Source organism: Globicephala melas, chromosome 2 (assembly GCF_963455315.2).
Source record: "Globicephala melas chromosome 2, mGloMel1.2, whole genome shotgun sequence".
NCBI lineage: Eukaryota > Metazoa > Chordata > Mammalia > Artiodactyla > Delphinidae > Globicephala > Globicephala melas.
In genome coordinates, this window is record NC_083315.2 from 128,426,363 (window position 1) to 128,498,451 (window position 72,089).

Consider the following 72,089-nt stretch of genomic DNA (forward strand, 5'->3'; position numbering starts at 1 on the left):
TCCACTGCATGTGGCCGTTGTGATTACCTTGTAATTTGTTAATCTGAATATTCTGACATGCATTCAAGGAGTTCTGTATAGTGTCTGTTACAACAAAGAAAATTAATATGTCTCATATACTGGCACACAACAATGATACTTCTATACTTTTCCATTTTTATCTTTACATCTTCATCACTTATTGGGCCTAAGTTTAGAAACATAATAGTTGAGGGTATTGAAATTCTCCAATTCTGCCCTGCTAACAGTCCTTTCCTCTTGCCCTGTCCCCTTCATGGGTGAGTCTAGAGAGAGATTTACACAAAGAAAAAAGATAATGAAAAAAAACAAGGTAATTCTACCTCATTATCTGAACCAATGTCTCTACTGTCAAGCTCTGGTAAAGATGGTTTGGACCATGTGGTTCAGACTCGGGGACTGTGTGAGGCCCCTACCTCCCTCCGAGAGGTGTCAAAGTCGGAATAGAGTGAAGGACATGCAGAAGGACAGGACTGGCATGAGGTATTAGAGCCTCAGCAGAATGAGGAAGGCATCCATTTGGAAGGAAGAACTGGTGTCAGGTATTGGAGCCCAAGCGGGGTGAGGAGGGTGTCCATAAAGGGTAGGGGGCAACAACGGCAATATGAGATAGATTACATATAGGGAAATTATAAATTTCCTATAAAAAACCGTATTAAGGAAAATGGGAACTGGACTTCTCAATGTTGGAGAAGGGAGTTACAAATATAGAAAGGGAGAAAACTAGAATTATCACCCGGATATTGGACTGAATTAGAGATACTGGTGTAAACTAATAGATTTATATATATAACTATAACTATAATGCACACTCTCTCTCTCTCCAAATATATATAAAAATATGTGTATATATATACGCTAGCTCAGCCCACCAAGAGGGTATGGGAACAAAAGTGTTCTGTGAAAGAGGCAGGTGAATGAACTTTAGAGTGGGAACAAAGTGTAAGATCTTCATATTGCACAATAATGCCCACCAGAGAGCATCCACTGTAGAAGAAACACTAAGTAAACAAGTAGACAAGATGACTTGGTCAGTAGATGTCAGCCAGCCTCTGTCATTGGCCACCCCGGGGCTTACTTATTGGGCTCAAGAACAGAATAGCCACTGAGGCATATGTGGAGACTCTGTCTGGGCACAACAGAACATGGAGCCATTCCTGCTGCTGAATGTATCACTTTCTAGCAACAGAAACCCAAACTTCCCCCTGATATTGTACCAATCCTTGAGGAGACACACCAGCAACGTGACGGCAGGGTGATTCCATCAGGTGCCTTCTACCCTGCAAAGGTCAATGATTCATCACTGATCAAGACTGACACATAATTCAGGTATAGGTTTGCCTTTTCCTACCCACAGTACAGCAGCACTATCCAAATGTTCACAGATTGCCTGATAACCTGACACAGTATCCTGAAAAACACCACCCTGGACTAAGTGAACCTTCATGGCAAAGACCACCAGTGTGGGAAAAGATACATGAACATGCGATCCACTGGCTCTATCACATACTTCATCATCCAGAAGTTGCCAGCTTGATAGAGCTGTGGAAAGGACACTTGAAGGCACCGCTGACATGCCGAGTTGGAGGTAGACACCCTGTGAGGAGGGGGTGTTATCCTTCAAGATGTAGACCAAAAGCCATATTATGGTACTATGGCCCAAACAGGTGGAAGAACAACATGGACTGGGGAACCAAGGGACAGAAATAGGAGTAGCACTGCTCTCCGGTATTCCCAGTGACCCACTCGGGGACTTTGTGCTTCCCATTTCTCACAACGCTTGGCCCTGTGGGTCTAGAAGTCCTGGTTCACAAAAGGGGGGTATTTCCAACAGGTGGTGCATCAAGATACCTATTACACTTATTTCTGTGGCTGCCATGTGGTCACTTAAGGCTCCTTGTGCCAGTAGATTGGCAGGCACACAAAGGAGTTCCCACAATGCCAGATGGAGTTGACCCTGATCATTATAAGGAGGTAAGCCTGATACAAAATGGGGGTGGGAGGAATATATTTGGCACTCAGGTGATCTACTGAGGCATCCTGTGGTTCTCCCATACCTGATTTTAACTGTAAATGGGCAAGTATAGCAACCATAGACTGATAGGGCACGGTGAAGTGTAGCCCAGACCCTTCAGTGATGTGGGTCTAGGTCATTCCACCAAGCAAACCACTTAGACTAGTAGAAGTACTAGCCAAGGATGAGGGGAATCTAGAACAGGTGGTAAAAAAAGGCAGTAATAACATTAGTTATAGCCTTGGGACCAACTGCCACAGCAGAAATCTACCTTCTTCCTCTAACCTTCCTCTTGGAAGCTTCCCCAGGAATTGTGACCAACTAGAATCCTGGAGAAGTTGTATCTAGATGGAGTGAACTGAATGTGGGGAGCCAGTGAACCTGAGCACTGCACATATAGTAGATGCTGCTGGTGCTCCCCCCACATAACCTAGAACCAGACCTATATCTTCCATCTTCTTCAAGTCCCATGGCTAGGATGCTTGGGAGGTTATATACTTCCCTCCTGGGGACAGACAATGATAGTCTGTTACAGGCAGGATGATTCTGCATTGTGATTTTTACCCTAGAGCACCCTCCGCATACAGGCACACACAACCCAGTGGCTCAGGCCAAGGTTAGACCACTGAGATCACATCCTCACTCAGCTCCCAATCCCTTTTTCTGAAGACCAGTCCCTCAATAAAACACCCTAAATCCCTACTGCAGGCTCTGCTTCTAGGGAAACTAACTTAAGACTGTGCCCTTCCTGATTCTAGGAGGCGGGAACAATTTTTAAGTTGACTTAAACCAACTGGAGGACTAATCCAACAATGGGCAGATTTCAGAAGGAAAAGGATCCCATGGTATAATTAGGGGAAATTAAAAAAAAAATCTCCTCAAATAGAAAATTTAAGATACAGAAGTGTAGCTTAAGACTAAACACTAGAGGAAAGAAGAACTGGGTATAGTTGATCTCAAAAGCCAAATATCAACTAGCAATGGCAGTGCTATTGCTTAAATATTGTTAAAAACAGAGATATATTGAAGAAATTTAATGTCTGAACAGCTAAGAATAGGTCTTCCATTATTTTCTGAGTTGGTCAGACTCTTAATAGTGTGTCCTATTTGATAACAGAGATTGTGGAGAAACTAGAGACCATGTAGGGTACAGCAACAAAATTGATTAAAGTGCACATAGTGGTTTCTGTGTGTGTGGAAAAGATTTTTTTGAGGGGAGAAGAGTGTTTTTATCAAGGAGAAGATCTTATTACTGACATTGTTTAGAATTGTCAATGACTGAATGATGATAACAAAAAGCAGACTGATTTTTTGTGTGTGTGTTTACACATTGGAAAAATTTAATCAAACAAACAAAAAAAAGAACTTATTGATTTCTTACTATGTATCCAGCCTGTAATAAGTACAAATAAAAAGATTACTGGCGAATTTGAGAAGACAGGATTTGCTAATCCTCAAAGGAATGCCATTTAAAGATCTCTGATACTTGTCACCTGTCACTACATAATTCGGCTGGCCACACCATCTGGAAATTGTGGATATTTAGTTCAAGACCAGCACAGTCACAGTGACTTCAAAAGCAGACTAATTTTTATTCAGTTTTTTTTTAATTTATTTTTTTATACAGCAGGTTATTAGTCATCAATTTTATACGCATCAGTGTATATATGTCAATCCCAATCTCCCAATTCATCACACCACGACCCCTACCACCCGCCACTTTCCTCCCTTGGTGTCCATACGTTTGTTACCTACATCTGATTCTCTACTTCTGCCCTGCAAACAGGTTCAGCTGTACCACTTTTCTAGGTTCCACATATATGCGTTAACATACGATATTTGTTTTTCTCTTTCTGACTTACTTCACTCTGTGTGACAGTCTCTAGATCCATCCATGTCTCTACAAATGACCCAATTTCGTTCCTTTTTATGGCTGAGTAATATTCCATGGTATATATGTACCACATCTTCTTTATCCATTCATCTGTCGATGGGTATTTACGTTGCTTCAGTGACCTGGCCATTGTAAATAGTGCTGCAATGAACACTGGGGTGCACGTGTCTTTTTGAATTATGGTTTTCTCTGGGTATATACCCAGTAGTGGGACTGCTGGGTCATATGGTAGTTCTATTTTTAGTTTTTTAAGGAACCTCCATACTGTTCTCCATAGTGGCCGTATCAATTTACATTCCCACCAACAGTGCAAGAGGGTCCCCTTTTCTCCACACCCTCTCCAGCATTTGTTATTCGTAGATTTTCTGATGATGCCCATTCCAACTGGTCTGAGGTGATACATCATTGAAGTTTTGATTTGCATATCTCTAATAATTAGTGATGTTGAGCAGCTTTTCATGTGCTTCTTGGTCATCTGTATGTATTCTTTGGAGAAATGTCTATTTAGGTCTTCTGTCCATTTTTGGATTGGGTTATTTGTTTTTTTAATATTGAGCTGCATGAGCTGTTTATATATTTTGGAGATTCATCCTTGTCCATTGATTCGTTTGCAAATATTTTCTCCCATTCTGAGGGCTGTCTTTTCGTCTTGTTTGTAGTTTTCTTTGCTTTGGAAAAGCTTTTAAGTCTCATTAGGTCCCATTTGTTTATTTTTGTTTTTACTTCCATTACTCTAGGAGGTGGATCAGAAAAGATCTTGCTGGGATTTATGTCAAAGAGTGTTCTTCCTATGTTTTCCTCTAAGAGTTTTACAGTGTCCAGTCTTACATTTAGGTGTCTAATCCATTTTGAGTTTATTTTTGTGTATGGTGTTAGGGAGTGTTCTAATTTCATTCTTTTACATGTAGCTGTCCAATTTTCCCAGCACCACTTATTGAAGAGACTGTCTTTTCTCCATTGTACATCCCTGTCTCCCTTGTCATAGATTAGTTGACCATAGGTCAACTTGGGTTTATCTCTGAGCTTTCTATCCTGTTCCATTGACCTATATTTCTATTTTTGTGCCGGTACCATACTGTCTTGATTACTGTAGCTTTGTAGTATAGTCTGAAGTCAGGGAGTCTGATTCCTCCAGCTCCATTTTTTACCCTCAAGACTGCTTTGGCTATTCGGGGTCTTTTGTGTCTCCACACAAATATTAAGATTTTTTGTTCTAGTTCTGTAAAAATGCCACTGGTAATTTGACAGGGATTGCATTGAATCTGTAGATGGCTTTGGGTAGTATAGTCATTTTCACAATATTGATTCTTCCAATTCAAGAACATGGTATAGCTCTCCATCTGTTTGTGTCATCTTTGATTTCTTTCATCAGTGTCTAACAGCTTTCTGTATACATGTCTTTTACCTCCTTAGGTAGGTTTATTCCTAGGTATTTTATTCTTTTTGTTGCAATGGTGAATGGTATTGTTTCCTTAATTTCTCTTTCTGATCTTTCATTGTCAGTGTATAGGAATGCAAGAGATTTCTGTGCAGTAATTTTGTATCCTGCAACTTTACCAAATTCAGTGATTAGCTCTAGTAGTTTTCTGGTGGCATCTTTAGGATTCTCTATGTATAGTATAATGTCATCTGCAAACAGTGACAGTTTTACTTCTTCTTTTCCAATTTGTATTCCTTTTATTTCTTTTTCTTCTCTGAATGCCGTGGCTAGGACTTCCAAAACTATGTTGAATAACAGTGGCAAGAATGGACATCCTTGTCTTCTTCTGGATCCTAGAGGAAATGCTTTCAGTTTTTCACCATTGAGAATGATGTTTGCTGTGGGTTTGTCATATATGGCCTTTATTATGTTGAAGTAGGTTCCCTCTATGCCCACTTTCTGGAGAGTTTTTATCATAAATGGGTGTTGAATTTTGTCAAAAGCTTTTTCTGCATCTATTGAGATGATCATATGGTTTTTATCCTTCAATTTGTTAATATGGTGTACAACACTGATTGATTTGCGCATATTGAAGAATTCTTGCATCCCTGGGATAAATCCCACTTGATCATGGTGTATGATCCTTTTAATGTGTTGTTGGATTCTGTTTGCTAGTAGTTCGTTGAGGATTTTTGAATCTATATTCATCAGTGTTATTGGTGTGTAATTTTCTTTTTTTTGTAGTATCTTTGTCTGGTTTTGGTATCAGGCTAATGGTGGCCTCACAGAATGAGTTTGGGAGTGTTCCTTCCTCTGGAATTTTTTGGAAGAGTTTGAGAAGGATGAGTGTTAGCTCTTCTCTAAATGTTTGATAGAATTCACCTGTGAAGCCATCTGGTCCTGGACTTTTGTTTTCTGGAATATTTTTAATCACAGTTTCAACTTCATTACTTGTGATTGGTCTGTTCATATTTTCTGTTTCTTCCTGGTTCAGTCTTGGAAGGTTATACCTTTCTAAGAATTGGTCCATTTCTTCCAGGTTGTCCATTTTATTGGCATAGAGTTGCTTGTAGTAGTCTCTTAGGATGCTTTGTGTGGTGTCCGTTGTAACTTCTCCTTTTTCATTTCTAATTTTATTGATTTGAGTCCTCTCCCTCTTTTTCTTGATGAGTTTGGCTAAAGGTTTATCAATTTTATCTTTCAAAGAAACAGCTTTTAGTTTTATTGATCTCTGCTATCATTTCCTTCATTTCTTTTTCATTTATTTCTGATCTGATCTTTATGATTTCTTTCCTTCTGCTAACTTTGGGGATTTTTGTTCTTCTTTCTCTAATTGCTTTAGGAGTAAGGTTAGATTGTTTATTTGAGATTTTTCTTGTTTATTGAGGTAGGCTTGTACAGCTATAAACTTCCCTCTTAGAACTGCTTTTGCTGCATCCCATAGGATTTGATTGTTGTGTTATCTTTGTAATTTGTCTCTAGGTATTTTTTGATTTCCTCTTTGATTTCTTCAATGATCTCTTGGTTATTTAGTAACGTATTGTTTAGCTTCCATGTGTTTGTGTTTTTTACGTTTTTTTCCCTGGAATTGATTTCTAATCTCAGTGTTGTGGTCAGAAAAGATGCTTGACATGATTTCAATTTTCTTAAATTTACTTGATTTGCGACCCAAGATGTGATCTATCCTGGGGAATGTTCCATGCACACTTGAGAAGAAAGTGTAATATGCTGTTTTTGGATGGAATGTCCTATAAATATCAATTAAATCTATCTGTTCTACTGTGTCATTTAAAGCTTGTGTTTCCTTATTAATTTTCTGTCTGGATGGTCTGTCCACTGGTGTAAGTGAGGTGTTAAAGTCCCCCACTATTATCGTGTTACCGTCGATTTCCTCTTTAATAGCTGTTAGCAGTTGCCTTATGTATTGAGGTGCTCCTATGTTGGGTGCATATATGTTTATAATTGTTATATCTTCTTCTTGGATCGATCCCTTGATCATTACATAGTGTCCTTCCTTGTCTCTTGTAACATTCTTTATTTTAAAGTCTATTTTGTCTGATATGAGTATTTCTACTCCAGCTTTCTTTTGATTTCCGTTTGCATGGAATATCTTTTTCCATCCCCTCACTTTCAGTCTGTATGTGTCCCTAGGTCTGAAGTGGGTCTCTTTTTTTTGTTGTTGTTGTTGCGGTACGCGACCCTCTCACCGCTGTGGCCCCTCCCGTTGTGGAGCACAGGCTCTGGACGCGCAGGCTCAGCGGCCATGGCCCACGGGTCCAGCCGCGCCGCAGCATGTGTGATCCTCCCGGACCGGGGCATGAACCCGTGTCCCCTGCATCGGCAGGCGGGCTCCCAACCACTGCGCCACCAGGGAAGCCCTGAAGTGGGTCTCTTGTAGACAGCATATACATGGGTCTTGCTTTTGTATCCATTCAGCAAACCTGTGTCTTTTGGTTGGAGCATTTAATCCATTCACATTTAAGGTAATTATTGATATGTATGTTCCTATGACCATTTTCTTAATTGTTTTGGGTTTGTTTTTGTAGGTCCTTTTCTTCTCTAGTGTTTCCCACTTAGAGAAGTTCCTTTAGTATTTGTTGTAGAGCTGGTTTTGTGGTGCTGAATTCTCTTAGCTTTTGCTTGTCTGTAAAGTTTTTGATTTCTCCATCGAATCTGAATGAGATCCTTGCCGGGTAGAGTAATCTCGGTTGTACGTTCTTTGCTTTCATCACTTTAACTGTATCATGCCACTCCCTTCTGGCTTGTAGAGTTTCTGCTGAGAAATCAGCTGTTGACCTTATGGGAGTTCCCTTGCATGTTATTTGTCGTTTTTCCCTTGTTGCTTTCAATAATTTTTCTTTGTCTTTAATTTTTGTCAATTTGAATACTATGTGTCTCAGCATGTTTCTCCTTGGGTTTATCCTGCCTGGGACTCTGCGCTTCCTGGACTTGGGTGGCTATTTCCTTTCCCATGTTAGGGAAGTTTTTGACTATAATCTCTTCAAATATTTTCTCAGGTCCTTTCTGTCTGTCTTCTCCTTCTGGGACCCCTATAATGCAAATGTTGTTGCATTTAATGTTGTCCCAGAGGTCTCTTAGGCTGTCTTCATTTCTTTTCATTCTTTTTTCTTTATTCTGTTCTGTGGCAGTGAATTCCACCATTCTGTCTTCCTGGTCGCTTATCCTTTCTTCTGCCTCAGTTATTCTGCTATTGATTCCTTCTCGTGTGTTTTTCATTTCAGTTATTGTATTGTTCATCTCTTCTTTAATTCTTCTAGGTCTTTGTTAAACATTTCTTGCATCTTCTCGATCTTTGCCTCCATTCTTTTTCCGAGGTCCTGGATCATCTTCAGTATCATTATTCTGAATTCTTTTTCTGGAATGTTGACTATCTCCACTTTATGTAGTTGTTTTTCTGGGGTTTTATATTGTTCATTCATCTGGTACAAAGTTCTCTGCTTTTTCATTTTGTGTATCTTTCTGTGAATGTGGTTTTCCTTCCACAGGCTGCAGAATTGTAGTTCTTTTTGCTTCTGCTGTCTGTCCTCTGGTCTTTATTCAGTTTTATGATTGTTTAAAAATTGTCTACAGGGACTTCCCTGGTGGTCCAGTTGTTAGGACTCCGCACTTCCACTGCAGGGGGCACGGGTTTGAGCTCTTGTCGGGGAACTAAGATCTCACATGCCACTCAGCATGGCCAAAAAATAAATAAATAAAAAGAAAGATAAAAAAATTGTCTACAGACAATACAACTTCCTATTGCATGTGCCCAGGTGGTCTGCTCCCACCTCCCTGTTCTTGGCATGATAATGATTCACACATGGGAACAAAACCCTGAGATAAAGTAACAAGAATGTTTGGGAATAGTGTTATGCAAGGAAGGCATGGGCTATGCCCTGAGGCTGATTTGTGACAAGTACAGAAATTGAGAGTCAAGTCTTAGATGGTTTTTAATAGCAATTTGATTTTGCTGATATCCAGTATCATTTTCTAGTAATTCATTTTCATTGTCTTTTACCAAACAATTTGTCTGCAACAGTGGGGAAATTTTAAAAAAAATCCTCCTTTACCACAGATACTTGAGAAACACTAGTTTATAAGTCTCCTGTTGAATTACAGCAGGCACACTGAAGTGTCTTGATTAAACAAGATGGTGAATGAATTGATGATTCTAAAAATGTACCAAATGGCTGGGCTTGAGGAAGGAACGAACTAGAAGTTACCAAAGCTGATTATACTGGAACATAGCATGCTATGTTAGGACAATTTTAAACATCAGATTCTATCCTGGAACAAATTTAATATTGTTCTCCAGGTGTAAAGCTTGTTAGTGTGGAGAAGATCACGATGTATTTAGATGGTTGCTTTCATTATTTACTTACCTGAAGGTAACAGACTGGAACCAGATAACTCCTTGGGAACAGTACTCACCTTGAATTCCTTCATGGGGAAGAATATGGGTAATTGAAAGGCCATCAGGAATAAAATTAGTAATATATGGATGGCTGTGTGCAGAAAAAGAGTAGGAGGGACTTAGGGTTCAATCCCAGAGCAGTGATAACTGGGATGACTAAGGCAGTGTATAATGGAAGACATTTCTGAGTGAAATAATTAGAAGATGAATGAAAGCGTCAATCTCTAAGTGACAGGGATTTCTTTCTACCCCAGTTTTAATTCTGATCCCTTGATTCTTCTGTTGTTTGAAATCTTAAAACAGTTTGGCATTTCCTTTTCAAAAATGTCACCAGTCATGATTCAAGTAGCAACCTAACTCCAAAATGCTAACTTTCTCTATGTTAGAACGCAGAGTAGAAAGAAAGAATATTTATCTTGCAGGGGATTTTTAAATCTGTGACTTTTATAATTTCTACTGTAGATATTATGAGGTATAATTATTAGTTATCTTCATTCCATTATTCATCCATTCATTTCATACTTTATGGTGTATTAGGAAATAATTCTTTGGCAAATGAATGGACTAGATGAATAGAAAATAGATTGGAATAAATTTAAGTCTGAAGAATGCAAGATGTTCTTGCCTATGGGAAAAAGGAGATTTATTTTCCTTTTTGAATCTAGTATGCTTGGAAAACAGTCTGAGAAATCCATTGTTCCATATATTCCAGCAGTCAATGGGTACATCGGGGTCCAAATGCTTTATGCTTACAATGTCTCTTAGGAACACAGGAATAATGTTTTACTGGCTTTTTGAAAAAGCGAAATCAGAGATATTTCTTACAAAATCATAGGTACTGTAGAAAACATTTTTGAACTGATAACCCATTATCCAGTGTTCTGCCTTAGTCAAATTGCTACTATGTCATAAAAGATTGTCATATTGTCATAATACAAGTTATATTAAGAAAAGACCTTTTTATTAGGTAGCTATCTCATGACCTTGTTCAATATCCACTTCCAGTATATCATCAATCTCCATGAAATTCTTTCCATGTTTAGCTTGAATTTTTTCAGTAATCATTGAATCCTTCTTTCTCTAGCTTCTTTCAAGAATTACTTTGGTAAAGCATGGCTGTAGGCAGCGTATGAGACCCACATTCAAAACTGCTTGATAGTTTTCTGACTGAACTTGAAACTTGGACTTTCTTACCCATCTATATGACACAGGAGGCCAAGCAGGACTCTCTTGATGGAAGCAAAGCAGAACCTGTGGGAAGAGACAGAAGGAAATAAAGATGCTGGAGGTGGCTGTGTCTCCTGGGAGTTTAGTCCCCATGGAAGGCTTTACATCTCCAAGGTTTCCTATCCATAATCCAATACTCCCCTGTGGCTAATAATTTCTGACTATTTATCATATGTTATTTCCAGAGGGAACATTGCTCTAAACAATATATACCATACTTTATTAAAAGAAAACCCCAGCAAAAATGGCAAGTGGGTGAACGTAGAACTTATTAATTACCCCTGGTGAGGTGAAGTGTGGGTGAGCTTAATAAAGCCTTTCAAAACTAAGTTTCAAATGGCTGATAGACCTCCACAGACTCTGTCAACATGCATGCACTGTATTATTTTCATTGATCATAACTTACAGAAGTTTAAGAAAAAACTTTAAAAAGTATGCAGCATAATCTACTGAACATAAAACACAGGATCCTTTCTTCCTATTAACTAAGTTAGAGCTCTTTTATGTACATAACCTTACTAAAGTATTCTAATTTTGTGGCATTAAATGGTACAATAAGCTGTTAAACAATTTTCCTTCTCCCCCACAAAGACACTGAATTCTAAGGTATATCAATATTATTGATAATTGTCATCAGTTAACTGTTGTTTGAGGCTCTACAAAAACAATTTATGTGGGATTTCTCCCCATATACTTCCAAAAAAAAAATATATATATATATAGGTTCGAACATTAGTGTAGTAGAAAGGTTGATTTTTGGCTTTTGTGACCAGGGAGTCTGGAATTCCTAAATAATCTCACTTGGTTTTGATATGTAAAATCTTATTTAGTCTTTATTTTGTTTTACTCCTCTTTTGTTACCTTTATTTTTGTTCTTGAAAATTCAACCTTTAATTGAGTCCCCCTATACACTTGGATTGAAAGCAATTTGTAAATACTGTATCTCACTAAAGATACAATATCTTATATTGTATCTCACTAAAGGATGATTACCATACTTATATTTCTTTTGATTAATTTAATTGGTGTCTGTCACTGTTGTTATTTTGTAGTATTTATGTATAGAGATATTATTTTATTATACTTTTTATATTTATAGAAAATGGTACCATTTATATTAGGAACTTTTGAAAATTTTAATGAAATGCATTTATAAATATAAAGTACAAAATAAATTTCACTTCTTTATGAAAATTCCAAACAGAAAGAAGTACCAATGAAAACTAAGTTTAATCTGGATAAATTTCCTATGTCATTTAAGAAAAAATAATGGTTGGGCCAGTTCATGTATTTATCACATTTGAAGTCTAGCACTTTTTATCATAATGGGAAAGAAATAGTACTCATTTTTCTTGGCTAAACAATTTTGCATACAGCATTCCTTTTTTTAAACCAGAAATGCTGGCTTCTCGGGCATGGCAAGTCTGTGGTGGTCAGCTGATAGCTAGCTGTGTGTGTTCCCTGGTTTCAGTGGTACCTGAGCTCAGCAGTCCCCTCTCAGTGGAAATGTGGAAAAGTGAACACCTCTTAAAGCCATGGAGGGAACAATGTGCTCCTCTCCTGGGATGACCACCTCCCCACATCCAGTACACATGACAGAGGGGTGGGAGGTCCAGAGTCACCTGCTGCCCTGGTCCAGCCACGCTCCTTCAGAAGGAGACTTGCCAAAGGCAGGTCAAGAGTAGAGGCAGATCCTATGGCAAAAAGCAGCTTTGTTCCCATTCTCTGCTGGAGCTAGTTCCTTCTGCTGTGGCCACATGGGCTGGTGGTAGCAGAGAAGGCTGAGACAAGAGAAGATGAGGGAAGTGATGAAGGATCACATGTCCACTCTGTCCAGGAAATGTGCCACCAAGGTCTTACTCAAAAAACAGGGATGGGCTCTGCATTTCCTATGTTAAACTGCTGATGCAACATCAGAGACATAACTCTTGTGCTGCCCCAGAAGTGAGTGCCAGTAGATGGTACCTCCTTTACCTTAGAATCCAGCTTCCAGATTAATGAAAATTACCATGTCCTTGAACATCAATTTAGATGACTCAGTGTTTCCAAACTTGAAAGTTCTAGGTGGCTAAGAGACCTCCTTTTAGTGGGTGATTTTTTTTTATTGTTTCTCTTCAATATATTGAAAACATATGAAGACAACATAACTTTAAGTTTAGGTTATTGGTGGAATTTATATATGTTGGGAAAATAAAAGGGCAGAGACGTAATTAGTTATGGTCATTTGAATACAAAGAGCCTGAGGTGAGTATTGACCTTAAGGTATCTTTCTTACCTATTCATCTTACACTAATGTTTCAATTTATATTGGTCTGGTTCCTGAATTTTAGTAGTCACTGTTTACAGCTGTTTCATTGGTTGTCTCTCATTTGCTTTCCAGAAGGCATGTTTTCTTCAAAAGCACCTCATAAATCACTTTCTCCCATTCTCTGTTTGGGTAGGATATGTTCTTTTCTAATGATAGATGTTATGGTACCATTTGTTCTCAACCCAAATGATATAAAATTGGCTGTGAGCCACTGCTCAAATTTCTATTTTTATATCTGCCCCTACTTTTGTAAAAGATACCTCCTTTGAACACAGCTCAGATTTCTGTTCTCCTTAGTTAGATGCATACAACATCTTAAACTTAATTTCTTGTTGTTGTTGGAAGTATTTTCAGTTTGTCTAATTTTCATAATCCTTGCATTTCATCAGGGTGAACCAGAATTTCTGTAGAATCACTTTACCTAACAAAGGAGCAGCTAACAAATCCTTAAAATGTTATTTTACTTCTTATGAATAATTGTCTTGAATGTTGATTGTCATCATAGGTTGCTGCTGCAAAAGGAAGCCCACCGATGCACTGGCAGATTGCTGCACTTTATAAAGATGAGCATGTCTTTAGTTTGGGGAGTTTGGGTTTTAATTCATGCAGGGAGTCACTAATGTTCCAACACCCGTTCTGTAGACTTGGCCTGACTGCAAGAACTGCCCTTCCCTCCTGTCCAGGATCAGGATGGACTCTTCCCGTGGATGGTGGCTGCTGGGCCCATGTTACCTGTCTCCCTCTCCTTTCCCTCCTCTCTCTCCATCCCAGTTGCTGCTTCCTGAAGGCCCAGACCAATTGTGTCTTAAGGTCCAGGCTGACCAGACTGGAGCCCACAGAGCATTTAAATAGATGGGCAAAACACTCTTCTCAACTTGCCGGAACCCCAGGGGTCTGATCCCAGATCCTGTGCCCTCTGCTACAGGGAGAAGGAAAGCCTGAGACTATGACTTGAGTTTCGAGATGGAACTTGCGATAGATGTTCGCAAACCAACAACAAAACCAATGATGCTTCTGATGTCTAGGATTATTAGCACATTATTACTATTTACCTGCATAATTCCTATGAGAACTGGAGAGATCCGACAAAGGAAAACACAGAAAACTGTGCTCTGTTTTCATGTAAGACTTCCATCACGAAGAAGAGATTTTCTAATTTCACTGAGGATTACCACAAGCTGTCTATGTATTACAGAGCTAGTTGCTCCTAAGCTCAGTTTATATTTCCCAGCCTATTTCTTATGTCTAAACGGTATTTTCCCTTCAGAGAGGAAAATTATAACCCAATTATAAGATTTTCCCCAGTAGTTGTAAGGTGTTTCCTTCAGTTTCTGTCAACTGTATTTCAAGATGGAGAGAGCTACTAGTAATTCGCCAGCCTGTCTGAAAGATGTGTGAGTAGTAGACAGATCATCCAGATAACACATAACATATTTCAAAAGCTATATAATGGCTGCAAATGGTTATACACCTACTTCCTTTGAAAATATGAACAAGAACTTCTATGAGACAGAAATGTTATTCAAAGGAAGTCAAGACAAAGTAATACCCTTTGGATATATACTACATTCACGAAAGAGAATATTAACTTCTGGTAATACTCTAAAAAATTCTGGATTAGGATGGAAGAACCTTTTATTAAAGAGATAATCTGATCTTTGGGAGATGTGCTTTTGAGTAGAATATTGCTTGATTGCATTATATTTTGTAGAGAAGGATATTTTACATTTTGAAAGATTCATGCCATTAGACCTTACTGTTATAAAAGAAGAAGTAACAGGTTTTATAGCTTTACTAAGTAAGTGAATGAAAATCTTATTATACTCCCAAGTATGATATACTTTAAATCACACATTAGGCCACCCCAAGCAGAACAAACAGGTTACAGATCTATTATTTTAAGTTCAGTTTCATACCACACTGGGCATCATTCCCTACAAGCATGGTGTTAATACATGTGATGTATTAATCAGTGACACCCTGATGTGTCAGGCAGCCAGCTACACCCAGCAGGTTGCCACAGCCTAGCAGATGGCCCACTATTCAAACACATCCTAACACCTGTTCCTTAGGGAACTTCTCACCCAGGCCTCCTCCCTAAACTCAAAGAAATTTTTTGCAACACTTGTGGAAGTCATTCCATTATCTTTTATTACACAAAAAGACAGTTTCTATTTCAGAACTCTGCTGGGGTTGAGGAGGCAGAGATGGAAGAGAATGTTTTTGAGCCCCCAGTAGAGAGACAGAGGGTGTGTTGTGGCCTGCAAGCAGGTGAAACCATGGGGTGGGCCCCGCAGCTGCCCTCTGCTCACTGCACCATCTGCTCTGCAGCTGGGACAATACCAGGTGCTGGTTAGACAATTAACTTGCCCCTGAAGAAGGCCACCTTTAACCTAAAAAGCAACTACTAAATTGCCCCAGATGGTGGGTTAATGCCAATCCACGGCCTATTTAAGATGATCTGGGCGGCAAAATCTTGAGAGAAAGTGTTTAATCGATTAAAAAACAAAAAACAAAAAACTTTTAAGGGACTAGGTCATTAAAGGAAAGGTCTTACCTTAGAATTTCATCTTTTTATCTACAATTATTTGAAGATACAAGTGTACGTATTTAGATAAAGTAGCCCCAGTGGCATAGATAAAAGAGCCAGTTACAGAACCCTGAACTATTTTGATCATGAAAAGCACTAGGAAGATCACTGAGGATTGCAGCAAAAGTCAGTCATAAAAATCCTTCCGAGGAAAAAAAATCCCTTGGATAGTTCTCTAAATTTTGGAATCTGTAACTGACTCTGTTTACTAAAAGTATAATTAAAGGTAGTTATACCATAGCAAATCTATTTTTACACGCTCAACTGCAACTCAAAATTCAGGTGCTACCGGTAGTTTGAATCAGGGCAAAATGGTAACCTATAATTTAAAATAGAACGCAGCCAAGACATGGTAAAACTAAATCTCAAAGTTCTTCATTAAAAGGCAAATTAATGAAAACTGAATTAGGCCATGGGGCAGAAGGATACTTAACTGTAAAATGAACCAAAGCAGGTCATTAAATTGACAAACAGGATGAATAGCTGATTCTCAAAACCAAAGCCAATTTGACAACAATTGCTACATAGGAAAGCTCTTGACTAGGCATATAAAATAGAGGAGGAAGGGCAAAGATGAAGTTTCCAGAACTGGGGACAAATGAAAACCTTAGTAAGTCATTATCTCTGCATACTTCTTCACAGCCTAGTCTACTGCTGTTTACAGCTGCTTGAGGTCATTTAATCAAATATACTCTCTAGAACATTTTCTAGAGCCCTTCTAGTTAATCTTGGCAGTGGTCTGGGGAGGGCAGCAGTGTTGAAAAGCAGCAATTCCCAGCTATAGCTTTGACTTTCTAGAACCAAAAGGGTCATAAGAGAGAGCGAGCAGAAAGAAGACTGCAAATGTGTGTCCTGCAGGGCTTCTACAACACTCCCCCTCCTTGTCCTCAGGTGGATCTACAGAGCACGGATTATTTGAGGGCTGCTGCAGGGTAGGCTCATTGCTTGGTTCTGGAGATCCACTGTTAAGTCAGATATACACTGTGATCTGGTGCAGGCGGAGCTTAAAGTCAAGTCAGTAGAGGTGAAAGGAAAAGGAAAGGGACCTAGAATGGTTTCCAGTTACTGTCATACCTCCCCATACCCCCTCCTTTGGGCTTGGGGGTGGAGGAAGGGAAAGAGGGAAGAGGAAAAGAAGAGACCTTTCAAGGAGAAAGGTTGGAAAGAACAGAGGTGCGAAAAATGAAATAAACACACCTCAGAAATACTAATGGCTAACGCATTTTGAGAACTTACATTGCCACCATGGCCAATTTCAAGCTACCAATCTGATGTCACTGAACGTAGGGCTTGGGCAGAAATTCACAGTAGTTCACCATTATATGCTATTTGCACCATATAGATTCAACAGATGTAAATAATCTCAGAACCATAGATAATAGTAAAATGTAGTCAAATAATTAGGAAGTGATGAGTTTTGATTATTTATTACCTGATTTAATATAACCTATTATTAAATTATATAATTTAATTTTTAATAGGGGCTATATTTAACAATGATGTGCAAAATTCCTGAAAATTTAACAGTTGGCTTTTGCAGATACAAACCCTCACACCACTGCTTATGAAGCAAGTACTCTTATTATCCCCATTTTACGTTAATAGGAAAATGAGGAAAAGAGAAGTTTAGTAATTTGACCAAGTTTCCATAATTTGTGAATGCCTGAGCTGAGGTAACAAACTGAGGCTCCAAAGTTTTTCTGCTTCTCTTCTGGGGAAGTGTAGACAAAACAGCCCCCAGTGACCCCAAATTCATCTCTATCTACATGCTAATTACTGGCTGTGGGAAAAACTATTTTGTAGGTCTCTAGTGGGGAGAGTAGCTTTAGGAAGGGATAGATGACTCTAGCCTGGATGGCTGAAGGCTGGTGAGAGGGAATCCCCACCAAGCTAAAAAGACTGCTGCTTCCTCCCTCTGCCCCCAGAAGGAGGCTGCATCTGAACTCAAGCTAATATGCAGAATCTTGTTGAATGTTCTTTGAGGACAATATCAGAACTTTTCTTCTTAAATTAACGTAAACATGAGATGTCATTTCTGGCTAAGATGAATGAATTTATAGAATTATAACAGCCATTTGGGCTAAATCCATATTCTCTCCAGAATCCTCGCAGAGATTTCTGAGAGGGTCGTAACTCTCAGTGAGAAAGACACAATTATTTAGGGGTGAGGGAGGAAATGTTACCATTCAAGCAAAGAGTTTGTTATGAGAGTTAGGTATATACTGCTGGTCATAACCATTACTAACACTAAACTGACAGCAGCAAATTACTTTCGCTCATGACTTTTGGTAATTCCAATTTTATGCATATATTTTGAAATAATAATTATTATTCCAAAATTTAGAACAGAAAATATATATCCTATAGAATACTAGATACTTTAGAATAGAGTATTAATGTTAAGCTTGATATTGTGTATAAGATTTTCTTTTCATTATAATTGTGCATTTTAATGATCTGTAGTTGATAAAAGCAATTTATATCATTAAACTGCTTTTTTGCTATGGCATTTTGTGATGAACTAATTAATAACTTAGACTCATAAAGTGGGTATCTCAGTGAATTAATTTTATATTCATAACCTATGATCCTAGACTGCATATTTATGAAACTCAAGAAAGTAAAAAAAAATCCATATTCATTTTTGACATAAATGTAAATCACTTCAAACATTATTTGAAGTGAATAAATGTATACAAACATTCATTACTTGGAGGCTAATTCATCTGCATTATGAATTTATGAAGATTGTGCCTCTTGTGGTCTCCATGGTAACAAAAATAAAACAAGTTAATGGGAAGAGGTTTCTCTTAATCTCTATAAAAGGGGTTAAGGCCCTTTCATGACTTATTCAAATTTAAACCATCAAATCAAATTTACATTCAGTCAGCTTCAAAGATTAAAAAGGTGATCAATACACTTGAATGTCATTTTCAATAACCAACAACCCAATTACCAAATTCAGTGCTGGGCACAAGTGTCCTTCATAGCATAAGGATAAAAACAACATTGTAATCTAGTTCAGATATCACTAAACTATTCACTAATACATTTGCTTAATGAGCCCATAGCCTCATTAATTTTCTTATTCAGGTTTTCAGTTTTCATTCTACTAATGAATATTGGCCACATTGATTGATTATAAGTTCTCTGGCTGACAGAGGTGGAGGCCAGGTCATGCTAAAGGCAATGGAAAGTGAATTCAAAGGAGAGCTGGAAAGATGGCAGTAGAGCTCTCATTGTGGCATCTGGGAAGCGCCCTCAGAGGACACAGGTAAATCTGAGTCTGGCTTCAGCTGCTGCATGTCCATTTTTCCTCTTTCATGCCCATCCATAACCACTGTCTGCTTTCAAGCCTTCCAGAGCCATGTAACATTTGAGACTTCTCAGTAACAGAATTCACTAGCTAGGCAAGGACCACTACATGTTCAACAAAAGCTTTTCCTTTACCTCCTGGTCACACGGCTAAATCACAGTTCCCTGACTCCCTTGCACATGAGTGAGTTATGGTCAACGAAACAAGGGCAAACCATATTGACCATTTCCAGGCCTGTCATGCAAACTTCCTATGTGATTCTCTGTATCTTCTCAGTCCCTATTTGCCAGTTGGAGGCAGAGGATCCAACAGAGAAGTCTGAGATCCTAGCAAAATTAGAGCCATATGGGGGAAGGAGACCCTGAATGACCACACTGAAAGCTGTCCTCTAGCCCTGAACACCCTCATCAGACTTGACAGGAGAGCAAAAATAAACTTTTATTGTGTTAAGCCACTGACATTTTGAGATTTGACTGTCACAGCAGCTAGCCTTATTTACTCTAGTACAATGGGGTAGGGGAGGCAGTTTTATACAATATGAAATTGTTTCTCCTTGATGCCTTTGTCAAGGCTGCCCCCTTTTTGTTAAAACTACACTACCATTTTCAGTGGAGTGATGACCGTTGATGCTTAGATACCAAAAAGTAGCTATTTTTAGTAGGAAAACAAAAAGTGTTACAAAGGCTCAGGGAAGGGGAGAAAGGTACAAATATATAAAACATCTGCCTTTTAGTGGTTTTATTGCATGACAATACATATACAAATCATGCAAAACATAAAAATACAGGCAGTAATCTCTTCCTAAACAATGAACGGATAAATAGAATATTACCCAACAGCTAGAAGAAATAAGTAGGCTAAAATACTATTATACAGGATAATCACATTCTAAATGTACAGCAGTTTAAATTGTAAAGTTATAAGAGAGATCTCTTTTGACAAGAAGTCTCTCAAAATTGTTATAGGTAAATATAACTTCTTTACAAAACAACAGAAAAAAAGGAGCTAGTAAACCATTTACGAAAAAATCAATTAATTATTAAAGTGACACTTAACAGCTTTAAATTGCCAATCCCTAACATACTTCTGTTTATTTCTTTAGCCTAAGGAAATAATAATATTAAAAACTGCTTGTCAGTAAAATTTACCATCAGTGGGATAGCAACTGTTACTCCCAAATTTTTAAGAAATTGGATTCTTGAAAGTTTTACCTATTTTGTTTTTAGAAAAGTTTTAAATTATATACATGCACAACTTATTGGCACATTAAAAATGTACGGCCATACAAAAACAGACATAGTGGTCAGTGGAACAGAACAGAGAGCCCAGAAATAAACCCACACACCTATGGACAATTAATCTTCAACAAAGAAGGCAAGAATATACAATGGGGAAAAGACAGTCTCTTCAGCAAGTGGTGTTGGGAAAGCTGGATGGCCATACGTTAATCAGTGAAGTTAGAACACACCCTCAAACCATACACAAAAATAAACTCAAAATGACTTAAAGACTTAATTATAAGACAAGGCACCATAAAACTCCTAGAAGAGAACACAGGCAAAACATTCTCAGACATAAATTGTACCAGTGTTTTCTAAGGTCAGTCTCCCAAGGCAATAGAAATAAAAGCAAAAATAAACAAATGGGACCTAAGCCAAACTTATAAACTTTTGCACAGCAAAGGAAACCATAAACAAAATGAAAAGACAACCTACAGACTGGGAGAAAATATTTGCAAATGATGCAACTAACAAGGGCTTTATTTCCAAAATATACAAACAGCGAATAAAACTCAACAACAACAAAACAAACAAATCAATCAGAAAAAGGGCAGAAGACCTAAACAGACATTTCTCCGAAGAAGACATACAGATGGCCAAGAGGCACATGAAAAAATGCTCAATGTTGCTAATTATTAGAGAAATGCAAATCAAAATTACAATGAGGTACCACCTCACACCAGTCAGAACGGCCATCATCAAAAAGTCTACAGATAGCAAATGCTGGAGAGGGTGTGGAGAAAAGGGGACACTCCTACACTGTTGGTGGGAATGTAAACTGGTGCAGCCACTATGGAAAACAGTATGGAGATTCCTCAAAAAGATAAAAAGAGAGGGACTTCACTGGTGGTACAGTGTTTAAGACTCTGCGCTCACAATGCAGGTGGCCCAGGTTCGATCCCTGGTCAGGGAACTAGATCCCACATGCCACAACTAAGAGCCCACATGCCACAACTAAAGGAGCCCACATGTGGGCAACAAAGATCTCTCCTCCTGAAACTAAGACCCAGCGTAGCCAAATAAATAAATATTAAAAAAACCCCAAAACTAAAAATAGAGTTGCTATATGATCCAGCAATTCCATTCCTGGGTATATACCCAGACAAAACTATAATTTGAAAAGATACATGCACCCCTATGTTCATAGCAGCACTATTTACAATAGCCAAGACATGGAAACAAGCTAAATGTCCATCGACATATGAATGGATAAAGAAGATGTGGCACATATATACAATGGAATATTACTCAGCCATAAAAAAGAGTGAAATAATGCCATTTGCAGCACCATGGATGGACTCAGAGACTATCATACTAAGCGAAGTAAGTCAGAAAGAGAAAGACAAATACCATATGAAATCATTTATATGTGGAATCTAAAATATGACATAAATGAACTGATCTAAGAAATAGAAACAGGGCTTCCCTGCTGGCGCAGTGGTTGGGAGTCCGCCTGCCTATGCAGGGGACGTGGGTTCGTGCCCCGGTCCGGGAGGATCCCACATGCCATGGAGCCATGGCCGCTGAGCCTGAGCGTCCGGAGCCTGTGCTCCGCAACGGGAGAGGCTGCAACAGTGAGAGGCCCACATACCGCAAAAAAAAAAAAAAAAGAAAAGAAAAAGAAACAGATTCACAGACATAGAGAACAGACTTGTGGTTGCCAAGGAGGGGAGGGTAGAGGAGGGAGTTTGGGATTGGGAGTTTGGGATTAGCAGAGGCAAATTATTATGTATAGGATCGATAAACAACAAGGTCCTACTGTACATCACAGGGAACTATATTCAATATCCTGTGACAGGGCTTCCCTGGTGGTGCAGTGGTTAAGAATCCGCCTGCCAATGCAGGGGACACGGGTTCAAGTCCTGGTCCAGGAAGATCCCACATGCATGGAGCAACTAAGCCCATGTGCCACAACTACTGAGCCTGTGCTCTAGAGTCCGCAAGCCACAACTACTGAGCCCACGTGCCTAGAGCCTGTGCTCCACAGCAAGAGAAGCCACCACAATGAGAAGCCTGCACACCACAACGAAGAGTAGCCCCTGCTCGCCACAACTAGAGAAAGCTCACACGCAGCAACAAAGATCCAACTCAGCCAAAAATAAATAAATAAATTTATATGTTAAAAAAATATATCCTGTGACAAACCATAATGGAAAAGAATATGAAAAAGAATATATATATATGTATAACTGAGTCCCTATGCTGTACAGCAGAAATTAACACAACATTGTAAATCAACCATACTTCAATAATATTTTAAAAAATTAAAAAAGAAAAAAGAAAACTAAAAAAAAAACCTGCTGGAAAAAAAATGTACAGCCATATTAGACATTTAAGTTTGACCAAAATAAAGATTGAATATTTAAAAGGAAACCAAATAAAGGAGTATTTTTTAAAAATTTTGCCTACTATCATTTGATCTTCAAAACAAAAATAAAAACACTACAATCTAGTTTAAATAATAATACAAATAAGCATCACATTTAACATCCAACAAACTATCAACATCTAATGAACTACCCATCGCCATTCTAATCTGTGCACTTCTCTCCTCTCTTTATTTCAAAGGATAAGCTGATGTTTTTGAAAGCACCTTCTCAACTATAAAGCATAATATGAAGTTAGTGTAAGGTATCATTCAATCTAGATGATTTGAGGACAATGTCATAACAAGTAAAGACATGAGATTTAAGCTTCCTTCTATTAGCCTACACTCCCACCTTCACATCCAGGAACATGAACATTTGGAGACACTCTCTTATTCAATTAACATCTATGCAAGTATAGGTTATCACCTCACTCCCTCCACCCCTCTGCCTTATTTTTTTTCCCCAAAGTAAAAAAATAGAAAGGAAACACAAGTATAAAGACACTAAGGAAAACTTTATCAATTAGAAGAAGGACCAGCCCTATGAATCACGTAGCCCTGTGATATTTCTAAGTGATCGCTGCCCCATTTCAGATTTATAAAATAGTCACACACTGCCACAAAGCTTAACATTAACCAGTATTGTCTCCATAATCTCTCACTTTTCCCATTATACCTTTAAGGCTGTTATTCAGTGCTTTTAGGAAATAAAGAAAAATGCTTCTTTGCTATAATGGATGTCTTCTGTTACTTTGAGGCTTTAGAACATGGTATCATTTTCTGAAGATGAGCACACTGGATTGCAAAACGTAATTTTTTAATGATGTTTGATTTCACTTTACTATCTACATGTGTATATTGACACCATTATAATATTATTCTTGTCAATTACACCGTTGCAAGGAACTTAAAATTTTTTTGACTAGAGAAAGATCTTCAAAATACTGGGGAAAATTTGGCTTTCATTCATAAATTGCCTTTTTTTTGACATACAGGCACAATGGAAAGATTTTGAGGGAACGGATTAAACATGATGATTCGGAATTGGGTTCAAATGGGCACTAAATGGGGAAAGAGATAAGAGGTTGGGCCCACATACCTGATAAGGCCTTAATAAACTCTTTATCTGATAAGGCCTTTAAGGACTAAGCTCACAGATATTAACATGACTTCCAAAACATGATATCATACAGTGGTTAATCCTTCCAAAAACAATTAAATGTTCTCCCAGCTCTGAGAGTCTGTGAAGTTGTTAATCCCCCAGAGGCTCTAAAATCTGACAGACCTGGTTTGAATCTGGCTTCTGCTGCTTATCAATGTCCTGGGCATATTGTTTCTTCTCTTTTCAAGACTGATTTCTCATCTGCAAAAAGGTGATTAACAGCTTTTGCTTCCTCCGGATGCTGTGAAAATTAAACAGCATCATATCTGGACACCTCTTCATCTGGTGCCTCATACACAGTTATTGTACAATAAATACTGTGGTCTTGATATTATTATTGTTGTTATTGTTACTACGATATAGGCAATAGGCCAAAATTGCTAACTGCAGGGCCATGGGATACTAGTGCAACACGTTAACCTATGAAGTGATACTTTTTTTAAAAAATAAATTTATTTTTTTAAATTTATTTATTATTTTTGGCTGTGTTGGGTCTTCGTTGCTGTGCACGGGCTTTCTCTAATTGTGGCGAGCAGACGCTATTCTGCTGTGGTGCGCAGGTGTTGCGGTGCGTGGACTTCTCATTGCAGTGGCTTCTCTTGTTGTGGAGCACAGGCTCTAGGCGCGCGGGCTCAGTAGTTGTGGCTCGCGGGCCCTAGAGCGCAGGCTCAGTAGTTGTGGCGCACAGGCTTAGGTGCTCTGCAGCACGTGGGATCTTCCCCGACTAGGGTTCTAACCCGTGTCCCCTGCATTGGCAAGCGGATTCTTAACCACTGCGCCACCAGGGAAGCTGAAGTGATGCTTTTTATGTTTTCCAAAACCTGTTTCCAGCTGAAAATATTTTCATGTTTTCTCACTGTAATCTAAAGACGTGTCCTCTGCCACCTAGTGGCTCCTTATGACCAGTCAAGGAAAACATAAAAAGACACCCTCAAATCCCCCCCAAAAGCCACCATATTTAACAAAGGAATCATGATGTAGATTTTAAAAAGAAGTTATACATGGTAGCAAAAAACTGCTTAAATTTAACATATTATTTTTTCTTCATAATATTCTATTAATCAAATTGTATTTCAATATTTAATTGCTAACAGCATCTCTGCAGAGTGACTGGGAGGGAGCCTTTACGGCTTTTAGGCCACAAGTGAGTTCCCTGGTGTCTTCATGGTAGAGGTGGTACATAAACATAAGGATTTCATCTTCTCTGCTTTTAAAATACAAGTATCACAAGTGCTGATTTTTTTTAAAGTGTGGAGTGCTCAGGTGCCTTCTATTTCTATTTCTTAAACTGGGGGTAAGAACATGTTTATTTTTTATTATTCTTTAAACTAAATGTATCTGTTTTACACAAGAATGAAAGTTCACTGGCAAAAGAAGCAAGAAGGGTCATCTAGACAGAGGGGACCCTGGAAGAAGGCAGGGTATGTGTGACGGCAGGCTCTGTAACCTGTAAGTAGTTCCATGTGTTTGGGCTGTAAGGTTCATGGTGAAAGTAGAGTGTAGAAAGGTAGGTGTGGCCAGATTCCCAAAGGCCTGGAATGGGATGTATCTGGACTTTCACCTGTGGGATATTAGAAGCCATCACAGATCTTTACAATGGAAATTAGGTGATTGATAAGGACAAAAGCTACCAGTGAATAATTATCTCCTGTGTACCAGACCCCTTTCGTTCTAAATATTATCTCAATCCTTACAGTGACCCTTGAAACTTTCCCCCCCTCATTTTACTTAGTGGAAAACTGAGGCTCGTGGAAGTTAAGTAACTTACTTGAGGTCACACAACCAATAAGTGAGGGAGCTTGAATTGAAAGATGATCTATCTCTAAAGCATGAGTCCATGCCGGTAAACCAGAATATGCCATGTTTCCTGATATGGTCACATTTGTTTTAGGACAGTAGTGTTCTCTTAGTTTGATTCACTTTTTGAGAATTAGGGAACATACTTTGAAGGTGGGGGTTATCTCTTTAAATGTGTTTGTCCACCACTGTGCACAGGAAGTGTTCAAATGCTTGCTGAATGACTCAACGCAATGCCAGTCTCTGACTCCAGAAAGGTTGAGTGGAAGGCATCAAAATGAAGCATTCTTAGATGTTACTATATTTTCATCCAGCTGCTCAAAAATGCACAAGGATGCACTATTTGAACAATGCTCCTAGGTTTTCTGGGCCACTCTATATCAATAAATAATGTGTATTGAGCATGCATTACATATATTAACTCACATGAGCCTCACAACAGCCCGAGACTGAGGCACAGAGAGATTGTATAACTTGCCTAAGTTCTCAGATCACTAATTGGTAGAGGCAGGATTCAAGGCCAGGAATCTGACTTTAGAACCCTGACTCTTAAGCACCTTGCTATACAGTCCCCACTGGACTAGACTCAGCCAAGACTTGTTCTACTCAGTAGGATTCAGCAGGATAGTCATCTCCTAGGATGACAGCGGAGATGGGCGGCCTGTGGGCAGCACAAAGGAAGCAGAGACTTCCACTGCCCGCCACTGTGCTCCAGGGCCTCCAGCCAAGGGGTAAGTGAGGCTCAAATTCACTGTCTGTAGACAGTGCCCTGTGCCCCAGCCGCTATCTCTGCCAAGTCAAGTCCCCTGCAGGAGGAAAGGTTTCCTTTCCTTAATTTATGTGAAGGCACCAGACTGGCAAGCAGGTCAGCATGTGGAAGAAATGACTAACCTTCCAGGAGAATTCCAAAAGTTGAAAAGTCATAAGACATGATCCTCTGCTTCAGAGTTTGGCCTAGAAAGATCCAGGGCACTGCTCAACCATTAAAGACTCTTTTAAGAGTCAAGTCTTAAATGAACTTAAAATGACCAGTTTATAATACATTGATCTGTCCTCAGGAAAGCCTGCTCATTTGGTGGGAAAAGACCAATTTTCAGGCAGGGCCATTTGACAAAAAAAACCTGTTTATAGGAGACAAATCCTCCTCCTGCACTTTCCAGTTTCATTACTTGTCAGAGCATTTCAATTATAGCTACACAATTACAGCTTTGCTTTAAGTATTATTACCTATTTTCTATAAACGACAAAAGAATTTGAGAACTGTAAAGCACCATATACATTTGAGATATTAGGGTGGTTGGGGAAGATGGGAAGGATGCAGATGACGATGAGGTTGAAGTCAGCTAAGATTTACTGAACGCCTCATGATGCTGTGGGTCAAGCAATGTGCTGTGTAATTTGCATGCGTTCTTTAATTTTCAAACAAATATTTATGAAACGTGTACTATAAGCCAGGCATACTTCTAAGCACTAAGGATAAGGTGGTGAAGGAGACATAGTATTCATGGAACTCACACACGAATAAAGGAGAGCCACAAAAATCAAAATAGGCAAACAAATATATAATAAAATGTCAAGTAGTGATAAGAGCTATAAACAGAAAAACAAAGAGGGATAAAGGGATGAAAGGAATGGCCAGGGAAGGTCTCTGAGGAGGTAACATTCAGGCAGAGACCTGAATGAAGTGGGCAAATGATCCATGAAAACATACAGGGAAAGGATGTTCCAGGTACAGGGAACAGCAAGTGTAAAGGCTCTGAGGTAGGAGGGAACTTAGTATGGTTGAACAGAAAAGAGGCCAGTGGATAGAGTGGAGTGAGGAAGGGAGACAGTGAGAAGAAACCATATCAGAGCTGGTTAGGTAGTGGTGCTGGTTGTGGTGGTGGCAGTAGTAGTAGTAGTAGTAGTAATGATAGTGGTAGCAGTAGCAGTAGTGTCTAAGGCAGTGAGTAGCTAGGTCTGGATCTGTCAGACCAGTTGAATTCTAAGTCTGATGGGAAGCAACTGGAGGACTTTAAGTTACGAAATGACATGATCTGACAGAAAGGATTATTCTGTGTCCATTAACTCATTTAATGCTTACAGCAAACCTGTGAGATGGATCTACCATTTCCATACAACAGATGAGGAAACAGAGGATTAGAAAGAGTAAGTAGGTAGTGCAATTAAAACTGGAATACTTGTCTACCTAACACCAGAACCAGGTTCTTGGCCACCAGACCTAAGCCATCATGACCATTAAAATGGAGCTATTAGGTATGGTAGCCAGACTCCACAATGGCCCCCAGTGATCCCTGTCTATGTGTATCACACTCTTGTATGATCCTCTACCACAATGAACAGGTCTGACCTTTAAGACCAGTAGGATATTGCAGAAGTGACTCATGGTGAGTGGTCTCTGAGACTAGGTCATAAAAGGCATCACTGCTTCTGGCTTGCTTTCTTGGAGTCATGAAGACCTCATGGAGAGACGTACGTGGAAAGGTGCTGGAGCATCCCACCAGTCAGCACCAACTTGCCAGCACATGACAGACAGCCACTTGATAAGTGGATCCTCCAGTACCAGTTAAACCTTCAGATGACTGCACCATGATCAATGGTGCACCATTGATCAATAACCATTATCGATGGTTATTGAATATTACCTCCTGCACCATTATCAATAACCTCATGAAAGACTGAGCCAGAATCACCAGGAATTTAGCCACTTCTGAATTCCTGATACACAGAAACTGTGAGAGATCATGTTTATTGTTTTTAAGTTACTGAACTTGAAGTAATTTGAGGAAGCAATAGATAACTAACATATTAGGCTTTTGTAAAAACAGATACTCCTATGCTATTGGGTCCAAATATTATTTAGAATGGAAATATTAAAAAACAAAAGCAGGGACTTCCCTGGTGGTACAGTGGTTAAGAATCCGCCTGACAACGCAGGGGACACAGGTTCGAGCCCTGCTCTGGGAAGATCCCACATGCCTCGGAGCAACTAAGCCCGTGCGCCACAACTACTGAGCCTCTGCTCTAGAGGCCGCGAGCCACAACTACTGAAGCCTGTGTGCCTAGAGCTCGTGCTCCGCAACAAGAAAAGCCACTGCAATGAGAACTGCAATGAAGAGTAGCCCCTGCTCACCGCAACTAGAGAAAGTCCATGCGCAGCAACAAAGACCCAACGCAGCCAAAAATAAATAAATTAATTAAAACAAACAAACAAAAAAACAAAAGCATACTGACTTGCTGCCTTTAATTTTTTTTAAATGACAGTCCTTGTCAGTTCAGGCTGCTGTAACAAAACACCACAGACTTAGTGGTTTAAATTATAGACATTTATTTCTCACAGTTCCAGAGGTTGGGAAGTCTAAGATCAAGGTGCCAGCAGTTTGGGTTCTTGGTGACGGTCCTCTTCCTGGTTTGCAGGTGACTGCCTTCTTGCTGTTATCCTCACATGGCAGAGAAAAGAAGCTCTGGTCTCTCTTCCTCTTCTTATAAGGGTACTAATTCCATCAATGGGGTTCCATCCCCATGACCTCATTTAAACCAAATTATTTCACAAAGGCCCCACCTCTTAATACCACTGCATGGAACAGGGAGGGGGTAGTGGTGCTTAGTGCTTTAACACGTGAACTTTGGGGAGACACACTCAGTCCATAACAACAATTAAGGGGTCATTTTCCATAATTATTGAATTTCAGAGATATATTTACATATAAGTATGGTATATCTGTTCATATATAAAATTTGATATTTAACCTACTATAATTAATATAATAGGTAAAAATAAGTTAAGATGCAATGTTGCTCTGTATTAACTGCCAACTCTCATGGGCAGGGAAACTGTGAGACCCATGGTGTGCTCAGATAACCATCTCTGTCCTGGTTCAGTTCAAGCATTTCTTGTTGTCCTGACTCTGCATCATTTATGATCTCTTCTATGCCTTGAGCCATCTGTGTGGGAAGAGCTGCTACTTGTGTCAGAGATTTTAATGCTAAGTGAACACACTTCTCTTTCTCCTCCTACAATTGGCCAGACTTCCGAATTTAACTCTGGTGTCTATAGCTTTAGCTTTGCTTGTGCCTTTTGGACAACTGCAATAACATATATTAAGCTAACCTTGAGCTACAAATACTTTGCAACTTGCCAAGTAATTATGTCAGTGATTAGTAACCCTTCAGATGGCCAAATCTTCATTTATTAACTCTAATTTAGGGTTTCACATGATAGTATCCCTTTGAAAAGCTACATTTTTCTCTAGCTGGGTTTAAATATTTTATGCATGAACATTATAAAATATTTAATAAGCGTCTTTAAAGTTAAATTTTAAAGCCAACCTCATACATTTAGAATGATCCTTACTTTTGCCTTGCTGTATCCAAATGGGAGAAGAGAATAATTAATCTTCCTAATCTTGGCTTAAAGAGCCTGTGAGACCATCTGAGGATGTTATCTTACTGTTAGTGTAGTTCTCGGAGAGTTTAGCTAAGTTACTCTATAATATTGCTGCCTCAGCATACGTTTTGTGTGACCCAGCAGCCTGTAGGAGCGTTGAACTAACTCTAGCCCGTCCTGTGAGTGTATGCCCTAGGTAACAGCCCCGAGGGTCACAAGTAAATGTAGGTTACTGATATGACTCCCCCAGTGGCCCTTGTGATAAACTGTCCCCCTCATCCTCTCAGGGGCTTCACTCTGTGCACCCCTTAGATAAGACCCCTGAGAAGCTTACTAAAACCCTGCTCTTTTTGGTTTGAATTGCCCAGGAACCCCAAAGCACTCCACCCACTGACCCTAAGAGAGGCATGTGCCCCAAGTCCTGCTTCTCTCTGCCTGCACCCTGCCTCACCCTCCCTGTGTGGGCCCTCAAGGCATGCTGTATACTTCCTTCAGGACTTGTGAGTAATAAACTTCTCTATTCAATTTCCCTGGTGGTCTTTTGCCAGAAGGCAGCTATCCATCTGACACCCCAGGGCTCTAATAACAAGTGTTAATTTAATAAAATCAGAGCAAGTGGCTCTACTAATATCTGACAAAATAGACTGTAAAATAAAGAATGTTGCTAGATATAAAGAGGGAAGTTTTATAAGAGTCAATCCATCAGAAATATACAACAATTATTAAGATATATAAAACAGAGCCCCAAAATACATGAAATACAAACTATCAGAATTGAAGAGACAATAGTTGGAGACTTCTATACCCCACTTTCAATAATACAACACTTAGCCAGAAGGTCAGCAAGGAATTAAAAGACTTGAACAACATTATACACCACCTAGACCTAATAGACGTCTATAGAGCACTCTGCCCAACAACAGAAAAATGCAAATTCTTTTCAAGGGTTGGAACATTCTCTGGAATAGACCATATGCTAAGCCATAAACCAAGTGTCAATAAATTAGAAAGAACTGAAATCACAGAAATGTGCTCTTTGATCACAATAGAGTGAAATTAGAAATTAATAACAAAGAAATTTGGGAAATTCACAAATATATGGAAATAAAGAACACACGTTATTTCTAAATAACCGACAAAGAGGATATCAAAAGAGAAATTAGTAAATACTATGACATGAATGAAATGAGGGCCACAACATAACAAACATAACAGAAGTTATGGGATGCAGCTGAAGAAGTGTTTAGAGGAAACTCAGCGGTTCAAAATCTACATTAAGAAAATCAATAACCTAGTCTTCTACTTTAAAATACTCTAGGGGGAGAGGGAAAGCACACTAAATCCAAATCATGCAAAAAGAACAAAATAATGAAAGAGAGAATAAAAAAAAATAGAGAAAACCAACAGAAGTAAAAGTCTGTTCTTTGAAAAGATCAACAAAATTGACAAACCTTTAGCTAAACTGACCAAGAAAAAAGAGAGAAGACTCACATTGCTAAAATTAGGAATGAAAGAAGAGACATTAGGGCTTCCCTGGTGGCGCAGTGGTTGAGAGTCCACCTGCCGATGCAGGGGGCGTGGGTTCGTGCCCCGGTCTGGGAAGATCCCACATGCCGCGGAGTGGCTGGGCCCGTGAGCCATGGCCGCTGAGCCTGTGCATCCGGAGCCTGTGCTCCACAACGGGAGAGGCCACAACAGTGAGAGGCCCACGTATCGCAAAAAAAAAAAAAAAAAAGAGACATTAATATTGACCTTACAAATATAAAAAGGATTATAAGGGAATACTATGACCACTTGTAGGCCAACAAATTAGATAACTTAGATAAAATAGACACATTCCTAGAAAGACACAAACTACCAAAACGGATTCAAGAAGAAATGGAAAATCTGAATAAATCTACAAGAGATTGGATATCCACAAAGAAAAGCCCAGCTCCAGATGACTGTACTGCAGAATTCTACCAAACATTTAAAGAAGACGACAAAAGAAATTCTTTACGAATACTTCCAATAATAGAAAAGGAGGGAACATTGCTCAACTCATTCTATGAAACTAGTATTATCCTGATAACAAAATGAGATAAAGACATCACAAGAAAACTATAGACCAGTATCTCTTATGAATACAGATATAAAAATCCTCAACAAAATACTAGCAAACTGAATCTAGCAATATACAAAAAAAACTAAACACCATAACTGTAATAGGCAATAACAGATCTGACTCCATATTGGGTCTGTTTCTTTTACTTTAACCTTCGTATTGTATTGCTTTTGCTATAATACAAGTTAATCACTAAAGGGATGTTGCCTATAGCTTAAAGTATACATAATGGCCCATTTCCAAGTACCCTGCCGCCCATGCCTGAACGTCAAGCAAAAATACCTTTGTTTAAGCTCACAGGAAACATCCTGACCAGGCTCACCTGTGAATTGCTGCAGGGAAGAAGAAATTACCGCATCTCCTCCAGAGTCTAGCTGTAACCAGGAAATATAGCAACAACTTATTGTGCATTACCTTTTTTACTTTACTTCCTCATCTCCCCCTCTTTGTTTATAAAAGAAACTAGCATCCAAACCCAGGCAAGATGGTTCTTTGGGGCACTAGTCCACCGTCTTCTCAGTCTGCTGGCTTTCCAAATAAAGTCGCTATTCTGTGCCCCAACAATTCATCTCTAGGTTTACTGGCCTGTCATGTGGTGAGCAGTATGTAAGGTTGGTTTAACATTCAAAAGTCAATTAATAAATGATATCAATAGAATAAAGGACAGAGACTACTTGATCATCTTAATAAATGCAGAAAAAGCATGTGATAAAATTAAACATTCTTTCAGGATACACAACCACCTAGGAACAGAAGGAAACTTCCTCAACCTTATAAAGGGCATCTATGAAAAACCCACACTCACATCATACTAATAATAAAAGACTAAATGCTTCCCCCCTAAGAACAGCAGCAAGACAAGGATATCTACTCTTGCCACTTCTATTCAACATTGGACTGGAGGTCTAGCCAGGGAAATTAGGTGAGAGAATTAAATAGAAGGCATCCAAATTGGAAACAAAGAAGTAAAACTATCTCTACTTGTAGATCACATAATCTTGTATACAAAAAATCCTCAGGAATCCACTAAAAATTATCTAGTAATTTTTAGAACTAATAAACACATTCAGCAAAACTGCAGGATACAGATAAATACCAAATTCGACTGTAATTCTATACAGCAGAAATGAACAAAACAAAAATGATATTAAGAAAACAATTCCATTCACATTAGCATCAAAAAGAATAAATACTTAAGAATAAATTTAATAAAAGAGGTGCAAAACTTAGCCTTTGAAAACTATAAAACATTGCTGAAAAAAATTAAGAAGACCCAAATAAATGACAAGACTTCCCATGTTCATGGGCTGGAAGGCTTAACATTGTTAAAAGGGCAATACTCCCCAATTTGTTCTACAGATTTAACGCATTCTCTTGCAAAATCCCCACATACTTTTTAATAGAAATTGACAAGCTGATTTTAAAATTTATATGGAAAATCAAGGGTCCCGGAATAGGTAAAATAATCTTGAAAAAGAACATAGTTGGAAGACTCATACTTCCCAATTTCAAAACTAAAGTAAGAAAGAGAGTGTGCTATTGGTATCAAGAGAGACACACAGATCAATGGAATAGAACTGAAAAGTCAGGGGAAAAATAACCCCCCTCGAACATCTATGGCCAACTGATTTTTGACAAGGGTGCCAAGACCATTCAATGGTGAAAGAATAGTCTTTTCAACAAATGGTGTTGGGACAACTGGCTATCCACATGCTATGGAATGAAGTTGGACCCCCTATCCCACACCATACATAAAAATTAACTCAAAATGGATCAAAGACACAAATGTATGAGATAAAACTATAAAACTCTTAGATAAAAAACATCGGTTACCCTGGATTGGGCAATAGTCAGTTTCTTAGATACTACACCACAAGCATTTCCATTTCAAGGTGTGTACCCAGGGGAAATGAGAACATTATGTTCCTGCAAAAACTTGTGAATGTTGATAGTAGCATTACTCATAAACAGCCAAAGAGCAGAACAAATGTCCATCAACTGATGAATGGATAAACAGATATATTCATAAAATGGAATGTGACTCAGCAATAAACAGAAATGAAGTACTGATACATGCTACAACATGTACAAACTTTGAATACATTATGCTAAATAAAAGAAGTTAGTCACAAAGGACCATGTATTAAAATATTCCATTTAAAATGGTCATGAAGAACCTAGGGGCAAGATGGGAATAAAGACACAGACCTACTAGAGAATGGACTTGAGGATATGGGGAGGGGGAAGGGTAAGCTGTGATAAAGCGAGAGAGTAGCATGGACATATATACACTACCAAACGTAAAATAGATAGCTAGTGGGAAGCAGCCGCATAGCACAGGGAGATCAGCTCGGTGCTTTGTGACCACCTAGAGGGGTGGGATAGGGAGGGTAGGAGGGAGGGAGACGCAAGAGGGAGGAGATATGGGGATATATGTATATGTATAACTGATTCACTTTGTTATAAAGCAGAAACTAACACACCATTGTAAAGCAATTATACTCCAATAAAGATGTTAAAAAAATATTAATAAAGTACTGATGGTCTAGTGATATTAGAAAAAAAAATAAAGGAGTGATGTGAAGACTGGCGGGGAAGTAGTGTAGGCAGAGGGAACAGCTAATGCAAATTCTCTAGTGTGAGAATGAATTTGATTTATTCAGGGACCCCCTGGAGTGTAGCAGGGTAGGGAGGAGGAGAGCCAGTACTACACGAGGTAGCAGTTAGGCAGATGTCAGATCATGTAGGACTTTTTAAGCCATAGTAATGAGTTTAAGGAGTTTGGTTTTAATGTTTAGTGCAGTGGGAACTTCTTGGAGGGTTTTAAGGAGAAATTGCTAGATCTTATTTAGAGAAGCAAGAGAGAGGACACAGGGTGATCAGTTAGGAATCTATTATTGTCGAGGCAAGAGATGATAGAAACTTGGACTAGGGTATTGGCTGTGGAGATGGAAATTAGAGAAGGTAGAGTTCATGGGACTTGCTGATGGAGTACATGAAGAGGGGGTGAAAAGAGAGAACAATAATGAAGAATTAAAATGTAAATTTTTGTCTTGAGCAACCAGATGGACCTTGGGGCTCTTAACTGAGATGGAAAACCAGGAGAGGGAGAATCAAGAATTTTATTTTTTGATGCTGTTATGTTTAAGCTACCTATTAGATATCCAAGAGTTGTCCAGCCACGGGTTGAATATTGTTAAAAAAGAAATAACAGTCTTAAAATGGAGTAATTTGCCCCCCATGAGAGCAAATCCAGACTTAAAGAAGAGGCAATCTCATGATAAAACCCTTGCCAGTTCTCCTCTCCTAAAAAGGCCTAAAAAATAATTTTATTTTCTTTTGCTAATAACTCCCTTACCTCACCCTTCTTCCTATAAAAGCCTTCCATTCTGTATAACCTCTAGGAGAGCCCTTCTAGTTGCTAGATGGGATGCTGCCTGATTCATGAATCACCAAATAAAGACAATGAGATCTTTTTTTTAAGATTTTTTTTTTGATGTTGACCATTTTTAAAGTCTTTATTGAATTTGTTACAATACTGCTTCTGTTTTTTGTTTTGATATTTTGGCCACAAGCATGTGGGATCTTAGCTCCCCAACCAGGGATCGAACTTGCACCCCCTGCATTGGAAGGCGAAGTCTTAACCACTGGACCGCCATGGAAGTCCCAAGACAATCAGATCTTTAAATTTACTTGGTTGACTTTTGTTTTTTAACCACATACATGTCTGAAGTTCCCAGAAAGGTCAGGGCTGGAATGACAGGCATATTGATAGCTTTTAAAGCCAGAATTGAGGTTATCTGGAGGAGCATGTGGATATGAAGAGGAGGGGGGCCAGTACAGCATCCTGGGGAAAGCCAATGTCTGGAAGTCAAGTACGAGAGGACGGCCAAGAATTTCAGAAGGAGCAGCTAGTGAGGAGAAAAAAAAGCAAGTGAGGCACCACACTGTGCCTTTCAAGAAGGGTGTGGTGACAGAATGCTGCTGGCAGTCAAGTAAAAATAATGTTAACACGCAGATTACTAGTGTCCTAGAAAGGGCATTTCAGCGAAGGGATGGGGAAATCAGCCAACTGGATTGAGTTTAGGAGAGAATGTGAAGTGAGGAGGTGTAATGGCAACTATTTTCATTTGACTGATTAATACTTTCTAAAGACTGCACATTTTGATTTGCATTTGTATTTACAAATGCTTGAGGAAAAAACCCCTTAAATATTCGTTACAAGCCTGCGTCTTGTTCCATTTTGAATTTCTGATTTAGCATCTCTGTAACTACTGCATTACAAAAAACTGAGGCATCATATACATCCTAAAGTGCATAATACACATCCTAAGTGCACTAAACACGTACAGCTCAATGTTTTTGTGTGTGTTTTTTGATTAAATTAATTTTTATTGGAGTATAGTTGCTTTACAATGTTGTGTTAGTTTCTGCTGTACAGCAAAGTGAATCAGCTATAAGTATACATATATCCCCTCTTTTTTTGGATTTCCTTCCCATTTAAGTCACCACAGAGCACTGAGTTCCCTGAGCTATACAGTCTCAATGGTTTTTTAGGTAGGACCTGTGTAAGCATTGTTCAGACCAAGATACAGAATACAAAGTGAACCCATAAGGTTCTCTTGTACCCCTTTACAGTCTGTAATCCCCCAGAAGTAAACCAATATTCGGACTCATAAACATCCATTAGCTTCCCAACAAAAATTTTCAAAGGAAACAAAAGAAAACTCTGACGGGCATTTAACTGGAAACTGCTTTAGTGTAAACTTACCCACTGCCTTCGTTAAGTATAAATGCCAATCATTCGGCGCCAAAATCCTGAGGCAAATTTTTAAGCCGTTCCTCTCCGAAGTCCCGCCCCACTTTCTATACCACGCCCTCCGTTCACTCTTTCTCCAAAACGGTTTAGAGCGTAGCAGAAGACAGGACGAGAGACCCCTTTTCTGTCATGCGCACTAGGGAACAGGAGCGCTCCCTTTTTCTCTGCTCCACCAACCCACTAGGACCTGGCTTCGTCATGCGCATTGAGAGTTCTCAAGGCGCGCGCGCGCGCGAGCGTCGCCGCGCTCATGCGCACGAGCCGATCAGCCCGCGCGGGCGGAAGTGCAGAGCCGCTTCGCGAAGTGAGGGCGGCCGCGCTCGTTGTGGGTGGGCGCGCGGCCGACATGGCGCCCTCCGGGAGTCTCAGGATCCCCGTGGCAGTGCTGCTGCTGTTGCTTTGGGGGGCTCCCTGGACCCACGGGCGGCGGAGCGACGTGCGGATCATCACGGACGAGAACTGGAGAGAGTTGCTGGAAGGAGAGTGGATGATAGAATTGTGAGTGCGGGGCGGTGGTCTCGGGGCCCCCTCGGGGGGCTGGGGTCCTAGTTCCAAGTCTGGACGCCCGATTTCATCCCCGTTCGTCTCATGCGAGTCCCAGACTACCCGGGACTGCGACTCTGAGGCGCGGGGCGGGAGCCCCCGACTCCTCGCGATCCCCTAACTCCTCTTGGGATCCTCCGCAGCCGTGGTCCCACCCCCTCCTCGTTTCTGACCAGGGGATACTCTGTTAAGTTTCTTCTAAAGTGTGCACCCTAGCTCGGTTGCTAGGACTGAGGTGCGCCTGTGAGGTTACTTTCAGCTTTGAATTCTCTTTCTTCATGGCTTTGGGGTTGAGGGTGGTTGGTCTGTCTAGTTCCTATACAATTATTCATTTTGGAATGAGTCTTCACAGACTTAACAGACTTATTTCACCAAACTCTACAAAGGAGGAAACTGAGTGAACCTCTCCTCTCTTTTTGTCTCATTATCCTTAAAAAGTAGTCCACTTACAGTGTTAGAATTTGAGACTCTTTTAGTTTATTTTAAATGTTATTTTATGGATTAGGCATATTTTTATTGTAAATGCCAAGTAAATTCAAGTTGCGTTATTTAAACATCTGCGTTCCCTTTATCATTTGTTGTTTTTTCTTTGCCCACGTTTCATTTTTCTTTTGTGTGTTTTTGCAAAGTACTGAATGTTTTGGGTTATTACTCTTATGCCTCTCTAAATGGTATTGCATTAAAAAAATTAATGTATGAGTGTGATTATAAACTCTTAAAAGAGCGTCAGTTCGTCACTTATTGTTCAGATAAAACCATGTGTCTGTGGTGATTCCGTTATAATAACGTCCCTTCTGCATCGGTAGATAATAAACTGTCTGCCTTTGCTTTAGTCACTAAATTGGTGGTGGTGGTGACCGTGGTGGCAGTATTATTAGTGGTACTAGTCATTATTCATTAGTAAAAAACACCATTACTGACTGTTAACTGTACTAAACACTTCTAAGCTCTTTACATACGTTATCATATTTAATTCTTTACAAATTCTATAAGATAGGTATTATTTCCCGCATTTTACAGATGAGAGACATATCTAAAAGCTTTAATTAATATGTCCAGGTATTGCCATAGTGGCTTTCTTTTTGTCTCCAGAAACTAACACAGAGTAGACATGTAGATGTTGTTAGAATAACCCCCTTCCTTAACAGGGTTCAGGCGGGTGTTTTTCTGGGTGGTTGGGTTGCCAGTTAAGGAGGGAGGTGGAGGTGGACATCCCCAAGGGAGAACCCACAAGGTCACATCAGTAACTCCTGAGTCATAAAGTCAAACAAGGCATAGAACATCTGTATGCAGGATACAATAGGGGAAATGTTTATATAGTATGCATATAATCTGTAACTCAGTGAAATGAATTTTCAGGCACCATTGAAGGTGCAGGGGAGAGGAAATATAACCAGGGACAGCATTTGGGTTTCATTGTCCTCAGTACCTTGTTTTAGATAGTGCCCATAAAATATTCACAGTTTCATAAATAATGTGTTGAACAATTGTGATTATGAACTTTTATGCAAATTAAATCAAGTATTACTCAAGGAGATTTTTATTAACTCATTTGATCAAACTATATCAATACAGTAGTCAGAAGTGAAGTATTTGGGGATTTGAATTAGAGCATCTGTATGAAATTAAGAGCATACCGTAGTATTTTTTCCCCTAGCCTACTGAATATGAAGTTGTCTCTAAAAAGCACCGAAGAAACAAAAGAAACTTGAAAAAGGATCTAGTATTTCTAATGATAGTCAGCTCTTACTACAAGTTAGTTATCTGCATTAAATCTGCCCTGATCAGGAGTTATGTTACAGAGATATTTTCATTGTAATTCAATTTATTGTTACGGACTTTGGCTATTGTGTATGGTACTAGTCTTGTTCCACAATGCATATTACTTTTAGGAATTTTATTTTCATAAAATAAGTCAAGAAAATAGAATGAAGTACAGAAACTCTACTCTTGTGTTTAACAGGTACAGGCTTTATTCTTCCTGGTTCCATTAAAAAAAACTGAGGTAAATTATGAGATAATATACAATAAAATGGGAAAAATCAAATCCTAGGAAAGATTCAGAGCCTTTTAAGAATGAATACCAGAAGAGTAATTAAAATGCTAATATGCTTGGCCACAGATTTATAAACCCGAGATTGACCAAGGTCTGGGCAGAGAATTTCATTTGGCCGGCCTAGTGTTTGTGTCTGGGTTAAGTTTTGAGGTAGCATTTTTACATAAAAATGCAGATTTTCAGCTCCTTTTAAATTGGAATAGCCTGCTGCACTGGGCCAGCTGTCCTGGACCTGTCAAGCTATGTAGTGTTTCCTTCCTTAAGATGAGGCACGTGTTTCCTGTTCACCACAGCCGTGGGTGCTTCCTCTTTTTTTACTAGCACCTTGGCACTTGTGACTCCTGCACATACCATTGTTAAAACTGATGAACTCCAAATTTGGCTTTGAGCTTTCTGCCCACCTTATAATAAAAGAAATCCAAAGGTTTTTTTTTTTTTTTTTTTTTTTTTTTTTTTTGCTGTACGCGGGCCTCTCGCTGTTGTGGCCTCTCCCGTTGCAGAGCACAGGCTCCGGACGTGCCGCTCCGCGGCATGTGGGATCTCCCCGGACTGGGGCACGAACCCGTGTCCCCTGAACCCATGTTCCCTGCATCGGCAGGCGGACTCTCAGCCACTGCGCCACCAGGGAAGCCCCCAAAGGTTTTTAAAGAGCTGTTTTGCACTTGAAAAAGGCCTTGTGTCTTAAAAACTTATTCTCAGAATTACTTTTCTGTGATTAGCATTATCAATTCATAGTTCTTGATTTCCAGAGTGTTCGACTCACACTTAAAACCTTTTCATCTTCACAAAATTAACCACTTTGCTATCTTGTTTTTAGTATAAAATATTCTTCACAAGTTACACATTTTAGAATTTTTATCCCAATATGATCATATTAGAGTGTTTAACTTTTTTAAAAACTATTTCTTAGTTATGCTCCATGGTGTCCTGCTTGTCAGAATCTTCAACCAGAATGGGAAAGTTTTGCCGAATGGGGAGAAGATCTTGAGGTTAATGTTGCAAAAGTAGATGTCACAGAGCAGCCAGGTACTGTAAGTCTTTGGTTAATTTTGTTTCGTTGCAGATTGGGATGATCTGTTGGTCTGTTTTCCACATTGCATGATCTTAACTCTACCTTTCACTAGTTTTTAAAAACAGAACTGTCTTCAGCTGGTTAGGCTGACTTACCCACCTCCCTGATGGGGGCTCAGTGTGAAGTGCCGCAGAAAGTGGATTCCCTGGTTGGGTATGGCAGCTTACTTCTTTTCTCTATTGCTCTAAGGGACCTTGGAGACATCTCCCTCCCCCAACTCTTCCCTGACATAACTGCCTGTGATCTTTTTTCCTTTGCATCTCAGGCCCCAGACTAGTATGTAAGACGTCTGTGAGAAGCCCTAGAACATTGTGGCTCAGGTGGACATTGGTTAACCCAGCATTTGCATCTGTACCAAGCTTCAGAATAAGGAGCATGTGGTTGAGGTTCTTTATAGAGTCAAGGTCACATTCCCTGTGTGAGTCGTCTAAATCTCTGCAATTGGATTTCAAATTTAATCCTTTAACTGTGATTTGAGAACATTGGCTGTTAATTACAAAGCCCTCATGGTTGTGGCCTCCTGACTTGGCCCCCTGGAGAAGTGTCAGGCCCTGCCCTTACAGATGCTTCTTCTTACCTGTTCTTGGTCACAGTAAACCTGGATTCTTGATTCTGCCCCATCCCAAATGGTAATAATCGCTAATATTTGGTGAGCACTTACTGTTACAGGTACTGCTCCAAGTGTTTTGCATTTATTATGTAGTCCTTATACAACGTTGTGGGGTAGATAGTATCCCCGTTTTACAGATCATAAAACTGAGTCATAGATTGGTTCTTAGTTATTTTAGTGTTTAACACATGGTTGATAATGTTAGCTGATGCTGTTATTGCCCACCTTTTGGAAGATTCATAATATTTTCCATTTTTAACAATACCTTAGAAACTCTGTGTTTGCTTTTTGATTATCAAATGCAGTTTCATTTGATTTTAGACCTAAGACCGCAGTTATATTGTGCTGTCCCATGACTCAGCTAGTAATCTTATAGTAGTATAATTGACCAAATGTTTATACGTATATATTCACAAATGTCTTCAATATTCAGATTTTACATACTTTTAAATGGAGATAATGTATAGTAGAGTTTTTTTTCAGTTGCTTTAAGTACGTAATTGGAATTTCTTTCATTGTTTATATTACAGAGCTCAACTATTTTTAGGTATAATTTCATATTCTTTGCCTATTAGTATTCAAGTAATTCAGAGTCAGCTTTTAAGTGGTAAGTGATTGGCCCATATAAAACCTGCTGTGTGTTCTTTCTTGTATTTATTTCTAATCTTTCTTTATCATTTGTAGGACTAAGCGGACGATTTATCATAAGTGCTCTTCCTACTGTTTATCAGTAAGTATTTGAAGATTCTGTAGTTATGAAAGATGCATCATAGTGTAATCAGAATAGTAGACCTCCAGCCTAGATAATGTTTAAAGAACATTATATTCAATAAGTTTACTAGAAGGCTTACTTTGCTTAGTGCCATTCTGGGTGCCTTTAGATAGATGAATGATGCATGAAACAATCTGTGATCCCAAAGATTTGTAATTGTTTTAGAAGATGATGTGCACGAGAAATGGTGTGATACCATTCAGCTAGTAAGTGATTATGAGCGCAGAGTTGTGGTAAGTACTGTAGGAAATTTGGTAAGGGAAAAAAATTGCTGCTTTGGCCTGGTTCCTGGAGAATATGCGGTTTAAACTCAACTTTGGAGGTAGCATTTTCAAGAGTGCAGAGTAAGCATTCCATCCTGAGAACAGTCTCATAAACAGTTATAATTAGGATCATGGTATGTTCAAACATTAGCTATTAGAAAGTGCTGTAGCTCAGCCTTGGGGACAGTGGTAGGTGAAATGGTTGTTAAGTCAGAATAAACAAGATTATGTAGTGTTCAGTGTTAGGTTTTTTAGTTTGTCTTTATCTTCTGAACTGGCCATAAGAAATCTTAAATCTCTGTATCTGCCCTGAACCTTAATGTTCATCTAGCTGGTGGGTTGAATGCCAGGAGGCACTCCTCTCCTTCACTTAAAAGTTACACAAACAAGAAGTTGGCGGTTCTGTGTGTATCTTGATTTTCCTTGTCTTTTTTTCATGTTTGTATCTGTTTCCCTGTACCTTTTTATTTGCCACGACTCCCTTTGTATATGTTTAAATGTCTCTTCTCTGTCTCTGTAAGTGCTTCTCTCCGTCTTTACTCAGTCCTTTTCTCCACATGCCCCTAAACTGGCTAGTCAGTCTCCCCCTTGTCTTAACACCCCCTGAAATTTTCTGGAATTTCCTGCCTTTTTCTTTTAGTAACGTTGTTTATCATGCTCATTCCCCTAATTTCTGCCTGCTGAAATCCTACCTATCCTTCAAAAACAGCTCAACTGTCATTTTCTCCGCAAAACTTTGGGTTTTTGAGTGGGGGCTTCCTTGTTGTCTTTGGCTCTGGGTGGATAAAGGATCCTCTGATCTTACTGTAGGTAGTGGGGAGCTATGGAAAGTTTTTGCGCTTAAAGTGATAAAAATTGAAGTGTTAATTGAGTAGAGTTAGACTGGCAGTATTATTTAAGGTAATTTAGAAATGGTGAAGATGTGGGAACAGGGAGAGCACTTACGATCCTATGACAGAGCTCCATGCATTAGGAATGGGAAGGAGGAGGTGGGTGTCAGGAAGAACGCGAAGCCGAATGTCACTGCATCAGATGCCTCCAGCGACTTAAACCATGATGGCTGTGAAAGTTCTTTAACAATAGCTAATAAATAATAAATGTCAGACGCGATTCTAACTGCTTTTTCATGAAGTCATCTCTTTAATGTGTGTATTGTGGCTTAAAAGTAATTTTCTGAGATATATCTACGTACTGCATTTCTTTTTCTCCCCAGTTTTTTATTGAGACATAATTGACATATAATTACTTACTGTGTTTCATAGTTTTATTATTTGGAAGAGTAACAATAACAGTCTTAAGACTTACGATTGTTTAAAAGTATAACCTCAGTGTTTAATTAAATTTGGGGCTAAGATGTCAAGGGTAGGTAATTAGTGTAATTTGCTACTTCTGCATTGCTGATGATTTTGAAGATTAGGATTGATTGTAAAATGGGGTTATAGAAATAGCAAAACAAAGTTTATTTATTTGGTGCTGATTAATATTTACTTGTGATCTTTAGTTGTAAAAATGGTGAATTTAGGCGCTATCAGGGCCCAAGGACTAAGAAGGACTTCATAAACTTTATAAGTGAAAAAGAGTGGAAGAGTATTGAACCTGTTTCATCATGGGTTGGTCCAGGTTCTGTTTTGTAAGTATGAGGGGTTTTTCTCTTATTTATTTCAGGATTAATTGGGACATATATTTCATGTAAATAAAGCATATTTACTTAGTTTTAATTCTAGGACTCTTAAGATATGTTCAGATTTACTATGTGATATTTTCAGTTTGACTTTATCTTCTAAGTCCAGTGGATACTGTGATCCTTGTTAATGTAGAAGGAGGCTTTCTATAGAATTAAGTCTTTTTAGGAATATTTTAGTTCTGTAAATATGGTCATTTGTATCATCAAAAACTAATAAATCCCCCTAAGAGTGTGAGCGATACAATAGGTAAAACTATCATTTGAGGGGTTTTTTGTTTGTCTTTGGTTTTGTTTTTTTAAATATTTATTTATTTGGCTGTGCCAGGTCTTAGTTGCGGTGTGTGGCATCTTTAGTTGAGGCATATGGGCTCTTAGTTGCGGCACACGGGATCTAGTTCCCTGACCAGGGATCAAATCCAGGGCCCCTGCATTGGGAGTGTGGAGTTTTAACCACTGGACCACCAGGGAAATCCCTATCATTTGAGCTTAGCATTTGGATGAGAAGCCTCAACCATATGCCTACTCATGCTACCTTTAGATTTAAGTTCTTGATTTAGTGTGATTGAATTATTCCACCTGTCTGATAGCTTTTTGTACGAATAGTATGGATGAACAATGAGCCTAATGACATGACTAACCACTGAGCTTTATATGTAGGTAGAGGGTACATTTCTCCAGAGCAGCTTGCTATGGAGCAGTAGGATTGGGCATAACTAGCACATTTTCTGAATCTTTCTTGGGGAGCAAGGCCTCACGGGTCCTTTGAGAGACCTCTGGGAATACTGAGTTTTGCTGAGGCCACCATGGGCTCATCCTGGTGTGGCTAAGCTGTCTCTTCCTGTCCTCTTACCACACTTGCCTTTGGAGGATGGAGAGTGTAAGCGATAATGCTTTGGATCTGGGAGTGGGGGCATGATCATCCCTAAGCAGTATTTTGAAAAAGAAAGTTCATCTTTAGGACCTTTTCCTTACACCTCTGAATTGAACTGTCAGAATTCCCCCACTGAGCCACCATGCCCAACCCAAATAAGGCACCTGCTCTTCCTGATAGAATCTAATCAGCACAGACTACAGTGAGACAACACAGTGATTCATGTTTCAGTTCCTTGTTCCTATTCCTATTTTGTGTTTTAAAGAACAGAAGCAACATGGTTAATGTACCTGTCTGTGTTGGACTGAAAATGTAACTGATTTTTGTTTGAAATCTCATGTCATAAATGATTCTTCCCCTCTCTGGTCGAGGAAGTGGGGGTCGCTTGTAAGTCTCCGCTGACTCCTCCGGACAGCAGTCCATACCTTTTTTATTGGTAGACTGAGTAAGAGGCGCTCCCAGGGTCAGCTTGGCAGGTTCATCCACCCAGCGATCAGTGATTGGATTAGGCCATCCTGCATGCAGGACCTCTGGCTTGTGTGTGAATTAGTTTATGTGTAAGTGGCCCCACTTCTGCTAGAGGGAACCCACAAAGCTAAGTTTTGGAGCAGGCCTCTTTTCTAACTGCCCATCAAAGCTACTTGGGTTTAATTATGTGAAAATTGTTCTTTTTACTTTTACCGTTTTACTTATATGGTAACTTAGCATTTATTTCTTGTGTGATTATTTTGTATATCATTAAACTATATCAAACTAATGCTGTTGTAAGTTTAATTTTAATACAAAAGGAGGGTAATGCTTAGGTGGGAAGGATCAACTCAGCAAGTGCTCCCAGTCTTCCTTCAGGCTCCCTTCTCTACTTCTTTGGAAGATTTCAAGGGTGAATAAGAGTTGCCATTTGCTTACAGTGTGCCTAACTTCAAACCAGTTTGTTCCATAGAGCTTGTAACCTGTACTCAAAGTATATTGGAGAAATCATCAGGTGAAAGGTTATAGTCAAAACAATAGGAGAAAAGGAAAAAAAAAATGATCAAGTGTTTTGTTTATGAGGATATCACATAGTGGCAAAAATTCAGAAACTGTTAATTTCCATTAATAAGCCTTCTTATTATGGGCTTGAAATCACTGATGTATCACTAATCTTGAGTAACATCAGCAATAAAATCTGTTGTGTTGGGGAAGTTATAGAGTGAAAAATAGAAGATCTAGGTAACACACATGTATTCTACTTCAAAGCTGTGTATCTGATTCAGTTTTTCACTTGTCTCTTTATTTTAGGATGAGTAGTATGTCAGCACTCTTTCAGCTGTCTATGTGGATCAGGGTATGGGCTAAAATTTTATTTCTATTTTAAACATTTTGACACTGTCACTTTTTAAGAAATGACCATGTTTTTAGTTTATTTTTTTCTTTTGATTTTAGACTTACCATAACTATTTTATTGAAGACCTTGGATTACCGGTTTGGGGATCATATACAGTGTTTGCTTTAGCAACTCTGCTTTCGGGACTATTATTAGGACTTGTAAGCACTTCATTTTCAGAGTACTGGGAAGAAAAATATTTTAGAATTTCATAATTCAGTATAGTTCCACTGGCTTTATATTGTACATTCATACTTCTTCTGTTTATTTTTGCAGTGCATGATATTTGTGGCAGATTGCCTTTGTCCTTCAAAAAGGCGCAGACCACAGCCATACCCTTCCAGTAAGTATATTTTTAAATGTTTATTTTTATTCACTATAATCCCATTGATTTCTGTAATAAACACAATCACACATAAAACAGGTTGCCTTTCTAGCTTAGGTTTCTAAATATGGAGTGGTGGGGGAAGAGGGATGTATATTTCATGTAAGAATGACAGCCCATTGGATTTAGAAACACAGTTTTTTTTTTGGTTTTTATAGTGTGGAGAATTTTAACACTGCATATAACTTATAGATATTTGATAACCATTGACCTGATGTCAGTTTGTTTGAAAATTCCATGATATTCATGGATCCATTTGAACATACTTGGGTCAAAAAAAGTTGAATATATTCCACTCTTGAAGTCTTTTCATTGGTATAGTGACCACATTTGAAGCTTTTTCTTTGTATGCTGGTCAAGTCTGAGTTTTTCTGTTAGGTTATTGGGAAAAGCAAATCCTGTAGCTGCTTGAGGATTCTCATTGCCATTGTATTTTACTACACGATGGGTTTATAGAATTAGAATATTCACTGCTGTTTATCTTAATAGGATTACCTACCAATCATTTATTTTTAATCTTGAAAATCGTACTGTTATGAAGGCCCTCTTATTTGCTGTTTGTAAAGAGCTTTCACTTTCTGTCGTCCCATTTGCTTTTCAGCAGCTCTTTAAGTAGACTGCATAAGTGATACTCTTCCCATTTTGTGGTTGAGGAAACTAAAGCTGAGAGAGATGAACTGTGTTTCCAAGTTCACACAGAAATGACAGAGCTGAGAGTAGAACCTAAACCAGACTTTTGGCCTGACATTTCTGTTGTATTTCGTGACTTAGGACTTAAACTGAGGTCAGAACTCCTGAAATGAAATCAGTGGAGATTGCATTTACAGTATTCCTTGTCTGTCGAACAACTGATAGGGTTTTTAAAAAATTTCTTAGATAGTTGCATTGATGCTAAGAAGAACACAGGTAGGGGAGGGAATAATTTTATCCATCAAGGGTCACTGACCTGTAGGAAAAAATATAATAAGCACAGATTACTTAAAAGACAATTAAGTCACTGAATGTACCTTTTATATTTATTTTGCTTCAAAAACCTTAAACCTAATAACAGATTTGTCTCAAGTAATCTGTGACACAGCTGATACTAATCCATACTTTAATGTGATATTACCCCTTCTACGGCAGGCTACAGGATTTTTTTGAGTTGTTTTCCATTATGTGTGTTTGGCTTAGATTTTGAGTTGCTAGGAAAAGATCCAACTGAGTCTAACTTTAAGCAAAATCAGAATTTATTGGTTCACATAGTCAGGAAGCCTGAGGGCAGAGTTGATTGGATCCTGGGGCTCAAATGTTTTTATGTTTCTGAATTGCTCAGTTCTCTATAACTTTGCTTGCTCCATTTTGGGCTGTTTTTAGTCCTGAGAATAGAATGACTATAGAAAGCTATAGCTCATAATCCCAGAGTAAGAAGGAAATATACTTCTCCCTGTACTCACCTATCTTTTGGAAAAATTCTGGTGTATTCCACTTGTATAGAGGGCTCACTTTTTGGAACAGTCACTGTAAACCAGGGTTTCTCAACCTTGACACTATTGGTCTTTTGGGCTGGATAATTCTTAATCGTGATGAACTGTCTTTTGTACATTATTGAATTTTCAGCAGCATCCCCCTGGTTGCCAGTAGCACCACCCCTCTCTGTTGTAGCAACCAAAAATATCTTCAGACATAGCCAAGTGTTCCCTAGGAGGCAGAATCACCCCTGGTGGAGAACCACTGCTCTAAACTGTCGTTTGTGTCCACCACAGCCACCTGGGATGTAGCATAGGGAAGGGGTAACCCAACAGGAAAAGGGATGCTAGACAGACCAAACAACAGATTGTCCACTTTACGGTAATTCCTTCCCGTAATTTCTTCTACCTTGCACCCCCGTGTTCTTCCCGCTCCATTCCAGGTTGCCTAGGATTAGGGACAGTCTCGGATCACTGAACAGAGAAAAGCTTATTGGCCAAATTCTGTGTTCTGGATCTCTAAGTGTGTGTTCTAAGTTTAAGTTAACTAGCAACAGTCCCTATTAACAAAGGGAGGGGGGGTATATGTATGTGTGTGTGTATATTAAAAAATTAATTGAGCTGTATACTTAAGATATGTATCTTATATTATTTGTAATTACACCTTAATAAAATTACATATGTGGAGAAGTGGAAGCATCTTTACGAAACCACTTGAAAAAAACATGGCTAGGAAAATAGCCTTCAACTTAAGTGTCTGATTCCTGTTCTCCTGGGAGCTGAAACAAGGGTGGTATTGAAGTTTGTCTTAGTATACTTCTTAGCTAGAAGATTTAATAGCAAGTTAATATAAGATAGTTATATTTAATGCAGTCTGTTTTCTTACAACAATATGCACAGCATTAGTTCTGGTTCATTAATTTCAGTTCAGTTTATGAATAGGTGGATAATAAGAATGAATTTGGTAAGTAAAATGGATCTTCCAAACCAGTTATTTTTACAGTATCACTTGTTCTTGAAGATAGCTTTTTCCTTTTGGAAATCCAAACATGATTGATAAGTAAGTGCCAAAGCAATTTATGGGCATATGAATTGTGTCTTGATTGTACTCTTAACACAACTCTAATACATCAACAAAAGAACATTTCTGGTTTTTATCTTTAAGAAAAATTATTACTAGAATCTTCTCAACCTCTGAAAAAAGTGGAGGAAGAACAAGAGGCTGCTGAAGAAGATGTTTCAGAAGAGGAACCTGAAAGCAAAGAAGGAATAAACACAGAGTTTGCACAAAATGCCATAAGACAACGTTCTGTGGCTCCTTCATTGGCCACAGATAAATCTAGTTAATTTGTACAAGTATATTCATATGATTTTGACAAAAACAGAAGATTGATCATTTCTTTTGGTTTGAAGTGAACTGTGACTTGCTTGTACATTGCAGGGTTCAGTCTAGATTGTCATTAGGTTGAACAGTCTACCTTCAGAAAATAAAAGTAGCATTATTTGAAAAATCAGGATTTGAGAACAGTATGGTGGTTCAAACAGTAGTTTAATTTTTGAAAAATCTGGTGCCAAGCAATAAGATTTCTGTATGTTTGTTTCATAATAACCTTTTCAAGTCTGAGTTGAAAAATTACATTTCCCAAGTATTGCATTATTGAGGTATTTAAGGAGATTACTTTAGAGAAAAAGATTTCTCATTTGATATAATTTTTCTCAGTTTCACTGTGTGAAAAAAAGAACATATTTCCCATAAATGGGAACTTTGCCCATTGTCTCAAGAAATGTGTATTTCAGTGACAACTGTGAGGTCCTTTTAGAGGTAAATTCCAAAATTTAGTCATAGCTTTAGAGTATGCAACTAATAAAAGCTACCTTACTTTAGTTACAGTTTTCTACATATGATAATACAGGATATGTTTAGGAAGATTTTATAAGCCCATGATGTTGTCTTGATTCCTATAAAAGGTTGGTTGCCTTTTTGTTCTCCTCTGTTCAGTGTATGATTTGTATTTTTCTTACCATGAGTTACATTTTTCATTTTCCAAATTGGATAATTTCCTGGAAATGTTTTTCATGTTTTAATAAATTGTTTCAAACTGAAGTTTACTGAGGAATCCTTAAAAGTGAAGAGGCATCTACTGATAATTTAAAATCTTGGCTACTTGTTTCAGATTTTACATCATTCTTGTTGAACCTCTACTTGAACTTTTTTTGGATGTGAAGGTGAACATTCCTGATTTTTACTTGATTTTGTGGAAAAGCCTTGGTATTTTACATTTTGAAAATTCACAGAAGCTTAATTTGATATAAAGTTAGCATTCTACTCAGGAAAAAGCATCTTGTAGTGTATGTTTTCAATGTATATTTGTCCTCATACAGAAAGTTCTTAATTGATTTTACAAAGTCAATGTATGCCTGATGTCTTAAACTCATAAAAGGCTTATGTTTTTGAAAAGACAGACTCCGTATTCTACTGTACTTTCTGTTGTGTGTTATTTCACAGGTGGGTATCAGCAAGGTGGGACATTTAATATATTTTTACTCCTTGAAGAGTTGAAGAGTTTTCACCTCACAGCAAAAGAGGGGGTGGGCGGATGTGTGCGGCAGCAGTAGAAAACTGTGTTAGCTACAAGAAGGGGAAAAAGCATAAATATTTAGAATGGATCACCTCTCCATTATGGTAATAGACAATTTCTGTAATGTCCCCTTTCATCTAGGTTGTGCTGCTGTGTGAATCCATTAAACTTACAATATCATAATGTACAACAGTTTTCTTTAAAGGCCTCTCCTTTAGAATATTAAATATTCTACCATTGAAGAGTTTGGATGTGTAATTTTGTGATGCTTTAGAAAAATAATCTAAGCACAAAATAAACTTTTCTAAGCACTTCACTGAAGCTGAAGGCAAGTGTGATTTCTAGTTGCATATTTAACGATGCTTAATTAATTTGCATTTTACAGTGTTCAAGTGAATATTTGTGTCACTGTGTATATACTTGATATGTGTAATCAAAAGGATAGAGTCATACACATCTGTTTCTGTCACTTGAGATGACAGAGAAATGCTTCTCGTTAATTAAGCGTTCTATTTTTCTAGTCTTGTAGTATACATGACAATATAGTTTTAAGTTTTTAAGTGATTAAAAACAATATATACAGAAGATTACAAGTAGGCTGAACATGTAGAGACTTGATATTTCATAAAAGAGATGATCTTGTGTGTCTTCAGGATTGTCACTGTAGACATCTGAATAATCAATTTTCTGTCACACCAGAGGCTTACAGAAACTATATTGGGATCATTTTACCTTTAACAGACCCCTTTTGTTTCTGCATTGGTTTAAAGGGGCTCCACATGGCAGCTTAGCAACAGATCATCTAGGAGGGAATAAGGTGCAATATCAGCATCCTGGAGAACGCTGCTCCCCACGATGCCTCAGTCATTCAGCTCCAGCACTAAAGTATTGAAATCTGATCACTCCACTAGAAAATGCAGTATTCTACCACGTATTGCCTAAATACTTAAATGAGCAAGACTGACAGTAGTTTGCATGAAGGTTCCATGGGGAACATTCTTCATTCATTGAGTATTGGCGCTGTGCTCTTTTCCTGTAATAATTCATTTAGTCTGACTACAGTATGTGATATCTGAGCATTACATGTGAACAGGCTCAGAGAGCTAGGGCAGAAATAGGTACAATCAGAAACCACAAGATTTCAAATCATGCTTTTTTTTTCAGCACGAGTACTGCAGATTTAGCAATTTATATATGAAATTACAATATAAATTTAAAAATTTCACTCTTATCAGATATTGCAACAAATATATTCAGAAATACCAGAATTCAGTACGTGCAGTCTTGTGTTTTGGGTACTGCATAAAGAATCGAGGTTATTAACCATAAATGATGCTTTTGAAAGCAGTTTTCTCTCTAGTCAGTTGTGTTCTTATTGAGCCCGATGCATAAAAAGGCATAGTACTGGACTCGTGATTAGATAAACATTTTTGAATGAACATTTTAACTCATTTTAAAGTTACCTAGGATATTCTGATTCATTGCATAATTTAAGTTAGAATTCTTTCGATAATTTTTTTTCCCAAGCTTTACTGAGGTATGATTGACAAATTACTTTTGATGTGGGTATTTTGTTAATCATAATTGTTTTGGGTTGGAATTTAAATGAGTGGTCATACTGAGTATAATTGTGTAATTCTAAAAGTAAATTTTAAATTGAATATCCTACTTGCAGATTTAGATATGTTGGTATTTCATATCCAGCAACTTTTGCACCTGTTTTAGAGCCATTGAAATTAGAAAAACATAAGTTTAAATTGGAACTTTGATACTCTGTAAGTAGTAAGATTCAGTTACATACTTGAACTAAACATCTAAAATGTTCCTTCTCCTTTAATGATTTTTTAGTTTTGATTCATTCATTACAAATGGTGATAATATCAGTACTGTATTGTGGCCATTAATGAAATCAGCTGTCCTTCCTTTTTACCCATTTGGCTATGTGTGACACTACTTATAAGCCTGTTCCCATTGTAGTATCACAACTCAGACTGGTTGTATCCTGAAAATGAAAATATAAGAAGTCAGTTGAGCAAATAGAGGTTTGATTTATCTGAAACTTCTTTTAAATCTAAGCATAATTGAGAGAGTTATGTTTTAAATTCCTTGAAACTATCTTGATACTTCACTTGGAAGAATAACTTAAGTAATTAAGTGTTTTTTTAAACTTCCTAAGCTTCAGTGCTTTACTAAAGCATGTAGTAGAAAGAAGGTTGCTAGTGGGTTAGAATGTATCAACTCAAGTAAGTACTTAGGAAGTTTCAACATATTGCTACCAAGGCATTCCTAAGAAACCTCCTCTAAACTTTAGTCTTTCTGTTTCCACAGAATCAAGTGTATACTTGGTTGGAAATTGTAAATGCTCTTAACCCTATCTTTCCAGCCCCAACCCAACTAGTGTTCCTGAAACTACTTTAACAAATGAACTGTTGTTCTCTGAGCCTGCCTCATTCCATCTGTTGCTTCAAGAGTCAGCTCAAATCCTGTGAGTCCTTTCTGGCCCACAGTCATTTATTTCAGAAAGAAACTATTTTGTGGGTTTTTACCATTCTCTGGCAGTTAAATCATATACTATCTTGTAATATTTCTTCTCTTGCATTTATTATACCAATTAACGGACATGGAGCAACCACAATACATCTCTAGGCCTCGATTTGTGAGTAAAGTGATTTCTGAGGTTCTCTACCTTCAACAAGATAAACATTGCTCTCATCTGTTGTCTCGAAAAGCTGACTGTCAACTCTTTGGGGCCTGGAACTTATTGTTAGTTTGATACGAAGTGTAGTGTTGGGGGGAGACTTCTGGGCAGAGGTCAAGGGACCTGGCTTCAAATCTTGTCTCCACCCCTGACCAGGAATGCAACTGCCGCCTCTCTGGACACTGATTTTCATATTTATGAAATGAGGGAAAGTTGAGTAGTCTAGTGTTCAGATAAATGACTTTGGGGAAATTCTTGAACATTAAAGTTATTTGTAACTTTAGCTTCCTGGGCAAGTTTCCTAGAATATTAATTCCTTGTGAAGGAAGACAGTCAAATAGTAAAGCTATTAATGTTGACAGTAAGCTGTGTGAGTGCCACTAGGAACTCACTTGGGTCCTCAATCTACTGAGATGGGGGAGCAGGAAAAGAAAAACTCTTCTGCCTTTACTCTCATGGTAAGCACTGGTGTCATCATTCACACCAGAACCCAGATTTTAAGTTCTGCATTTCTTTGCAGCCCTGTGCTTCAGGGGAAGCTTGACTCCATCCTTGCTTACTAGGGGCAAGTTTAAATCCTATTTTATGTGGATTTTGTGTTTAGTATGCAAAATCTTACATGTCCTTTTGACAGTAACTTGAGTCTTCTCCTGAGAACGGGAGCAGTGTAAATTTGAAGGTGGTAAGGAAGAATTATTTTGCCATTTTGTCCCCTTTGAGGAGGAAGTAAAGGCTGAGGTATGTTTATGTCTTCTGAAATATGTGGGGTTTTTTTTTAGTTTATTTTTTGTTTATTGTCAAGATTAAATGAGATAATGTATGTGAAAATGCCAGTTATAACTTAGCACGTGCAAACAGCTCAATATGGAATGTTTCTTAATCTAATGTTTATGAAAGGGGATTTCAGTTGAATAGCCCTACTGCTTAATAGACTATGTAACTTGCATTGTAATTTGAGCTATTTTTGAAGGTTTTTTTTGCAGACATGCAAAGAGTATGATTACCTTTTTTTTTTTACATCTTTATTGGAGTATAATTGCTTTACAATGGTGTGTTAGTTTCTGCTTTATAACAAAGTGAATCAGTTATACATATACATATGTTCCCATATCTCTTCCCTCTTGCATCTCCCTCCCTCCCACCCTCCCTATCCAACCCCTCCAGGCGGTCACAAAGCACCGAGCTGATCTCCCTGTGCTATGCGGCTGCTTCCCACTAGCTATCTACCTTACGTTTGTTAGTGTATATATGTCCATGCCACTCTCTCGCTTTGTCACAGCTTACCCTTCCCCCTCCCCATATCCTAAAATCCATTCTCTAGTAGGTCTGTGTCTTTATTCCTGTCTTACCCCTAGGTTCTTCGTGACATTTTTTTTTCTTAGATTCCATATATATGTGTTAGCATACGGTATTTGTCTTTCTCTTTCTGACTTACTTCACTCTGTATGACAGATTCTAGGTCTATCCACCTCATTACAAATAGCTCAATTTCGTTTCTTTTTATGGCTGAGTAATATTCCATTGTATATATGTGCCACATCTTCTTTATCCATTCATCCGATGATGGACACTTAGGTTGTTTCCATCTCCGGGCTATTGTAAATAGAGCTGCAGTGAACATTTTGGTGCATGACTCTTTGAATTATGGTTTTCTCAGGGTATATGCCCAGTAGTGGGATTGCTGGGTCATATGGTAGTTCTATTTGTAGTTTTTTAAGGAACCTCCATACTGTTCTCCACAGTGGCTGTATCAATTTACATTCCCACCAACAGTGCAAGAGGGTTCCCTTTTCTCCACACCCTCTCCAACATTTTTTGTTTCTAGATTTTTTGATGATGGCCATTCTGACTGGTGTGAGATGATATCTCATTGTAGTTTGGATTTGCATTTCTCTAATGATTTATGATGTTGAGCATTCTTTCATGTGTTTGTTGGCAGTCTGTATATCTTCTTTGGAGAAATGTCTGTTTAGGTCTCCTGCCCATTTTTGGATTGGGTCGTTTGTTTTTTTGTTATTGAGCTGCATGAGCTGCTTATAAATTTTGGAGATTAATCCTTTGTCAGTTGCTTCATTTGCAGATATTTTCTCCCATTCTGAGGTTGTCTTTTGGTCTTGTTTATGGTTTCCTTTGCTGTGCAAAAGCTTTGAAGTTTCATTAGGTCCCATTTGTTTATTTTTGTTTTTATTTCCATTTCTCTAGGAGGTGGGTCAAAAAGGATCTTGCTGTGATTTATGTCATAGAGTGTTCTGCGTATGTTTTCCTCTAAGAGTTTGATAGTTTCTGGCCTTACATTTAGGTCTTTAATCCATTTTGAGCTTATTTTTGTGTATGGTGTTAGGGAGTGATCTAATCTCATACTTTTATATGTACCTGTCCAGTTTTCCCAGCACCACTTATTGAAGAGGCTGTCCTTTCTCCACTGTACATTCCTGCCTCCTTTATCAAAGATAAGATGACCATATGTGCGTGGGTTTATCTCTGGGCTTTCTATCCTGTTCCATTGATCTATCTTTCTGCTTTTGTGCCAGTACCATACTGTCTTAATTACTGTAGCTTTGTAGTATAGTCTGAAGTCAGGGAGCCTGATTCCTCCAGCTCCATTTTTCGTTCTCAAGATTGCTTTGGCTCTTCGGGGTCTTTTGTGTTTCCATACAAATTGTGAAATTTTTTGTTCTAATTCTGTGAAAAATGCCAGTGGTAGCTTGATAGGGATTGCATTAAATCTGTAGATTGCTTTGGGTAGTAGAGTCATTTTCACAATGTTGATTCTTCCAATCCAAGAACATGGTATATCTCTCCATCTATTTGTATCATCTTTAATTTCTTTCATCAGTGTCATAATTTTCTGCATACAGGTCTTTTGTCTCCTTAGGTAGGTTTATTCCTAGATATTTTATTCTTTTTGTTGCAATGGTAAATGGGAGTGTTTTTTTGATTTCACTTTCAGATTTTTCATCATTAGTGTATAGGAATGCCAGAGATTTCTGTGCATTTTGTATCCTGCTACTTTACCAAATTCATTGATTAGCTCTAGTAGTTTTCTGGTAGCATCTTTAGTATTGTCTATGTATAGTGTCATGTCATCTGCAAACAGTGACAGCTCTACTTCTTCTTTTCCGATTTGGATTCCTTTTATTTCCTTCTCTTCTGTGATTGCTGTGGCTAAAACTTCCAGAACTATGTTGAATAAGAGTGGTGAGAGTGGGCAACCCTGTCTTGTTCCTGATCTTAGTGGAAATGCTTTCAGTTTTTCACCATTGAGGACGATGTTGGCTGTGGGTTTGTCATATATGACCTTTATTATGTTGAGGAAAGTTCCCTGTATGCCTACTTTCTGCAGGGTTTTTATCATAAATGGTGTTGAATATTGTCGAAAGCTTTCTCTGCATCTATTGAGATGATCATATGGTTTTCTCCTTCAATTTGTTAATATGGTGTAACACATTGATTGATTTGCGTATATTGAAGAATCCTTGCATTATTGGAATAAACCCCACTTGATCATGGTATATGATCCGTTTAATGTGCTGTTGGATTCTGTTTGCTAGTATTTTGTTGAGGATTTTTGCTCTATGTTCATCAGTGATACTGGCCTTTAGTTTTCTTTCTTTGTGACATCCTTGTCTGGTTTTGGTATCAGGGTGATGGTGGCCTTGTAGAGTGACTTTGGGAGTGCTCCTCCCTCTGCTATATCTTGGAAGAGTTTCAGAAGGATAGGTGTTAGCTCTTCTCTAAATGTTTGATAGAATTCACCTGTGAAGCCATCTGGTCCTGGGCTTTTGTTTGTTGGAAGATTTTTAATCACAGTTTCAATTTCAGTGCTTGTGACTGGTCTGTTCATATTTTCTATTTCTTCCTGATTCAGTCTTGGCAGGTTGTGCATTTCTAAGAATTTGTCCATTTCTTCCAGGTTGTCCATTTTATTGGCATATAGTTGCTTGTAGTAATCTCTCATGACCTTTTGTATTTCTGCAGTGTCAGTTGTTACTTCTCCTTTTTCATTTCTAATTCTGTTGATTTGAGTCTTCTCCCTTTTTTTCTTGATGAGTCTGGCTAATGGTTTATCAATTTTGTTTGTCTTCTCAAAGAACCAGCTTTTAGTTTTATTGATCTTTGCTCTCGTTTCCTTCATTTCTTTTTCATTTATTTCTGATCTGATCTTTATGATTTCTTTCCTTCTGCTAACTTTGGGGTTTTCTTGTTCTTCTTTCTCTAATTGCTTTAGGTGCAAGGTTAGGTTGTTTATTTGATATGTTTCCTGTTTCTTAAGGTAGGATTGTATTGCTATAAACTTCCCTCTTAGAACTGCTTTTGCTGTATCCCATAGATTTTGGGTCGTCGTGTCTCCAGTGTCATTTGTTTCTAGGTATTTTTTAATTTCCTCTTTGATTTCTTCAGTGATCACTTCATTATTAAGTAGTGTATTGTATTGTTTAGCCTCCATGTGTTTGTATTTTTTACAGATCTTTTCCTGTAATTGATATCTAGTCTCATAGCATTGTGATCGGAAAAGATACTTGATATGATTTCAATTTTCTTAAATTTACCAAGGCTTGATTTGTGACCCAAGATATGATCTATCCTGGAGAATGTTCCATGAGCACTTGAGAAAAATTTGTATTCTGTTGTTTTTGGATGGAATGTCCAATAAATATCAATGAGGTCCATCTTGTTTAATGTATCATTTAAAGCTTGTGTTTCCTTATTTATTTTCATTTTGGATGATCTGTCCGTTGGTGAAAATGGGGTGTTAAAGTCCCCTACTATGAATGTGTTACTGTCGATTTCCCCTTTTATGGCTGTTAGTATTTGCCTTATGTATTGAGGTACTCCTATGTTGGGTGCATAAATATTTACAATTGTTATATCTTCTTGGATCGATCCCTTGATCATTATGTAGTGTCCTTCTTTGTCTTTTCTAATAGTCTATTTAAAAGTCTATTTTGTCTGATATGAGAATTGCTACTCCAGCTTTCTTTTGGTTTCCATTTGCATGAAATATCTTTTTCCATCCCCTTACTTTCAGTCTGTATGTGTCTCTAGGTCTGAAGTGGGTCTCTTGTAGACAGCAAATATATGGGTCTTGTTTTTGTATCCATTCAGCCAATCTGTGTCTTTTGGTGGGAGCATTTAGTCCATTTACATTTAAGGTAGTTATTGATATGTCTGTTCCTATTCCCATTTTCTTAATTGTTTTGGGTTCGTTATTGTAGGTCTTTTCCTTCTTTTGTGTTTCTTGCCTAGAGAAGTTCCTTTAGCAGTTGTTGTAAAGCTGATTTGGTGGTGCTGAACTCTCTCAGCTTTTGCTTGTCTGTAAAGGCTTTAATTTCTCCATCAAATCTGATTGAGATCCTTGCTGGGTAGAGTAATCTTGGTTGCAGGTTTTTCTCCTTCATCACTTTCAATATGTCCTGCCAGTCCCTTCTGGCTTGCAGAGTTTCTGCTGAAAGATCAGCTGTTAACCTTATGGGGATTCCCTTGTGTGTTATTTGTTGTTTTTCCCTTGCTGCTTTTAATATGTTTTCTTTGTATTTAATTTTTGACAGTTTGATTAATATGTGTCTTGGCATATTTCTCCTTGGATTTATCCTGTATGGGACTCTCTGTGCTTCCTGGACTTGATTAACTATTTCCTTTCCCATATTAGGGAAGTTTTCAACTATAATCTCTTCAAAAACTTTCTCAGTCCCTTTCTTTTTCTCTTCTTCTTCTTGAACCCCTATAATTCGAATGTTGGTGTGTTTAATGTTGTCCCAGAGGTCTCTGAGACTGTCCTCAGTTCTTTTCATTCTTTATTCTGCTCTGCAGTAGTTATTTCCACTATTTTATCTTCCAGGTCACTTATCCGTTCTTCTGCCTCAGTTATTCTGCTATTGATCCCATCTAGAGTATTTTTCATTTCATTTATTGTGTTGTTCATCATTGCTTGTTTCATCTTTAGTTCTTCTATGTCCTTGTTAAATGTTTCTTGCATTTTGTCTATTGTATTTCCAAGATTTTGGATCATCTTTACTATCATTATTCTGAATTCTTTTTCAGGTAGACTGCCTATTTCCTCTTAATTTTTAGGTCTGGTGCATTTTTATCTTGCTCCTTCATCTGCTGTGTGTTTTTCTGTCTTCTCATTTTGCTTATCTTACTGTGTTTGAGGTCTCCCGTTTGCAGGCTGCAGGTTCGTAGTTCCCGCTGTTTTTGATGTCTGTCCCCAGTGGCTATGGTTGGTTCAGTGGGTTGTGTAGGCTTCCTGGTGGAGGGGACTAGTGCCTGTGTTCTGGTGGATGAGGCTGGATGTTGTCTTTCTGGTGGGCAGGTCCACGTCTGGTGGTGTGTTTTGGGGTGTCTGTGGCCTTATTATGATTTTAGGCAGCCTCTCTGCTAATGGGTGGGGTTGTGTTCCTATCTTGCTAGTTGTTTGGCATAGGATGTCCAGCACTGTAGCTTGCTGGTCGTTGAGTGAAGCTGGGTGCTGGTGTTGAGACGGAGATCTCTGGGAGATTTTTGCCATTTGATATTATGTGGAGTTGGGAGGTCTCTTGTGGACCAGTTTCCTGAAGTTGGCTCTCCCACCTCAGAGGCACAGCACTGACTCCTGGCTGGAGCACCAAGAGCCTTTCATCCACAGGGCTCAGAATAAAAGGGAGAAAAAGTAGAAAGAAAGAATTAGTAGAAGTAGAAAGAAAGAAAGGAGGGAGGGCGGGAGGGAGCAAGGAAGGAAGGAGGGAAGGAAGGAAGAAAAGAAAGAAGATAAAGTAAAATAAAAGAAAGTAAGATAAAATATAATAAAGTTATTAAAATAAAAAAATAATTTTTAAGAGAGAAAAAAGAAACAAACAAAAAAAACGGCCGTATAGAACCCTAGGACAAATGGTGGAAGCAAAGCTATAGAGACAAAATCTCACACAGAAGCATACACAGACACACTCACAAAAAGAGGAAAAGGGGAAAAAATAAATCTTGCTCCCAAAGTCCACCTCCTTAATTTGGGATGATTCGTTGTCTATTCATGTATTCCACAGATGCAGGGTACATCAAGTTGATTGTGGAGCTTTAATCCGCTGCTTCTGAGGCTGCTGGGAGAGATTTCCTTTTCTCTTCTTTGTTCTCACAGCTCCCAGGGCCTCAGGTGTGGATTTGGCCTCGCTCAGACAGGATGGGGTTAAAGGAGCCGCTGATTCGCGAGCTCTGGCTCACTCAGGCGGGGGCGGGGGGGAGGGGCTTGGAGTGCGGGGGGGGAGTGGCTTGGAGTGCGGGGCGGGCCTGCGGCGGCCGAGGCCAGCGTGACGTTGCACCAGCCTGAGGCGCGCCGTGCGTTCTCCCGGGGAAGTTGTCCCTGGATCCCGGGACCCTGGCAGTGGCAGGCAGCACAGGCTCCCCGGAAGAGGGGGTGTGGATAGTGACCTGTGCTCGCACACAGGCTTCTTGGTGGCGGCAGCAGCAGCATTAGCGTCTCATGCCCGTCTCTGGGGTCCGCGCTTTTAGCCGCGGCTCGCGCCCATCTCTGGAGCGCCTTTAAGCAGCGCTCTTAATCCCCTCTCCTCGCGCACCAGGCAACAAAGAGGTAAGAAAAAGTCTCTTGCCTCTTCGGCAGGTCCAGACTTTTCCCCGGACTCCCTCCTCGCTAGCCGTGGCGCACTAACCCTCTGCAGGCTGTGTTCAGGCCGACAACCCCAGTCCTCTCCCGGCGCTCCGACCGAAGCCCAAGCCTCAACTCCCAGCCCCGCCCGCCCTGGCGGGCGAGCAGACAAGCCTCTCGGGCTGGTGAGTGCCGGTCGGCCTTGATCTTCTGTGCGGGAATCTCTCCGCTTTGCCCTCCGCACCCCTGTTGCTGTGCTCTCCCCCGCGGCTCCGAAGCTTTCCCCCTCCGCCACCCACAGTCTCCACCTGCGAAGGGGCTTCTAGTGTGTGGAAATCTTACTTCCTTCACAGCTCCCGCCCACTGGTGCGGGTCCCGTCCCTATTCTTTTGTCTCTGTTTTTTCTTTTGCCCTACCCAGGTACGTGGGGGGGGGGGGGTTTCTTGCCTCTTGGGAGGTCTGAAGTCTTCTGCCAGCGTTCAGTAGGTGTTCTGTAGGAGTTGTTCCACGTGTAGACGTTTTTCTGGTGTATCTGTGGGGAGGAAGATGATCTGCGCGTCTCACTCTTCCGCCATCTTCCCGGAAGCCCTGATTACTTTTTTTGATATGATTTTTTTTCTTTTTTTTTTTTTTGCGGTACGCGGGCCTCTCACTGCTGTGGCCTCTCCCATTGCGGAGCACAGGCTCCGGACGCGCAGGCTCAGCGGCCATGGCTCACGAGCCTAGCCGCTCCGCAGCATGTAGGATCCTCCCGGACCGGGGCACGAACCCGCGTCCCCTGCATCGGCAGGCGGACTCTCAACCACTGCGCCACCAGGGAAGCCCTTGATATGGTTTTTGAGCTCCTTGTCAATGGATGCTTTGACACATCATTGCTGGAGAAGCCAAACGACTCGATAACTTGCAATTAGATACAGCATGTAAAAATTCTTTTGTTATGTTCGGTGTTTATGTATGAGTTCAGATTGTGCAATGGCCGCAAGCTTTAATCCAAGGATACACAAATTGTACAGAACGATGTTACTTATTCTCCCCTTTGCATATGAGCTTATAGAGAAATTATAGTACACAAGGACAGGACAATGTGGTGAGTATGTTTTTTCATTAAATTAAAGGACCATCTTTTATTCTGATATATTCTTCTACTTCTTAATGTTTTTAAAATTAAAAATGCTAAATTAAAAAAAGCCCAAAGTTTAGAGTTGACAATCTCTTGTGAGTATCCTAAATTTGGAGAATTTTATTGGGACACAAAATTTTGAACTCTGAGAACAACTCATGTAGTCTGAGATGAGTAAACTGAAGTTTCTTCACTAGACAGCTCATAAAAGGCAGTAGAAAGTGAGGATTCAGGTGTCCTTACATTAACTCATTTCTTTCTACTTCACGAAGTTTTCTCTGAGTGGGGTTAGTGGAAACCATGCCATGTTATACCACTGCAAACTTAAATGCGCTGTTCGTGTTGTTAAATGGAACCCAAGTCTTTTATCAAAAAGGGCTGTTGGCTTATAGATCTATCAGGTGACTATTACTGTACCATTTAGGCCTGTAGTCTCATTTCTCTCTGTGTCTGTGTTGGAAAGACAGAATCAGCAAGATGAATGATTATCTTTCAAATTTAGTTGCATTAATAACATTTCTGCCTCTTCATATAGGGAGGTGAGATTGAATCTGATGCTTGGTACTAAGGAATAGAAAGACCAGTTAGGTACACTGAGGTTCTGTAACCCTTTTTTTTTTTTTTTTACGTGAAGCATCATTATAAAACTTATAGTAAGAAGAGAAGTGCCCAAGTTAAGTTCATGTGGATCACATTCATGTCTTGGCACTATGACAGCTTACTGTTTGCTGAATGTATTCATTCTGCAGTGTTTACCACTGACCTTGAGGCAGACCACCAAAGAAAGCTCCAATGGTGCCAGTTATCAGACTTTGTGCAATACAAATTTTATTACAATATTTTCTATACTGTATCTCATGATCCCCCTTGATTTACTTTATCTCTAATGTGAGGTATTGTTAAAAACACTTTACTTGTGTGTATTGCTTTAGAGTTTACCAAGAGCTTTCACAAGCTTTATTTCATTTGGCTCTCATAGAAACCTTGATTTTGGGGTAGGTATTATTATTATTATTATTATTTTTACAGATAAGAAAATTGAAACTCTGAGAGGCCAAGAGACCCGCTTGAGATTACACAACTAGTAAGTGCTGCAATTAAGACTCGAACCTAGGATTGCTGACTTTAGTATAGAGTTAAATGCTTCTCAGATTATCTTCTGTAGAACATTAATCTCACAAAATGTTTCATGAAGAAGATCTTCATGGTGAAATGAGTTTGGGAAAGCCTGTGTATGTTGTTCCTTCTGGATGCTCACAATACATCAGTCCCTGTACCAACAAGAGCTTTGTTCAACCTGATATTTCCCAGATTTATCTGAATATAGAAGCCCTTTTAAAACTAACACACTCTAAACACCCCAAGGCATTAGTATTCCTTAAAATACACTTTTGGGGGAATATTAGTGTAGTAACTTTTCCTATACCGTACTACCCTAATCTTGTATGGAACTTTTTGTATGGTACCTTATAATTTAAGCTTTCTGCTCTTGTCGAATGCTAGCTTCCTGAAAATACACCAAAATCATCCTATTGATAAACTAAAGCTGAGTTTATTGCTTACTATATATGGTAAGGACAGTCACTACATTGACAGTCTTAGTGGTGTCTTGGATAGAGGCAGGTTATTGAGTTCTTTTGGGATCTGGTTTAAGATGATTGTTTGATTTGAGGGCTTGTTTATGATGGGACATATTAAGGACTAGGGTTTTAAAGCAAATTTTGAAAAGTAAACAGTCATTCAATGCCATCTATTATTCTGAGAAGGGAGTATAAACTTGGCTGAGGGTCAATTGAATAGTCTAGTGTTCAGATAAATGACATTGAAGAAGTTCTTGAACAATGAAGCTATTTGCAACTTCAGCTTCCTGGGCAAGTTTCCTAGAATATAAATGCCATGTGAATGAAGACAGTCGAATAATAAAGTTGTTAATAGTAAGCTGTGTGGGTGCAGATGGGTTCAGTTATCAGTATGGCCCCCTTATTGCCATTCTTTGGCCTGAGCTGAAGGATTCACAACTGGGGATGTGATCTCACGATCTTGACTGCAGAGCTTCACTGCTCTTTGTAGCATCATTATCATGTATCCGGTTTCCTAGATGGTTGTTTCAGCATCCATAAGTGTTAGATTTTTCTGTTCTTTTACTGGATCATTTTTTTAATCATGTGGTGGGATGACAGTTGCATGGTGGCTATAAAACTTGTAGTCACCCATCTGAGCCCCTGTATAACAAATAGCAAGGGAAGGGTTATGACCAAAGTTTATAGAGTTCTAATGCCTGAGCCAAGAGTGCCCAAATTAAACTGGATGAACAGATTTTATTTCCAGTGTAATGAGCCTGCAGTACCAAATATGGGATTATTAGCCAAATTATCCAATTTTGTAATTCCTTTGTTAGTTTACCAGATCTCTTTAGTAGTAATAAAGATGTCATAGAAGTTTGGAAGGATATAAGCTCACCATTTCCCCCTACCTGCCTAAAACAGCACGTGATCCCCCTCAAGACACCAATATTATATCTAATGGGCTCTTATTCCATTTAATTTCCTGAACCTCTCGGATGAGGAGTTCCTTGGTGAAACTTTATAGCCTTGGTGGCTTTGTCTAGCTCCCCTTTGTCTGCGTTTCTCTGAATCATAGCGTGTCAGACTATCCTGAGGGCAGGTATCCCTCTATCAAGGTAACTACCCCCTGTCCATTTTGCAGGTAGTAGATGGTGGGCTTTTGTGTTTAAGATATAGGGGACTTCCCTGGCAGTCCAGTGGTGAAGAGTCCGTGCTTCCACTGCCGGGGGCACAGGTTCGATCCCTGGTCAGGGAACTAAGATCCTGCATGCCGCGAGGGGCAGTCAAACAAACAAACAAAAAAGATGTAATTGTGTTACATATTCAATTTTGTGTTACAAATCTGGTCATTGGTGCCACTCAGTCATCTATTTTTGGTCAAAATACCCCTATGGGTTGTCAAATAGTTTTTTATGATTTGGGGGCCACTTAAGAGTAGTCTGGCTCCAGGTGATGAAGTGTCAAGACCATTAATTAGGCAGATCTAAAGTGAAAGAAATAGTGTGTTTTACCTCTAAAACTGGATAAAGTGAGACAGCTTCCAAATATGCACCATCTATTCCCTAGTTCTCTCCCAAGCTCTGTATCTGTGAAAGCTAGCTCCCACAGAAGGTCCCAAGTATTAGTTTTGGTGGAAAGAAGAGTATTTATTTTTCACCTAGATGATCATCATCTAGATCTATGATGACAGGGGATTTTAGATTTCTGGCTATACTTGTGTTTGCCATCCAAAAAGTCACCTAATAAAACAGTTGTCAGTTACCCAGAAAATCATCTGATATCATTATACGGAAGTAGAACCAAGGAAAGCTGGGTGCTCCTCCCAAAGGAAAATGTGTACAATTCCAGCAGTTAGTTTGGTTGCATGCTTTAACCAGTTCATGAGTAAATTGTCTGTCCCTGAAGACTAAATCTTTGGTTTTAGGTTGTGCAAGGTTTAGGAGGATTTTGAGGAAAGGCTGCTCATACCTGTTGATGACAAGGCTGGGTGTATTGCATGAGCTCCTTGCAATATTTAGTCATGTCCACTTGCTAGTAGTGTGTGGAGTCTAGGATCCGATGAAATATTCCTAGATGTCTGGACAGGCGTGTTACTTAATCATAAGCCAAGAGCTGATGAAGCCCAGAGGAGTCATTAAAGCCAATGAGAAGATCTTAGACCATAGAACTTTGAGAGACTGAGAGCTTTGCTAAACTGAGTTTCAGAATTCCATTTGCTCTTTCTACTTTTCCTAGAAATTGGAGGCAATATGGATACAGGCATACCCCATTTTATGGTGCTTTGTTTTATTGCTCTTTGCAAATACTATATTTTTTACAAATTGAAGATTTGTGGCAGCCCTGTGTCGAGCAGGTAAATCGGCACCATTTTTCCAACAACATTTGCTCACTTTGTGTCTGAGTCACATTTTGGTAATTCTTGCAATGTTTCAAAGTTTTTCATTATTATATTTGTTATGGTGATCAGTGATCTTTGATATTACTATTGTAATTGTTTTGGGGTGCCACAAACTGTGCCCTGATAAGATTGCAACCTTAATTGATAAATTGTGTGTGTTCTGACTGCTCCATTGACCAGCTGTTCACCCCCATCTCCTTCTCCTTGGGCCTCCCTATCTCCTTAGAAACAGCAATATTGAAATTAGGCCAATTAATAACCCTGCAATGGCTTCTAAGTGTTTCAGTGAGAGAAAGCGTTGCATGTCTCTCACTTCAAATCAAAAGCTAGAAATGAGTAAGCTTAGTGAGGAAGACATGTCGAAGGCCAAGACAGGCTGAAAGCTAAGCCTCTTGTGTCAGTTAGCCAAGTTGTGAAGGAAAAGGAAAAGTTGTTAAAGGAAATTAAAAGTGCTACATGAATGTTAAGAAAGCAAAACAGCCTTATTTGCTGATATGGAGAAAATTTGAGTGGTCTGGATTGAAAATCAAAACAGCCACAACATTCCCTTAAGCCAAAGCCTAATCCAGAGCAAGGCCCTAACTCTCTTCCATTCTGTGAAGGCTGAGAGAGGTGAGGAAGCTGCAGAAGAAAGTTTGAAGCTAACAGAGGTTGGTCCATAAGGTTTAAGGAAAGAAGCCGTCTCCATAACATAAAAGTTCGAGGAGAAGCAGCAAGTGCTAACGTAGAAGCTGCAGCAAGTTTATCCAGAAGGTCTAGCTAAGACCATTAATACAGATGGCTACACTAAACAACAGACCTTCAATGTAGACTAAACAGGCTTATATTAGCAGATGCCATCTAGGATTTTCATAGCTAGAGAGGAAAAGTCATGCCTGGTTTCAAAGCTTCAAAGGACAGGCTGATTCTTGTTAGGGGCTAATGCAACTGGGGACTTTAGGTTGAAGCCAGTGCTCATCTGCCATTCCAAAAACCTGAGGCCCCTTAAGAATTATGCTGAGTTGACTCTGCTTGTGCTCTGTAAGTGCAACAACAAAGCCTGGATGACAGCACATCTGTTTACAACGTGGCTTACTGAATATTTTAAGCCTACTGTTGAGAACGACTATTAGGAAAAAAATTCCTTTCAAAATATCACTGCTTATTGACAATGCATCTGGTCACCTAGGAGCTCTGTTGGAGTTATACAGTGAGATTTATGTTGTTTTCATGCCTGGTAACATCCATTCTGTAGCCCATGGATCAAGGAGTCATTTCGACTTTCAAGTCTCACTATTTAAGAAATACATTTCTTAAGGCTAAAGCTACCATGGATAGTAATTTCTCTCATGGATCTGGACAAAGTAAATTGAAAATCTTCTGGAAAGGATTCATCATTCTAGATGCCATTAAGTGCGTATGTGATTCACAGGAAGAGGTCAAAATATCAACCCTCATGGATGAATTTGAGGGGTTCAAGACTTCAGTGGAGGAAGTGACTGCAGATGTGGTGGAAATTGCAAGAGGACTAGAATTAGAAGTGGAGCCTGAAGGTGTGACTGAATTGCTGCAATCTCATGATAAAACTTGAATGGATAAGGAGTTGCTTATGGATGAGCAAAGAAAGTGGTTCCGTGAGAGGGAGTTACTTCTCTTGAAGATGCTGTGAAGATTGTTGAAATGACAACAAAGGATTTAGAATAGTACATGAACTTAATTGATAAAGCAGTGGCAGGGTTTGAGAGGATTAACTCCAATTTTGAAAAAAGTTCTACTGTGGGTAAAATGGTTATATCAACAGCTTTACATGCTATAGAGAACTCGTTCGTGAAAGGAAGAGTCAGTCGATGTGGCAAACTTCATCTCTGTCTTATTTTAAGAAAAAGCACAGCCACCCCAGTCTTCAGTAACCACCACCCTGATCAGTCAGCAGCCATCTACATGGAGGCCAGACCCTTCACCAGCAGAAAGATTATGACTCACTGAAGGCTCAGATGATGGTTATCATTTTTTAGCAATAAAACATATTTTTTAAAATAAATATATTTATTTATTTATTGGCTGCGTTGGGTCTTCGTTGCTGCGTGCGGGCTTTCCTTAGTTGCAGACAGCAGGGGCTACCCTTCATTGCAGTGCGCAGGCTTGTCATTGTGGTGGCTTCTCTTGTTGTGGAGCGTGGGCTCTAGAGCGCAGGCTCGGTAGTTGTGGCGCATGGGTTTAGTTGCTCTGCAGCACGTGGGATCTTCCCAGACCAGGGCTCGAACCGTGTCCCCTGCATTGGCAGGCGGACTCTTAACCACTGCACCACTAGGGAAGTCCCCAATATTTTTAAATTAAGGAATGTCCACGGTTTTTCTTTAGATATAATACTGTTGCATATTTACTAGACTAAAATATAATGTAACTATAACTTTTGTATGCACTGGAAAACTGAAAATTTTGTGTGACTCGCTTTATTGCAATATTCATTATTGCAGTGGTCTGGAACTGAACCTGATGTATCTCCAAGGTTTGCCTGTACAAACTTTCTGATTAAGTGGTAGGGCTTTACCTACCACTTGCTAAAGCTCTTTAATAACAGTTCCAGAAAAATTGCTGCCCCTGACACTAGAGAGCTAGATTTGAATTCCCCAGGTTGGGGCATGAAATATGGTAGTTTCTCTCCTACTGTAGAGCCAGAGCTTTCTGGCAAGGAAAGACCAGTCTATCCTGAGAATAAGCAGATAATGACCAGGGCATATTTAAAACCCATAGCAGTGTGTACTTGTATGAAATCCATTTGGACATGTTCAAAGAGGACCTGAATGGGGAGCTTCTGTCCATGTTCAACTTTACAGCTTTTCCAGGGTAATGCTGGTGACATGAAACATGCAGCAGCAAATTTAGCAAACTCCCTGCTGTGATGAGTAATTTTGTGTCAACCTGACTGAGCTAAGGGCTGCCCAGATCCTGGTAAACATTATTTTTGGGTGCATCTGTGAGGGTATTTCTGGAAGAGATTAGCATTTGAATCAGTAGACTGAATAAAGAAGATCCACCCTCACCAATGTGGATGGACAACATCAAATAAGTTGAGGGCCCACATAGAACAGAAAGGCTGAGAAAGGGTAGATTCACTCTCCTCTTACCCTTGGACACCAGAGCTTCTGGTTTTTGGGGCTTTGGACTCGGACTGAATTTTATCACTGGCTTTTCTGTTTGGCCAGCCTGCAGACAGCAGATTGCCGGCCTCTCTGGCCTTCATAACCATGTGAGCCAATTTCTGTAATAAATCTCTTCATATATATATATATATATGTGTGTGTATACACACACACGCACACGCGCGCACACACACACACACATATATTCTTTCTTTATGTGTATGCTTGATGTTGTCACAGAGGTCCCTTAAACTGTACTCTTTTTTTTTTTTTTTTTTTTTGTGGTACGCGGGCCTCTCACTGTTGTGGCCTCTCCCGTTGCGGAGCACAGGCTCCGGACGCGCAGGCTCAGCGGCCATGGCTCACGGGCCCAGTCGCTCCGGGGCATGTGGGATCTTCCCGGACCGGGGCACGAACCCGTGTCCCCTGCATCGGCAGGCGGACTCTCAACCGCTGTGCCACCAGGGAAGCCCAACTGTACTCATTTTTAAAATTCGGTTTTCGTTTTGTTGTTCTGACTAGCTGATTTCCATTATTCTATCTTCCAGATTGCTTATGCATTCTGTGTCACCTAATCTGCTGTTTATTCTCGCTAGTGTATTTTTCGTTTCAGTTATGGTGTTCTTTAGCTCTGTCTGGTTCTTTTTATATTTTCTAGTTCTTTGTTAAAATTCTCACTGTGTTCATCTGTTCTTTCCTCAAGTTCAGTTATCATTCTTATTATGATTGCTTTGAACTCTTTATTAGGGAAATTATGTCTGTTTCATTAGCATTTTCTTCCTTGTTCTTTTGCTTAAAACATGTTCCTCTGCCTTCTCATTTTGCCTAACTTTCTCTGTCTCTATAAAATTAGGTAGAACAGTTACATATCCCAGTCTTGATAGCGTGTCCTTGTGTGGGAGCCTCCCTGTGTGGTTGGCATGTGCCCAGCAGCTTTGGTGGGAGAGCTGGATCTGAAGTGAACATGGGCTGCATCTCCCCCCAGGGTGTGCTGGCAACCACAGTCTTCCTGAGGGGGTAGGGCTAGAGCCAGAGCCAGGTGCAAGCTGGGGTTTCTCCTAGGCTCGATGACCATCACCACCCAATGGGGGAAGGGGGGTGGATCAGAGCCTGAGGGTCTGGAGCCAGAACCCTGAGGGAGTTGGGTTTCTCCCAGGTGTGATAGCAGTTTCTGCCTTGGTTAGGGGCGTGACTGGTGCCTGAGGGCTTGGGAGTATAGTTCTCTGCTGGTTTCACATTTTCCCCCAGTGTGTGTGCCTTGGTTAGAGGCTGGATTGGGACTGTACAGGTTGGTACTACACTGCTTAGCTGGTTTCACTCCCTCCCAAGTGTGTGCACTGATGCACATGCTGGCAATGGCTGCCTCTGGTCAGGAGGGTCCCAGGCAGCTTCATTTCATTCAAGTGTACACACTCTTCTTAGCAGCCTCCACCTTAGTGGGAAGCAGCACTGGAGCAAGAAGGGCTGGAACAGGAGCTTGGTGTGGGCTGGAGGATACACCAGGGCAGTCCTGGGAAGCAGGCCAGAGCCCCAGGCAGTTTTTAGTCTGTTGCATCCAGTGTGACTATGAGTAAGCAAGTCTGTGCACCTGTTCTTCAAAAGTGGAGGCTTGGTTTCTTACAGCCCTCCAGTAAGCCCCAGTCATTTTCAAACTAAATAAGGGGGCTTGTCTTCCTGGTGTCGGACTCCACAGCTGGGGTACCTAATATGTGGCTTGAATCTCTCACCCCCCAGGGAGGATCCCTGAGCCTGTGATCCCTCTTCTTCTGTGTCTCCTACTAGGAGTGTAGGTCCCAACCTGACCACTTCTCCCTTCCTACCAGATGCCATGTGGATCTTTCTTTACAACCTTGGTTGTAGAAACTGTAGCTAGTCCCCAGGTTGATTTCAGCAAGAGTCAGTCTATATGTAGTTGTAGTTTGGAGGTGTTCATGAGGGGAGGTGAGCCCAGCGTCCTCCTACTCTGCCTTCTTGATCTCTCTCCTATAACCATACGTCTTCTATTGATTGTTTCCTTGGAGAACCCTAATACGTGAACCAATGTTGATTCAGTACAGTGGCCAATTTTTCCTTACTGTGGTGAGTAATTTCATGTAAACTTTACAACATTCCATGCTGAGAATGCCAGAAGTGATCTTTATAAGATTTGCATCTAGATTTCTCCCAGCACCTCTTTTTGACTCTGGATCTAATTGCTGGCATTCTGTAATAGCCTTTTTGAGTCTCTTTAAAAATTTGGTCTTTTGGGATTTCATGGATGCTAGGATCTTAGCAAGAGATGCCTGTCTCACACACTGATCAGCCAGGATATTTTGTTGAGGGTTAGCCCTTTTGGGGGTGAGTTCTGACCTTTTTAATAACTAGCACCTTAGGAAGTATTAGAGCACTTAAAAAAATGCTTTATTTTGCTAACTGACCTTAATTGGATTTCCTGCTGAAACTAAGAACTCTTATTGTATCCAAAGCATTCTAAAATCATGGTCTACCCCCAAAGCATATCTGCTATCAGTTTATATATCAATGCTCTTATCTTTAAGTAAGCAGCAAGCCTTGGTGAGTGTAATGAGTTCTGCCATCTAGGCAAATTTTGCCTCTTCCAAGGGGTCATATTCTAGAGGTGAAGTGAGACCTGTTATGGTGTATCTCTCCTAATATTTTTCTGTGTAGGTCTTAAGATATGATCCATCAACAGAGAAGTTTAAGTCTGGATTTTCTAATGAATTAATTTGGAGTATAGGTCGTACACACATAGAGGTTAAACAGTCGGGGGTTTCTCGTTCTCCAGGTAATAGAAGAGTAGCAGCATTTAAAATTTTGTATCAACGAACGAAATATGTGGAAGAGAA

At 39.3% G+C, this 72,089-nt stretch overlaps 1 protein-coding gene and 1 non-coding gene across 4 annotated transcripts; both read left to right on the top strand.

Annotated features, from left to right (window-relative positions):
* Window positions 1-37,368: 37,368 nt before the first annotated feature.
* Window positions 37,369-51,084, top strand: TMX1 (thioredoxin related transmembrane protein 1). 3 transcript variants are annotated; one of them, XM_030854958.3, is made up of 8 exons: window positions 37,369-37,616; window positions 40,628-40,743; window positions 42,084-42,129; window positions 43,936-44,064; window positions 46,268-46,313; window positions 46,412-46,513; window positions 46,629-46,695; window positions 49,351-51,084. In XM_030854958.3, the coding sequence occupies exons 1-8, from the start codon at window positions 37,369-37,371 to the stop codon at window positions 49,530-49,532; spliced, it is 936 nt and encodes a 311-aa protein (XP_030710818.2). In that variant the 3' UTR covers window positions 49,533-51,084. The 3 variants fall into 3 exon arrangements, with proteins under 3 accessions (XP_030710818.2, XP_030710819.2, XP_060150796.1); XM_030854959.3 differs by lacking the exon at window positions 46,412-46,513 and having other exon boundaries at window positions 37,377-37,616; XM_060294813.2 differs by lacking the exon at window positions 43,936-44,064 and having other exon boundaries at window positions 37,377-37,616.
* Window positions 40,861-40,995, top strand: LOC115852498 (small nucleolar RNA SNORA70). Its single transcript, XR_004039175.1, has one exon. It is a non-coding gene; the product is annotated as a small nucleolar RNA SNORA70 (small nucleolar RNA).
* Window positions 51,085-72,089: the final 21,005 nt, after the last annotated feature.

Coding starts and splice junctions, on each gene's coding strand:
- TMX1 (XM_030854958.3), top strand. CDS start 37,369: ATGCGCACGAGCCGATCAGCCCGCGCGGGCGGAAGTGCAGAGCCGCTT. Junction 37,617..40,627: donor GGAGAGTGGATGATAGAATT/GTGAGTGCGGGG, acceptor ACTATTTCTTAG/TTATGCTCCATGGTGTCCTG. Junction 44,065..46,267: donor GTTGGTCCAGGTTCTGTTTT/GTAAGTATGAGG, acceptor TCTTTATTTTAG/GATGAGTAGTATGTCAGCAC.